Source organism: Hippopotamus amphibius, chromosome 3, assembly GCF_030028045.1.
Source record: "Hippopotamus amphibius kiboko isolate mHipAmp2 chromosome 3, mHipAmp2.hap2, whole genome shotgun sequence".
NCBI classification, from domain to species: domain Eukaryota; kingdom Metazoa; phylum Chordata; class Mammalia; order Artiodactyla; family Hippopotamidae; genus Hippopotamus; species Hippopotamus amphibius.
The window spans coordinates 161,495,731-161,567,819 of NC_080188.1; the positions used below are offsets into that span (position 1 = coordinate 161,495,731).

Consider the following 72,089-nt stretch of genomic DNA (forward strand, 5'->3'; position numbering starts at 1 on the left):
GAGTTATAGCACTGTCGGCTGTGAGTTCAACATTAATGAATCAACAACATATACTAAATGTTTCTTTAAACTGAAACACACATGATAGAAGGCTATATATTGATTGGTTGACAAGAATGCTGCGACCAAAGGCTCACAGCAACCTAACCCTGTATTTTCCCTAAGAGCAATATCTCAATATCTGCTAATTCAGTGTTCGGGGCCACTTTATACAACATAACCACCTCAATAACAAGAATCACATGTATATATATAGAATATATATTACTGTTTCTACAGGTATATTATTATAAATTACCTTTGACATACAGCAACCCAAAGCATATTTGAAGTCCACTGGTGTGGATCAGCCTACTGAGAGGTTACCCTGGTGATGGAATATTCTGACCTGTGCCATTCCAACTTTGTTCTGTTCATAGAATCCTGCTTAAGGGAAGTTTTGGAGTCAGAGAGACAGTTTAGTTATCAGCCATGTGCCTTTGAATAAATAACTCAGTCTCTCTTAAGATCAATTGCTTCCTCTGTAAAATGGCATAAAAATACCTATTTCATTAAGTTGTGTATTTTGGGACTTCCCTGATGGTCAAATGGTCAAGACTTCGCACTTCCAATGCAGGGGATGAGTGTTCAGTCCCTGTTTGGGGACTAAGATCCCACATGCCCTGTGGCAAAAAAAAAAAAAGTGTGTTTGTGTGTATGTGGTAGGAGGAAGGAGGAGTTGGAACCGTTAAAGAGAAAAACCACAGACCCCAAATGGCGTCACTTATGCTAAAGCCCACGATGCCAAGCCTAGATTTAATATTTAACGTAATTGCAGTTTCCACCTTTACCAGAAATGCAGTCTTAATCAACCAGTCTGGAATTTTCTGGTCAGCACCAATAAGGTAATCTGCCATGTGGGCCTCTTCAGCCCCCAGAGGAAGAAGAGGCAGTGTGCACGATGAAAACCTTGCCTTTCTCTCCCCATTCCCCAAAGTAACATATCCTGGCCTAAAAACAACCCCTTTTTTTTTTCTTTTACTAATAGCTCCCTTTCCCCACGCTTCTTCCTATAAAAGCCTTCCACTTTGTACAACCCCAGAGTGCCCTTCTACTTGCTAGATGGGATGCTACCCAGTTCATGAATTGCTTAATAAAGCCAATTCAATCTTCAGATTTACTTCACTGAATTTTGGTTTTTAACAGATTTAAATGAGATATGCATATAAAGCTCTGTGCATTGTGCCTGGCATCAATTTTATATATGCACTGATATTTCTTGAGCACCTACTCTGTGCCTGGTGCTATTCCAGGTACTGAGGGCAAATAGGTAACTGCCCCCAAGGAGCTTATAGTCTAAGGGTTTGTGGTAGGTACTTAGTAAATTGTAGCTATTTTTATTGATTTTTATTAAAACTTCATATTTTACTTGGGTAATTATTTTATTCATATGTTTTTTCTCAGAAGAGGAAGTCTCCAGCTTAGAAAAATCTTCAGAAACACAAAGGTCATCATTTCTTTATTGTTCTACAGAAATAAGAAAGAAGATTGGTATCGAAGAAAGCAGTTCACAATGCCAGAGAAATTAATTCCCTAAAGAACTATATCAAGGATCAACACAAGAAACTAAATCACCAAGTCTAATGAGAACAGAGAACAGAAACCATTAAAACCAACAGAGGGCAGTTGCTAAAGATAAGAAAGTATTTTTTTTGGGGGGGGGGGTACACCAAGTTGAATCATCTGTTTTTATACACATATCCCCGTATTCCCTCCCTTCCTTGACTCCCCCCCCCCTCGAGTCCCCCCCATCCTCCCCACCCCAGTCCTCTAAGGCATCTCCCATCCTCGAGTTGAACTCCCTTTGTTATACAACAACTTCCCACTGGCTATCTATTTTACAGTTGGTAGTATATATATGTCTGTGCTACTCTCTCGCTTTGTCTCAGCTTCCCCTTCACCCCCCGCCCCCTCCCAAACCTCGAGTTATCCAGTCCATTCTCTGCACCTGCATCCTTATTCTTGTCACTGAGTTCATCAGTACCATTTTTAGATTCCGTATATGTGAGTTAGCATACAATATTTGTCTTTCTCTTTCTGACTTACTTCACTCTGTATGACAGACTCTAGGTCTATCCACCTCATAACATATAGCTCCATCTCATCCCTTTTTATAGCTAAGTAATATTCCATTGTATATATATGCCACATCTTCTTTATCCATTCATTTGTTGATGGGCATTTAGGTTGCTTCCATGTCCTGGCTATTGTAAATAGTGCTGCAATGAACAGTATGGTACATGTTTCTTTTTGGATTATGGTTTTCTTTGGGTATATGCCCAGGAGTGGGATTACTGGATCATATGGTAGTTCTATTTTTAGTTTTTTAAGGAACCTCCAAATTGTTTTCCATAGTGGCTGTACCAACTTACATTCCCACCAACAGTGCAGGAGAGTTCCCTTTTCTCCACACCCTCTCCAACATTTGTTTCTAGATTTTTTGATGATGGCCATTCTGACCAATGTGAGGTGATACCTCATTGTGGCTTTGACTTGCATTTCTCTAATGATTAGTGATGCTGAGCATCTTTTCATGTGTTTGTTGGCCATCTGTATGTCTTCTTTGGAGAAATGTCTATTTAGGTCTTCTGCCCATTTGTGGATTGGGTTATTGGCTTTTTTGGTATTAAGCTGCATGAGCTGCTTGTGTATTTTGGAGGTTAATCCTTTGTCCGTTGTTTCATAGGCAACTATTTTTTCCCATTCCGAGGGTTGCCTTCTAGTCTTGTTTATGATTTCTTTCGCTGTGCAAAAGCTTTTAAGTTTCATGAGGTCCCATTTGTTTATTCTTGATTTGATTTCCATGATTCTAGGAGGTGGGTCAAAAAGGATCTTGCTTTGATGGATGTCATAGAGTGTTTTGCCTATGTTTTCCTCTAGGAGTTTTATAGTGTCTGGCCTTACATGTAGGTCTTGAATCCATTTGGAGTTTATTTTTGTGTATGATGTTAGGAAGTGTTCTAATTTCATTCTTTTACATGTTGCTGTCCAATTTTCCCAGCACCACTTATTGAAGAGGCTGTCTTTTGTCCATTGTATATTCTTGCCTCTTTTGTCAAAGATAAGGTGCCCATGTGTGTTTGGTCTTACTTCTGAGTTCTCTATTCTATTCCATTGATCTTCCTTTCTATTTTTGTGCCAGTACCATACTGTCTTGATCACTATGGCCTTGTAGTATAGTTTGAAGTCAGGAAGCCTGATTCCACTAACTCCATTTTTCCTTCTCAAGATTGCTTTGGCTATTCGGGGTCTTTTGCGTTTCCATACAAATCGTAAGATTTCTTGCTCTAGTTAAGAAAGTACTTTTTTTCATTTTTTTAAAAGAAAGCTCCCAGATATGAAAAAAACTTATCTAAATACCTCATCAGTTGGGCACAAGCCTGGCACCTGAGGGCCAGGGCCTATGTTCAAATCCTCCCTTCTCAGAGGGCAACCTGGAGGAAGATTTCTACATCTTTGAGCTTCAGCTTTCTTAGCTGTTAAATGGAGCGGATGTCAGTATTGAGAGGATTAAACGAGATAACAGATGAAAGGACTTGTAAACTATAAAGTACAATCCAAGCATTGTGAGTTCTTCTAAAATGTATAATAGATTAGATTACTAATTCATAAAGATATGTGTGTTGTAACACTCTGTCGTTATTTTACAACATGATAATTTGTGACATAAGAAACCCAATCTGAATAATTCTTAAGCCAACAAGTTTTCCTTTTTCAAAGCTTACTCTCCCAGTAGAGACTTCATGCTACATTCTAAGGTATTCCACTCCTATTTTCTTGGACTTGTTCTGGTTTGCTACTCTCTTCAAAATGTCAAACTAAGCAAACCTAGAGGGAAATAATCAAGAAAAAAAAAGTGTTTATTTGAGATCAAAGAGTTATAATTTGGGGCACACAGGTTCAGGTAGCAATCCAAACAGTATCCTGCTAGGGAGTAAAAGTCAGGGGCTTGTAGAGGCAAAAAGGGGAGGTTTGCATTAGTGACTTTTTCCTCTAGTGATTTGCTAAGGCTATCACTAGAGGGGAGTAAAAGTCCATTATCTTGACAAGTTTCAGGTGTTCTTACGAGTCCTTGGCATATTTGTGGTTTGGCCCAGTTCATTATTTGACTGGGTGAGGTTGTGCATAAGGTAGACCTCCTTGATGGCCTCCTGGGTCTATTTTAAAACCCCTTAACGTAAGTAAATCCATTTTATTTCACATTTCATATTTTCCCCTTTTGATCCAGACTTGTCTCTGAAAGCATCACTGATCAACTTGTAGATTTGCTTTGTCTCACATCACTGGGATGGACCTCTCCCAGAAAACCAGATCCCATGTCAGGGGGAATTTTTAATCTCTGATTAAATAGCCATTTCAAGGAGTCAGTGTCATAAGGATTAGGCCACATCTGAGCCAAAAGGAGGCATTCAGGAAATGTCTCTTAGGCAATTTCATCCTCCAGGAATTTCATCAAGTTACCTGACTAGTCAAGTGAATAAGCCTTACTATCATTTCAGTCCATTGAGAGACCACAGTCTTGGTGTTTGTAGAAGTTTTGGAGCAGGTCTGAGTGAGGAGTAGCATAAGAAGTTTAAATACAAGCACACACAGCAAAATTCTAATAATAATCATAAATAACATTTGAAGTCCTGATTTTATCTAAGTGCCTATAGCTGAAGACAGCCAGCTGAAAACATTGAAAGGGAACAGAAAGGTTTTGTGCTATTTTTCTAATTTTTTTGAGTTCTAATTCAAATTCACTAGAAGCATTAATCCAGGTGGATCACGAGGTATTGGCTGCCCCTTCTGCAAGGAGATAATGAAACACTATTTGATTATCTAGTACAACCCTCACTAGGGAATCCAGGGATTATTGTTGTTGAGCCAAGCCTCAAGCGACAGAATTTGGGGGGGGGGGGGTGTTGTTTGTTTGTTTTAAGATTGTTTTTTTTTTTAATTTTTTTTTATTATTTACTTTTGGCTGTGTTGGGTCTTCGTTGCTGTGCACGGCCTTTCTCTAGTTTCAACAAGCAGGAACTATTCTTTGTTGCAGTGCACTGGCTTCTCTTGTGGAGCATGAGCTCTAGGCACGTGGGCTTCAGTAGTAGTAGCACATGTGCTCAGTAGTTGTGGCTCGCGGGCTCTAGAGTTCAGGCTCAGTAGCTGTGGCACATGGGCTTAGTTGCTCCGAGGCATGTGGGACCTTCCTGGACCAAGAATCGAACCTGTGTCCCCTGCACTGGCAGACGGATCCTTAATCACTGCACCACCAGGGAAGTCCCCAGAATTTGTTAATTTAGCCATGGTTCAACAGGTGAGTATGGACCGCACTAGTCCAAGGAACAAATCCTTTCACAGTGGTAATCAATGGAAAGTATATGGGGTATTAAAAGGAGGCAGCTGAGTCTCATCTAGACTCATGAGATTTTGGCTGGGTTTTTTTCTTTAACAAGAGGTTGAAGTGCTATGGTATCACAAAAGGCCTTGACCTGTCATATGCTAGCTGTCCAGACATTCGTAAGCCCGTGGTTCTCCTTTGTAATCACATACAAAGGTGTACCCAGAAGGGGTATATAGTGTCCAGTCAAGAATGTGGTTATTCACGTTTTCATTGACAGGTTATGAACTTAAGGATAGGTTCTAGCCATTGAGCCGTGCAGCCATTACAGCCTATTAAGGGGTCAGCTGACAACCATGTGGCCCCAGTGCAACAAAAAGCTTGACATAGACTTGTGAGACCACATTTCTTACAAATTTTGATCAGCCCTTTGCTTCATGCGAGAGGTAAAGGAAAAAGAGAGAGGGTCCCGGCAGTTGGAATGTTGGCGGAATAAGGCTTTAGAGAAATGTTTTGTGGCATTGTCAAAAAACAAAAAAGGGGAAGACACCGATCATATAGTTTTACTCTGTAGACAATTTTAAGGGCTGAGTGCTTAAAATCTACACTAGCATTCGGAACCAGGGAGAAATTGGTGATGGGTGTAACTAGGGGATCCTTAGGTCTACGTGTTTTGTGGTCTTGGAAACATACCCAGCACTCAGAGAGACATCCTCCAAATCTATAGCTTGAGAATAGTTCGCTAGATTATTATCTTCCCATTTGCCAAAAAAGTACCCTCAGGGAAGGTAAAAACTTCAGCTAACGTTAAACAAATCCCAACAAAGTACCATCTAGTCACCATCTTGGACATAATAAAGGGGTTCGTTAAGTGATATTCTGAAACCACCAGCCAACTGAGGAGGCCTTCGTTAACAAGAATGTTGAATTAGCATCATTAAACTCAGTAAATTTACCCGTGCAGTAGAGCAGATCTATTACGAAAAGGATCAGTAATGAGGTTAGAGTAGTGTGTTTATATATACCAGCCTGGTCCTGAATCTTGGGAAAGCTGTCAGTATCTGATGTTATCTGTTTCATTTCCTAGTTAATTTTCATTTTAATTCTCCAATCAGTTCAGAAGTCCAGCTGAGCACTGGAGCCAATTTAAAATGAGAAACATGGGACTTCCCTGGCAGTCCGGTAGGTTAGGACTCTGTGCTGGGGCCTGGGTTCAATCCCTGGTCGGGGAACTAAAATCCTGCAAGCTACATGGTGAGGCCAAAAAAAGAGAGAGAGAGAGAGAGAGAAACATGAATGCAAAACTCAACACCTTTAATCTTTGCAGGACAAGAATTAGTTAAGAGTACTTGATATGGTTCTTTCCATCTAGGTTGTAAAGAAACTTCTTGAAAAAAATTAAAAATTTTTTTAAACTTAAAAAAAAAGCATCTTTTTGAAGATGTTGTTTCCGGTAGACAAAACCACCTGCTTATAGAATGTAATGTTTGCTGTCTTGTCTCCCAGGAGTGCACTGTGGAAAGATTCTTCTACCAGGATGTGTTTTTCATCTAAGGCTCTGATTAGTCTGTTGCAATATTGAAGCATGTCTCCTTTAAGTAGCTGAATAAGAGCAGAGAGAGACAAATGCATAGGTCAGCTGGTAATGATTTCAAATGGTGACAGATTGTGTTTCCCAAAGAGGGTAGTTCTCAAATTCAAAAGGACCAGAGGAAGTGACTTAGGCCAAGCCATTTTAAGGTCTGCATAAATTTTGCTAGCTGAGTCGTAATAATGTCATTTGTTCTTTCCATCAGTCCAGAGGACTGAGGATGGTAAGTGCAATGAATATGCAGTAGAATAGGCCAAACCTCACAGACTCGTTTCATAATATGGCCAGTGTACTCCCTGATCACTATGCAGTTCTGAGGGCACACCCCATGTGGGTATAACTTTTTCTAACAATATTTTTGCAACTGCTGAGGCAGTAGCCTGTTGGTAAGGAACGCTTCAATCCAATGAGGAAACATGCAAATCATAACAAGAACAAATTCATAGCCTTGGGAAGGAGGCAACTGAATAAAATCCACTTGCCATACCTTAAAAGGCCCTTTAGGGAAATCAAAATGTCCAGAGCAGTTTGGATAGTTTTCCCTGGGTTTTTTTTTTTTAAGGATGTACCAGCACAAGTTAACTGTGCCTCCTTGGAGGCCCTAAAAATATTTCCCCACAGTATTGTCTTATTATCATGGCCCAGTGGGTCATCTGATGAGTCATTTCCATCAGGGGTCTTTCATGGACTCTGGCAAGACAGGTCTTCTTTTGGGGCCATGCAATAAATTCTCATAGATATTATTATAATTAGCTGTTATCAGCCCAATAAAGCCTGTATGCAGTGCCTTAGAGTGAGTTTCTTTGATCATTTTCATTAGATCCTCTTTCAGAATGTAGTCAAAATTTAATATAATCATTTCAGGTTGGGTGGCTCATAAGACAGTTATTCTTGCAGCCTAATCAGTTAAATTATTTCCTTTGGTTTCATCTGAATTTAATTTTGAATGCCCAGGCACCTTAATGATGACTAGGACAGATGGAAGTTGGATTGATTACAACAACTCATTCACGCAATTTCCATTCTTAATCTGGTTTCCTGCCTGAGGTCAAGAATCCTCTTTGTGTACTTCCCTGGTGATGCCGTGGTTAAGAATCCACCTGCCAATGGAGGGGACACGGGTTTGATCCCTGGTCCAAGAAGATCCCACATGAGGCAGAGCAACTCAGCCCATGTGCCACAACTACTGAGCCTGCATGCTGCAACTACTGAAGCCTGTGTGCCTAGAGCCCGTGCTCCGCCACAAGAGAAGCCACCGCAACAAAGAGTAGCCCCTGCTCGCCACAACTAGAGAAAGCCCACATGCAGCAACAAAGCTCCAGTGCAGTCAAAAAACACAAAATAAATTAAAACAAACAAACAAAAAGAATCCTCTTTGTTTCCAAAGTGCCAAAGTCAGAAACTACCACAAAGTAACTGTCTGTATAGACTGTATAGTTTTACCTTCTGTTATGGAGCAAGCTCAGCTAAAGTACAGAGTTCTGCATGCCGGGCTGAAGTAGCAGTAGTCAGTGGAGCTTCCTCAATTCCTTCAAAGGAGGAGGTGATGCATACCCCCCGCACGATATTTCCCTTTGCCATTTTTCAAATAAGAACCATCAGTAAACTTAAATTTCAGCATTAGCAATAGGGATTTCTTGTAAGTCAGCTACAAGAATTAATAACTGATCAGTCAGGGTCAGACAGTCATGAGGAATTTCGTCAGTAGGTAAAGGGAGAAGGCTTGCAGGGTTAAGGTTGTTCCAGTGGAAAGGGTTATATGAGCAGAAGTTCATCACATTTCATATGAGGTAAGATAACTTACAAAAGGTACAGGGTGTGTTAAGAATTGAGCAAGGCTTCTATCGCATGGGGAACACAGATGATGAGTGGACAGCCCATTACTATTTTCTCAGTTGATTTTGTAAGAGCTGCTGCAGCTGAAATAGCTCTCAGGCATGGGGGAAGACCTCTGGCTACACTGTCTCCATTGTTCACTGCAATAGCCAAGGGGTCAGTATTGACCTCTGTGCCTTTGAGTAAGAATGCGTAAGGCATTCCCCTCCCTTTTGTACCCAAAGAGGGAAAAGGGAAGCTGGTAATTAGGATGACCTAAAGCAGGTGGCCTGGGAAGTCTGATTTTCAGGTTCTGGAGAGTCATAAAGGTATTTTCTTCCCAATCTAAGGGATCTGGTCTTTCAGCTTTGAGCAGTGTATAAACAGAGAGTGGGCAGGACTTCCTAGGTGGCGCAGTGGTTAAGAATCCGCCTGCCAATGCTGGGGACACGGGTTCAACTCCTGCCCCAGGTAGATCCCACATGCCGTGGAGCAACTAAGCCCGTGCGCCACAACTATTGAGCCTGAGCTCTAGAGCCTGTGAGCCACAACTATTGAGCCCATGTGCTGCAACTACTGAAGCCCATGTGCCTAGAGCCCGTGCTCCACAACAAGAGAAGACACGGCAATGAGGAAACTGCGCACCACAATAAAGAGTAGCCCCCGCTCGCCACAGCCTGTGTGCAGCAACGAAGACCCAACATAGCCAATAAAATAAATAAATAAAAATTTTTTTAAAAAAAGAATCTACCTGCCAATACAGGGACACAGGTTTGAGCCCTGCTTTGGGAAGATCCCACATGCCACAGAGCAACCAAGCCCCATGCACCACAACTATTGAGCCTGTGCTCTAGAGCCCGTGAGCCACCACTACTGAGCCCATGTGCCACAGCTACTGAAGCTCACATGCCTAGAGCCTGTGCTCCACAACGAGAGAAGCCACCACACAATGAGAAGCCCGCACACCACAATGAACAGTAGCCCCCGCTCTCCGCAACTATAGAAAGCCTGAGTGCAGCAACAAAGACCCAGTACAGCCAATAAATACATAAATAAATTTATTTAAAAAAAGAGAGAGAGAGAGTGGGCAATTAAGGAAAAATTAGGTATCCAGTTCCCATAGTATCCAGCCAGACTCCAAAATCCTTAAAGTTGATTTTTGGTCTGTGGCTACTAGAAATTTTAGACACTGAATCCTTTTAGGGTCTAAAAGGAGTCCTTGATCTAAGATCAGGTATCCTAGGTATTTGACCCGCATTTGAACAATTTGTAATTTCTTTTTAGAAAACTAATGTACTCTAGTTGCTGACAGCTTGAGGAGACTGATGCTGTTTTGCTCACTTGCTTCCTTAGAAGAAAAACAGAGAAGTTCATCAACATATGTAGGAGGGTATATAAACCCTTGTGGAAAAAATAATATCTACTAAATCCATTTTTAGGATCTGTGAAAAGTAGGAAAGGCTTTCAGTATAGCCAGGTGTATTGTTGTCTTTCCCACGTGAAAGCAAATGAAAATTGACTTTCAGGATCCACAGGGATGCTGAAAAAGGTACTACAGAGGTCTAATATGGTGAAAAATTTATCCTCTGTAGGTATTGCCATTAAAGGGTATGAGAGTTAGGGATGGTCAGATGATGAGGGATAACGATGTTCTAAAGAGCCCTCAAATCTTGGACAAATCTCTACCCTCTTTCTTGGAGTTTCTTAATAGGGAGAATGGGTGTAATACAAGGACTGGTGCAAGGGACTATGGGGCCTGTGTCTTATATTCCTCTGTGATTGGTTTAATTCCTGCTAAGGCTTCAGAATTTAAAGGATATTGATTAATGCTTGGAAGAGGCTTACCATGGTTAATTTGAATTTGAATTTGAACTGGGGGAGCTGAATGAGTCCACCCAATGTTGGTTGTGGATTTTGCCCAGAATTTTCCAGGGGCTTCTTTGAGGAGTTTTAAGTTTATGATACCTTCCAAGTTTGTCTTAAGGGCAAAAACGGCTAATAAATTTGAAGAGCTTGGAGTGCGACGAGTTGTTAAGGGAATTGAATCAATCTCAAGAATAATTTCCCCCTTTTGAGAAAAAGTTGACGGCATGATATTTCTCTAAAAAATCTCATTCCAAGAAGTTGACAGGAGCAGAACTGATCCATAGGAAGGAATGAGTGTCCTGGAGGGAGCCCAGTTGGAAAGTGAAGGGAGGGAACTTATAAACTATAGGGGGTTTACTAGATATTCTCACCATTTGAATTATCTCAGTGCTCTGAGGAAAGAGTTGTTTGAGCGTGGTAGGGTTGAGCACAGAAAGTGTGGCTCCAGTGTCAGTTAAGACAAGGAGGAAGGCTTCTCAGGTGGCTCAGTGGTTAAGAATCCACCTGCCAAAACAGTGGACACAAGGTTCAATCCCTGGGCTGGGAAGATCCCACATGCCGTGGAACAAACTAAGCCCATGTGCCACAACTACTGAGCCTGCGCTCTAGAGCCTGCAAGCCTCAACTATTAAGACCATGTGCCACAGCTACTGAAGCCTGGGCGCCTAGAGCCTGTGCTTCGCAACAAGAGAAGCCACTGCAATGAGAAGCCCGTGCACCACAACAAAGAGTAGCCCCCACCCGCCGCAGCTAGAGAAAGCCTGTGTAGCAATGAAGACCCAATGCAGCAAATAAATAAATTTGATTAAAAAAAAAAAGACAAGAAGGAGCTTGTTTCCAATCATAAGTGGAGTTGCACCCAGATATTAAGGGGAAAGATTGGAAAGACCCCTTGTTCGTCCTTGGAGCAGGAATTATAAGATGAGCTGAAGGCTTAACATGTGAGGATTGTTTAAAGTGTTTTAGTTTAAGGCAATTCTTTTTCCAATGGCCAGGTTTCTTACACCAATGGCAGACATTTTTAGAATTTGAAGGCTTTGATTTAGTTTGTTGAAGCCTCTGGGAGGAGTCTGAGAGCTGTTGAAGCAGTAAATTTATGATTTTAGTGGCCTTTCATTTATATGAATTTTGAATAGTCCAGGCCAATCAATCAGTTTGCCAAATTAACCAAATCAGAAGTTGCCATTGTTTCCCAATTAAGTTGGGCTTGCTTTACTAGAATTGTGAATCTTCACCTGTGCCACTTATGGAGTTAAAGACCACCTGAATGGACTCTGCATCTAAAGAGAGTCCAGGGCTTTTCTTAAAACCAGTTTCAAGTCTGTTGTAATAGTCGTGCACAGGTTTGTTTTTTCTTGAGTGCATGCTTTGATTTTATTCCAGTCAACAGGTTTTGGGAAGGCTCAAGGAATGGCTTTATATAAAGTTTTCGCTATTTCTTGGGCTTTAGAGCTGTCAGCTGGCATGATACATTGAAGATCCTCTAAAGGATGATTCCAGCCAGCTTTAGCCATCCAATGTTGGGCCTGACTTCCCACAGAACTGGTAAAGATAAAGAAACACAGGCTCATAGGTTTGAATAACAATGTTAAATTCCTTTGCAAAATGTTGAGGATCCTCAGTAATTGTTACCAGGAAGAGCTAAATCAGATTCCATGTTGGATCTGTTTCTTTAACTTTAACCTTTTCTTTTTGCTGCTTTTGTTATTATAATCATACATGATGGCCTGCCTCAGGGAGCACTGCCCCTTTGCCTGAATGTTGAATGAAAGTGCCTCTGTTCAGCTCACAGGCAGACAATCTGCCCTGCCCACCTCTTTGAATGGCTGAAATTAACATATCCCCTCACCAAGGCTGGCCATTGCCGGAGACCTTTTGCAAGACTTCTGGCTCTTTTAACTTTACTTCCTCACAGCCTCTCCCTCTCTGATTCTATAAAACAAACTGGCATCCAGACCCCGATAAGATGCTTTTTAGGAGACACTAATCTGCCATCTTCTCGGTCTGCCGGCTTTCTGAATAAAGTCATATTCCTTGCCTCAACACCTCGTCTCTGATTCATTGGCCTGTCGTGCAGTGAGCAGAGCGAGCTTGGACTTGGTAACATAAACTTGAAAAGTTCTTTGGCTATAGCTAACAATTCTGCCTTAGTCCGAAGTATATAAATTACATTTAAAAGGGTGCCCTCATTAATGGATTTCAGTTTAAACCTAAGAGTTTGTCTATTTATTTATTTATTAATTTATTGGCTGCACCGCACAGCTTGTGGGATCTTAGTTCTCCGACCAGGGATCCAACCCGTGCCCTCTGCAATGGAAGCTCGGAGTCCTAACCATTGGACTGCCAGGGAATTCCCTAAACTAATGATTTTGAATTGGTTGAATGAAAAAGGTCGGGGCTTCCTAAGTGGCACAGTGGTTGAGAATCCGCCTGCCAATGCAGGGGACAGGGGTTCGATCGCTGCCCCAGGAAGATACCACATGCGGCGGAGCAATTAAGCCTGTGCGCCACAACTATTGAGCCTACACTTTAGAGCCCGTGAGCCACAACTATTGAGCCCATGTGCTGCAACTACTGAAGCCCACGTGCCTAGAGCCCGTGCTCTGCAACAAGAGAAGCCATGGCAAGGAGCACCACAACAAAGAGTAGCCCCCACTCACCGCAACTAAAGAAAGCCCGCGCACAGCAAAAAAGACCCAACACAGCTAATAAAATAAATTAATTAATTATAAAAAAAAGGTTGGGTGCAGGATCAAGGGTGGGAGTTCAGCAAGCGAAGAGGAAAAGAAAGAGGGAGATGAGGGGAGGTGTGGAGGACAGACTTGAGGAGCAGGAAAGGGTGGCAGAGAAGAGTTACGAGTCTTTTTTAATTGAGAAATCTTTTCAGAAAGTTTAGAATTTGTGTCTTGGAAGGAAGCGATTTGAGGATCAAAGAATTACAGTTCAGGCCACACAGATTCTGGTAGCAACTCAAACAGTGTCCTGCTGGGTAGTAAAAGTCAGGAGCTTTTAAAGGCAAAGAAGGGAGGTTTGCATTACAAAGAATTTTAATTGGAGTTGGAGGCAGAAGCCAGTGTTGGCTAAACAGGTTTGAGTGCTAATGCTGACACGAGGAGGAGGGGAAAGTCCGGTCTATTACTGTGGCAAGTTTCAGATGTTCTCGCAGAGTCCTGGGAATACTGGTGGTTTGGCCCAATTCAAAAATTCAAGATTCCATCCCTGTGTAAGTTTCCCCTCCTTAATGGCCTCCTGGCTCCATTTTAAAATGCCTTGACATAGTGAATCCATTTTATTTCACATTTCACAAAACCTTACAAAGATCTTAGTTCATTCACACTCTAAGGCTATAGGATGCAACACTAGGCATGCACAATTGTGGCCAACTATGTAAAATTAAACTTAAACTCTGTTTAGTTACATTTCAGAAGGAGAGAGGGCATGATTTAACGGGTAAAGTAGATTAAATTTTAAAATTTTACAATAATGGAGCGGGCTATTTTATTAGTCACTGCCACTGAAAAGCATTTACCAGATTAGGTGCAAGTGATTCTGTATGGCATGAACTGCCAAGTAAAAAGCCTTTTTAAGTACTGAGGGAGTTATAAAATAAGATACTATCTGATCCAGTCTCTGGCTTTAACAAGCTCAAATCCAGAAAAGGGATACAATATGCAAAGGGAAGTTAAGCAAGGTGAGTGGCTCTAACAATGCTACCAGGTCAGAAGAGAGAGAGATCTGTAGGGGCTCCAGTTATGGAGAAAGACTAAAGAAGGAGGTGGGAATTGAGCTGACTTGGACCCTAAAGGAAGGGTAGTTTGTCCTAATTGAGAGAAGATGGGGAGGATTTCTTAGCAGCTCATGCAGAAGATTGCACGATAAACGGCACATGGCATCCTGGCTGCACTGCATGGATAAGCGTGGTACAACTTCTTTTCTGCTCTGCAGTCCTCCTCTGCTCTAGTTATTGTCTCCAATCTGCACACTCAGCCATGCCCAGCTCCTTCACCAATCCTGACCAAAGGGGTGGTGTCTTAGCAACCTCACCCTCTCAAGCCTGGAGATCAGGAATTTGTCTTGCTATGGTGGTGTGAAAGAATTCCAATCTAAAATAGAACCGGAGGATATACAATGGAGAATCTCATGCATGTGACCTCAGGAAGACAAAATTTAAGGACTAAGAGACTGATTTCCCATAAATGATTGATTTATCAAAAACCAGTAGTGCACTTCCCTGGTGGCACAGAGGTTAAGAATCCGCCTCCCAATGCAGGGGATACGAGTTCCATCCCTGGTCCAGGAAGATCCCACAAGCCGCGCAGCAACTAAATGCCACAACTACTGAGCCTTAGTGTCGCAACTACTGAATCCTGCGTGCCTAGAGCCTGTGCTCTGTAACAAGAAAAGCCACTGCAATGAGAAGCCTGCGCACTGCAAAGAAGAGTAGCCCCTGCTTGCCGCAACTAGAGAAAGCCCGAACGCAGCAACGAAGACCCAACGAAGCCAAAAATTAATAATTAATTAAAACAAAAACAGGAACAAAGCAAAAAAATGGTAGTGTGGGAATTTTCTCGGATGATGGGGTTTGATCTGAGGTTTTCTTCTATTAACCTTGGGAAGTTTAGCCAGAGGCAGGCAGAGAAGAAGACCCAGCTGGTACTGGTCTCACAAAGTGGACTGAATTGAACTTTCTTTGCATGACTTGTTGGCCTGAAACAAATAGACTGCTAGATATGTTTCCAGCAAAGATGGTTTTATTCCGATCAGCAGAGAATTGCAATTCAGGGTCTGCAACCATGGTGAACCACATGCAAGTCCCCTGTATAGTAAGGGAAGGAGAATGCTTTTATAGAGGGAAGATAGAAGTTGGGATGGCTATAGTAAACAAAGAGTCCATGACTTTTCATTGGCTGAGTCCTTATCAGGAAAGGAGTCTTTCTTCTTCCTGTTGGGCTCTGCTGTTGTTGCAGGGTGTGAGAGGTTCCCATTTTGGTCTTACAACTCTTTTTAAATGAGATTTCTGTTTATTAATTTTTTTACATACTTTACAAGAAAATGAAATCATAATATTTTTGGTAATGTTTTTGTAATCATAATAATCAATAGAATTTTGTTATTTTAAATGTTTGAATGGCTGAGAGACCCTGATATATTAGAGAATCTGACTTACTAGACTTGTGATTTTAATTTATGTTTAATTGTATTCCACTTGCAGTATTTCTTTTTTTTTCTATTTATTTATTTATTTATTTTTGGCCAAGCCACATAGTATGAAGGATCTTAGTTCCCCACCAGGAATCACACCCGTGCCCCCTGCAGTGGAAGCATGGAGTCTTAACCATTGGACTGCTGGGGAAGCCCCCCACTTGTAATATTTTTATTCAAAAGTTCTGTATAGGAAAAACTCACTCTTCCTCCTGTGTGTTACTTCTTTACTCTGACACTGCTATCACATGGACAACATTTCTAACACCAGATGTGTGGGATTTTTTTTCCACATCAAGCAATTCTGTGACACCCTCTGAGTGTCCTACAATTCAACTCAATTTTGACACCATCTACCTGGAGATAGCATTAGATCCCACAGATGAAGATCTCAATCCCACAAAATTGCTCCTCTCCCCAATTCAGATGCCAATCGCAAGTCCAGGTTTCCCCTGTGCTACTGACCAATTGATTGACTATAAACTGAGGTTCCCATGACCCCCTTCAAGGTTTTGATGGATTTGCAGGAGCAGTTCACAGAACTCAGGAAAATAGTTTACTGATTTATTATATTGTTTATTGGCTTATCATACTATTTACTGGTTTATTATAAAAGGATAAGATAAAGGATACAGATGGAATAGATGCATAGGGCAAGGTGTGTGGGAAAGGATGTGGAGCTTCTATGCTTTCTCCAGGAGCACCACTCTTCCATATCTCCAGGTGTTCACCAAGTGTTAGAGAAGCTCCTCTAACCCAGTGTCTTTGGGATTTTTATGGAGGCTTCATCATGTAGGCATGATCGATCATTAATTTCATTTCCAGCCCCTCTCTTTTCTGGGGAATGGGAAGTGAAGCTGAAAAGTCCAAGCTTCTAATCATGGCTTGGTCTTTCTGGTGACCAGCCCCCACCCGGAAGCCCACCAAGAGTCACCTCATTAGAAGTGACTAATGACACTGTTATCATCTAGCAAATTCCAAGGGATTTATCAACTCTGTGTTAGGAACCAGGGTCAAAGACCAAATATTAAAACAAAAGATGTTCCTAGTGCTTTTATCACTTAGGAAATTACAAGGGTTTTAGGAGATCTGTGCCAGAAATGGGGTGATGGGTGGGGGTGGGGGGGAGGACACAGACCCATGTACATATATTTTTCTGTTCTCTCACAGCTGTAAAAGAGTTTCTTTGCAAACAGTATTTCACAGTTTAAGAAAATTTGTATTAATCAAAAATGTTGGACTTACTAAGTTTGTAAGTAGTGTTTAAAATGCTTTGGATGATTTGTTTTCTTAGATTTTTAGCAGTGGTGCATTGGTTGATGTAGCATTTGCCAACTTCATTGTGTAAATACCCCCACTATGGTCAATTCTGAGCTACTTACATGATGTCACTGAAGCTGAGCTAGAAATTTGAAATTAGCAACTTTAATAAATTATGTACTGATTTAAACACAAGTAACTGTGTTTTGTTTTGTTTTCCTGAGCACAAAATCCTCCCTTAACACTAAAAAACAAACAAAATAAGCTCAGGACTTCCCTGGTGGCTCAGTGGTTAAGAATCTGCCTGCCAATGCAGAGGACACAGGTTCGATCCTTGTCAGAGAAGATCCCACATGCCTCGGAGCAACTAAGCCCATGCGCCACAACTACTGAGCCTGCGCTCTAGGGCCTGCGAGCCACAACTACTGAGCCCATGCTGCAACTACTGAAGCCCACACACCTAGATCCCATGCTCCACAACAAGAGAAGCCACTGCAACTTGAAGCCCAGGCACCACAACAAAGAGTAGCCCTGCTCACCGCAACTAGAGAAAGCCCCCACAGAGCAACGAAGACCCAACGCAGCCAAAAATAAAAATAAATAAATTTAAAAAATAAAATAAGCTCAAATGACTGTGGCTGGGGGTAGGAGAGCTGTCAGGGGTAAATGTGTGAACGGAAATATCTTCTTTAAATTTGTTGTTCTGAATCTCACCATCTTTAAAACCAACATGCCAACTAGTTAATCTGATCAATTCATTCAGGTAAAGGGAACAGGAACAAGATGTAATATGGACAATTTAGTGTGATTTGATATTAGTTATACTTAAATCACTCAATAGGCAGGTTATAAACCAGATAGGAAAGGTAGGACCTAATTTAGCAAATCTGTGAAGATGTTTTAGGGTGGGACACTCTTCCTGCTGCATAATTAAATCCCCAGCACATCTGCACAAAAATGTTCACACGGTTTCCACCATCTTTCCGTGCCACTACAATGGTATGCATGAATGTCCTGGCTGATGCTCTCAAGAGCATCAGCAATGCCAAAAAGAGACCCAAATGCCAAATCCTTACCAGGCATTGCTTCAAAGTCATTGCCCAGTTTCTAACTGATGTTGAAGCATGGTTACATCGGTAAATTTGAAGTCATTGATGATCACAGAGCTGGGAGAATTGTGAACCTCATGTGAAGTTAAAGAAGTGTGGAGTGACCAGCCCTAGATTTGGTGTGCAACTCAAAGATCTAGCAAAATGACAGAATAATCTGCTCCTATCCTGTCAATTTGGTTTCTTTGTACTGATGAACTCAACTGGCATCATAGTCCAAGAGGAAGCAAAACAAAAACACACAGAAGGGAAAATCCTAGGATTCTTTTCCTAGGAATATAACATATACATACAGATAAATCACTTCAATAGGGGGGAAAAGTACACCATGGGAGGATTGTGAATTCCAGCTTCCTCCACGCATCTATTAACCTTTCCACAGAGTAGAACAGCATTGCCTTGGCCGCTCAAGTGAGCAGACATGGTAATAGTGGTACCACCAGAAAACAACACTGCTAAAATCATCCCCCTCTCCATGAAACATGGATTTTACCTCTAGCGACCTTGTTCTGGTTTGTATCTTACCCTCCCTCTTAGACTTCAGGAAAACTTTAGCCAGGAACAGCCACATCACTCAATAGTATCTCAGACCTTGGCTCCTGGGTGTCATTCAGATCTCATATCACTGAACTATGACTCATTCAAATATGTCTCAGACTTGACATTTCATATCCATAATGTAGCTCAAACTCATGTGGACTCCCAGCCAAGTGATGTCCTCAGTACTGTCCTCTCTGGCAGAGATTAAGTTTCCTGTTATGTAACATTCCCAAACATATAATATAAAGAATGATTCAGCCTAAACTGGTTAATAAGTATCTACCACTGAAGCCTCAAGAGAAAGGAGGCAAGGTTAAGAGATTAGAATGGTAATACGAAGAGATACTGCTGAGTTTTCCCCTTCCTGTATCCATTCGTTACTTTATGGAACTTTGTTGAAAGAGGGATACAAATTCTGTCAAATCCTTTCACTAGAAATATCTTACTTTTCATAAATCATAGAAAAAAAGTCAGAAGAAATCTTAGATCTCACATAACTCACTTTTCCATGGAGTTTGGGAATCTTATCCACAACATACCTAATTCAATGTGGATTTCATCTAACTCTTGTCTAGATATGTCCCATGGTGGTCCATTCAACTGTTGGCCACTTCCAATGATAAGAAATCTCCCTCTTGTGAGGTTAAGGATAATTAGTATATGCCATTGTGTACTGCTCTTTAGGGACATCATTAGAGCATCTTCCAGGGAGGTGCTCTACCACCATAAATTCAGTCTGAAAGAGCTTGGAGTAGTTCCGGAACAATCCAAGCAGGTTTAAATAGACAAGATGGGATCAAATCTAAGACAACACGAGAATGAGATATGTCCTTGAGGAGATGTGCATTGGTAATAATGCCTATAGATAATATTTTACTAGGTATTACTATACAGCAGGGATCAAGGCACCATTTAAGTACTTTATATTTATTAGCCATTTATTTTTTACAACCATCTCATGAAGTATTATATTGTCCACATTTTGCCTGTTGAAACTGAGGCACAGAGTAACTAGTCCAAAGTCATGCAACTAGCAAGTCAAAGAGCTAGGATTTGAATCTAAGTCATTTGGCTCTGGAGCCTGGACCCTTAACCACTATATTAGACTATCTCAAAAACTGTAACTAAAAATGCCTAAACCATGTGCCAGGTGTTATTTACTCACTTAATCCTCATAGTAACAATCTTTAAAAAAAAAAATTTGTTTTATTATCTATTTATTTTATTTTTGCCTGCGTTGGGTCTTTGTTGCTACACACGGGCTTTCTCTAGCTGTGGAGAGCAGGGTCTACTCTTTGTTTTGGTGCATGGGCTTCTCATTGGGTGGCTTCTCTTGTGGAGCACAGGCTCTATGCACTCAGGCTTCAGTAGTTGCGGCTCAAGGGCTCTAGAGCACAGGCTCAGTAGTTGTGGCGCAGGGGCTTAGCTGCTCTGCGGCGTGTGGAATCTTCCTGGCCCTGGGATCTAACCCACGTCCCCTGCATTGACAGGCAGATTCTTAACCACTGCGCCATCAGTGAAGCCCTCGTAGTAACACTCTAATGAAGCATGTACTATTACAGAACAACTGAGTAACTTGCCCAAGTTCGCACAGCTAGTGAGTACTGAAGTTGGCATTCAACTCCAGGTAGGCTGGCTCTAGAACTGATAACCATCTCCACTATTCTGGATCTTCTTGGTGGTATGCTCCATATAGTTGATGACAGTGTCAGATACTGAACTGTGTTAAGTGCAGGGGAGACAGATGACAAGGTGGGAAAGAATAAGATAGGCACCAGCTGGTAAAAGCGTGGAGGGAAATTTTTTTTTTTGGTGGAGCACAGCTTTCAGGGATCTTAGTTCCCCGATTAGGAATTGAACCTGTGCCCCCTGCAGTGGAAGGGTAGAGTCTTAACCACTGGACCGCCAGGGAAGTCCACTGTGGAGGGAAATTAGATGCTAACTGGTATCTGGGACACTCAGAGGACTCCCAACTCCCAACCCCAATCATTCTTGTTAAGGACATAGAAAAGACAAATTATCTCTAAACAGGTGGAGCCTAAACAATCAGAAAGAATGGCCTCCCTGCAGAAGTACATTCAGGAAGCTGCCTCTGTGCAGAAGGGAAAGTTATCTTTCCAGCCTGGCAGAAGATAATCTCCAACCTTCACTGGATAATGGAGAAATGAGGCCTAATATAATTTGCCACTTTCTGGTTTCAGAAAGGGGGTGAGAAGTTTGTAGATACCTGAACGTTTACTGTGAACATGTGGATTGGAGGTACTACTGGGGCAAGAAAAGAAAGGTCCGTTTAAAATTCTACCCATTGGTGATCATTTTGAAATGTATAGAAATGTCAAATCACTATGTTGTACAACTGTAACTAACGTGTTGTAGGTCAATTATACTTAAAAAAAAAAGAATCAAAAATAAAATAAAATTCTAGGGACTTCCCTGGTGGTCCAATGGTTAAGAGTCCATCTTGCAATGCAGGGCATGCTGGTTCAATCCCTGATTGTGGAGCTAGGATCTCACATGCCACAGGGTAGCTAAGCCTGCATGCCGCAACTACTGAGCCCATGTGTTCTGCAGCCTGTGCACGCCACAACTAGAGAGAAGCCCGAGCACTGCAACGAAGAGTCTGAATGCCAGAACAAAAGATCCTACATGCCACAACTAAGACCCAACACAGCCAAAAAATAAATAAATAAATAATGAAATAAATAAAATTCTATCCATTGGATTCCCTTTCTGAACAGTTTTTCCGTCTTTTGTTTCTGTTTTTTGATGAGCTATGTAGATGTTTTCATGGTACATGAAGATTTTTTTTTTTAAGAAAGCCTCAGAATAATGAATAGTAAGTTGTGCTGAATATTAAGCAAAGCAATTAGTTCATTTTTCAGAAATACATAAAATAACTCTTTTAAAAAATAAATTTATTTATTTATTGGCTGTGTTGGGTCTTTGCTGCTGCACAGGGGCTTTCTGTATTGCGGCGAGCAGGGGCTACTCTTCGTTGTGGTGCACGGGCTCCACGGGCTTCAGTAGTTGCAGCACATGGGCTCAACAGTTGTGGCTTGCAGGCTCTAGAGCGCAGGCTCAATAGTTGTGGCACATGGGCTTAGTTGCTCCGCGGCATGTGGAATCTTCCTGGAGCAGGGCACCAACCCAGGTCCCCTGTATTGGCAGGCGGGTTCTTAACCACTGTGCCACCTAGGAAGTCCTAAAATAGACTTCTTAACTAAGAATTAAGTCCTTTGGATTCCACATTTAGTTATTTATTTGTTCATTCAGAGGACATCACTCAGTTGTCTAAAATAATATCTAAATCAATGTTTAGAAAAGCATATTTGCAGAGGAAATTTACAAGATTTTTTAAAAAAGAAATGGGTTCACTTAAAAAGTAATTATTTAAAATATCCAATGCTTGTTAGTTGCAGTCATTCAGTAAATATCTATTGAACACCTACTGCTAGGTACTGTTTCAGGTTCTCAGTATACAGCAACAGCAGCAAAGCAACAAAACTTTCAGCCCCGCCTTCATGAAACTTGCATTTTAGTGGGGAAGAAGGAAATAACCAAAAAAAAGGACATTGTAAAGAGTGCTAAGCATTAAGAAGAAAAATAAAGCAGGGGAGGGGGTTAAAGGTGGGATGTGCTATTTATATAGGATGACCAAGGAAGACGTTAAAATGTACATATTCCTTAAGATTTAGGATTATGTAGTATTTCACCTGCACTGAGAGGTATCTAATATATTTTTATATGCTACCAAAATAATGATGTTAAGAGGCAATAAAAAGAAAGTGTACCAGGTTTTAGGGTTCTAAGTAGCAACACTTTTTAAGACCAAATCCACTGTGGGGACTTCCCTGGTGGTGCAGTGGTTAAGAACCCACCTGCCAATGCAGGGGACGTGGCTGCACTGAAAAGCTTGCACACCTCAATTAAGTGTAGCCTCTGCTCACCACAACTAGAGAAGAGCCCGCACACAGCAATGAAGACCCAAATGCAGCCCAAAATATTAATAAATAAATAAATAAACAAAATGAACATTTAAAAAATCCATTGGGATATACCCCTAGTTTCAATATCACTTTAATAATGAATACTTGGATTCTTTTTTTTTTCCCTTCAAATTTAGTTTCCCAAGAAACTGGGACTGACTTTTTCTGTAGTCCAGGAACATTTACAAGGCTATGTGTGCTCTTGAGAGCAGGGAATATGTCTCATTTTTATTTTTTTATTCATTCCATGACAGTGTAAGGCACATACATTTCAAAGCAAGTTTGGTGCCTGGAAGCCACTGAATGTGTTTCCAGTGAATACTAACTGCAAGGGAGAATCCTGACCAACAGGGCTGGCTCAGGCACAACATGTTCCAGGGATTCCCACTGTAAAAGGGCAGATTTCTTTTCATTCATTCATTCATTCATTCATTGGCTGCATTGGGTTTTTGTTGCTGCACAGGGGCTTTCGCTAGATGTGGTGAGCAGGGGCTACTCTTCCTTACAATGGAAGGGCTTCCCATCGCGGTGGCTTCTCTTGTTGTGGAACACAGGCTCTAGGTGCAAGGGCTTCAGTAGTTGTGGCATGTGGGCTCAGTAGGTGTGGCACATGGGCTCAGTAGTTGTGGCACAGGGACTTAGTTGCTCTGTGGCATGTGGGATCCTCCCAGAGCAGGGATCAAACCCAGTCCCCTGCATTGGCAGGGGGATTCCTAACCTCTGCACCACCAGGGAAGTCCCAAGGGCAGATTTCATCTCTTTATTTGGATCAGAGTGCTTTTCTGGTGTTTTTCCTGTGCCGAGACAGCACGAATTTATGAAACGTGCTCCCGTCTGCTCTAAAGGCAGGGTCCGATGTTGACAGACAGCTGCCCTGGGCCAAGAGGCCAAGTTCGTACTCTGCCAGTGATAGACCCGGCCCTAGGGGAGACCCTCTAGGTGAAGAGGCTGATGTCTGCCTCTTTGTCTCCCCCGTTTCTCCTACACCCTCGTTCCCAGTCCCGAGTTGCCCAATCCAAACGTCGTCTCCCGCCGGCCCACCCCCAAGTCGGAGCCCTTCTAGCCACGACATCCTTCCAGAAGGAGAACGCCTAGCCCCGACCTCCAGCGTGGCCTTCCTCCTCTGCCACCCCGCAAACCTGCTCCCGCCCCGCCCCTCCGGGAGCTCCCCGATTGGCTCCCGCGGCTCGAGGGTGCCACTGATTGGCCGGTAGGCCCTCACGGCGCAGTGACGTAGCTCTCCGGGCGCGGCCTGGCGCCGGGTGCTCGCCCGCCGGGCCGCGCATGGGGACGAGGACTTCGCCCGCGGACTCGGGCAGCTTGCGTTGCGGCTACCGGCTCACACCCAGGCTCACTAGGCCGGGGAGAGGGTCGCGGGAGCGGTGGGCCGCGGGGCAGGGGTCGGTGCGCAGGGAGGGCCGCGGGTCTCGGGCTGCGGGTGCGGGGCTGGGAGGAGGGCGGGGGCGCCAGGCGGCTCCGGGGGGCCCAGGGACATGGCGCGGCCCGACGGTGAGGAGGGGACGATGGTGGCGAACGGGCACCCGCCCGCGAACGGGTACCTCCCGGTCCCCGGGGACGCGCCCGCTGGGAAGGCGAGCGCGGAGACGCAGAACGCGCCCAAAGCCGGCTGCCTGGCCCTGAGTGGGGTCTCTCGGGACAGCCCCAAGGCCGCCTCGGGCGCCCTGGACGGGCCGAAAACGCCGCTGGCCCCGGAGGAGGAGACCCAGGCCCGGCTGCTGCCCAAGGACCCCGGCGAGGAGACCCCGGGGGGCGAGGGCGCCCTGGTGCCCCGGACGGCGCTCTCCGCGCGGCGCTTTGTGGTGCTCCTGATCTTCAGTCTGTACTCGCTGGTGAACGCCTTTCAGTGGATCCAGTACAGCATCATCAGCAACGTCTTCGAGGGCTTTTACAACGTCTCCTCGCTGCACATCGACTGGCTGTCCATGGTGTACATGCTGGCCTACGTGCCCCTCATCTTCCCGGCCACCTGGCTGCTGGATACCAGAGGCCTGCGACTCACCGCCCTGCTGGGCTCCGGCCTCAACTGCCTGGGCGCGTGGATTAAGTGCGGCAGCGTGCAGCAGCATCTCTTCTGGGTCACCATGTTGGGCCAGTGCCTGTGCTCAGTGGCCCAGGTGTTCATCCTCGGCTTGCCCTCCCGCATCGCTTCAGTGTGGTTTGGACCCAAGGAGGTGTCCACAGCTTGCGCCACCGCCGTGCTAGGTAATCAGGTAAGGACTAGGGTAAGAGATGAAAATCGGATTCTAAAGGACCAGATAAAACGTCATACGCAATGTGAGCTAGGCGTTTGGATGTGCTAGGAGGCATTCTGTAAATGAAGGAGAGGAGATGAGTAGTCATAAAACAGGAAGCAGTCTTGGGTTAAACGGGGGTTGATTTATTTGTGAAGACAGAACTTTCAAAACCAGTTTAAAACGACTACCTTGTCATCTTTGAGAATTACCTATAAAGTAATTAACTGTATAGGTCCATATGTGCCTAACATCATAGAAAACTTGTCAGTGCAGTAATGAATGAGACTAAGGTAGGTATTATTTTTGTCACCAGTGTATTCTTTGCAAAAGACAAGTGTTGCATTATGGGAAGTTTGTTCTTATTTTGAGTGGTCAGTGTGAATAGGTTCGGTTCACTTTTATATATTAGCAATCAGCAGAGTGCCTGGTACATAACAGACATTTATAAATGATCACTAAATAAATGTTCTAGTGATAAAGACCTCACAGCATTACTGAGTCCATTTACCAAATTTTAACGGTAAGAAAATGCAAAACAAATCACAGATCATGAAATCCAGTGTAAAACGGTGGCTTATTTTGCCAAGTCTCCACTTAGCTGTTTCCTAAACTTTGCCAACACCATATGTTCAAATTTCATTAGCATTCCAGTAGCATTATTAGGTAGAATTTGTGTGTGTGTGGGTGGGTGGGTGGGTGGGTGTGTTTTAACTGCAGAATGGTCCTTTTACTGTAATTTAAAATTTGCATATGGAGCCCTATGATACTTTATGTAAATTATATTGAGTGTTTTTTCAGCTTGAGGAGAATCAAATTAAAAACCTGTATAACAAGGGACTTCCCTAGTGGTCCAATGGTTAAGACTTCCCCTTCCAGGACTTCCTAGATGGTGCAGAGAATCCACCTGCCAGTGCAGGGGACACAGGTTCGATCCCTGCTCCAAGAAGATCCCACATACCACAGAGCAACTAAGCCCAAAAAGAAAAAAATAAAAATAAAAACAAAACCAAAAAACTTCCCCTTCCAGTGCAGGGGGTGCAGGTTTGATCCCTGGTCAGGGAGCTAAGGTCCCACGTGCCTCCAGCCAAAAAAAGCCAAACATAAAACAGAAGCAATATTGTAAGAAATTCAATAAAGACTTTAAAAAGAACAAACATTGCATTGTAACAAAAAAGTCACCTCTCTCTGTGTATATCACTACATGTTGCTATGTAACAAAACAATGTTACTCTCTTACTTCTGGTAGGTAACACTTGTTTCAAGTTCACAGTAAGATCTATTTAAAATCCGGGTAAGGACTAATTCTGCATGTGGGCTTATTGCTTTATATTTATTTCCTTTAAAAGTACAGAAGAAGGGATAGCTTGAAATTTAGTTGTATGTCCAAAGTAATTTGTGACTGATATTTTAGTTGGTTGCTTCTGCATGTTTGGATAGGAACTGTTTCCTTAAAATATTTTTTCATTTATGAAATTATATTCAAGATTAATACTTTGTTGAGCAGGATGGAAATATAAACTCCATATCTATGGATTATCTATCGTGGATAATAAATGGAAATGTTTTCTCATAGGCTGATTTCCCTCTAACACTTAGCACATCTCTGGATCTTCCTCCTACATTCTCCCTAAGTGTTTGCATCCTTCCTTGGCTCTAGTAGCTGTGCACTTACTCCCGATCCCCAAGTGTGCATCTTTAGCCTAGATTATGGAGTGATCGTTCATAGTGATGTTCAACATTATTGAGCATTCACTAAACCTGGCACCATGCTAAGTACTTTACACACATTGTTTCATTTCATTTCATTATGTAAGGTAGGAACTGGTAGTCTCCTCATTTTACATATACAGAAGCTGAGACTTAAAGGGATAAAATTATTTGCCAAAAGTCACACAGCTACTTAGTGGCAGAATTCACACTCAAATCTGTCTGATTCCTGAATCCTGTCTTTTAACTACCCATCTGCTGTACCAAGTCCCTAACCTGAGAGAACCTTTTTAAAAAAATTTAAAAAAATTTTGTGGCCCTGCCTCATGGCTTGCAGGATCTTAGTTCTCCAACCAGGGATTGAACTTGGGCCCCAGCAGTGAAAGCACCAACTCCTAACCACTGGATTGCCGCGGAATTAACATAGATCAGGTCATGTCATAGCTCTGCTTTGAACTCTCCAGTGATTTCCCATAGTAATTAAAATAAAATCTAAATTCTTTACTCTGGATTGCAAAATCTTACTAATATGTTTTTGGTTCCTTAAACAACACTAAGCTTGCATTTTTCGTAAGGGCCTTTGCAAAAACATTCTCCCTGCCTGGAATGTTCTCCCTCTGAGGATCACGTTGTTATATTTTTATTATCACTCAGCTCTCCACTGAAATTTATTTTAAATATCATTCAGTGGCATTTTTTTTAAGATTTATTTATTATTTTTTAATTTATTTTTTGGCAGTGTTGGGTCTTTGTTGCAGTTTGCGGGGTTCCCATTGCGGTGGCTTCTCTTGTTGCAGAACATGGGTTCTAGGCGCGCAGGCTTCACTAGTTGCAGCACGTGGGCTGAACAGTTGTGGAACACACGCTCTAGAGCTCAGGCTCAGTAGTTGTGGCAAACGGGCTTAGTTGCACCGAGGCATGTGGGATCTTTCCTGGACCAGGGATCGAACCCATGTCCCCTGCATTGGCAGGCGGATTCTTAGCCACTGCCCCACCAGGGAAGTCCCTCAGTGGCATTTCTTGAGGATCCCATTTAGAGTTGCCCAGTCACTCTTATTACATCATTGTACTTTAATCTTCTATGTAGTGCTTATCACTGTCTGATGTATTTATGTTTATATATTGTTAATTATTACTCATCTCCCATCTCCACCATTAGATTGTAAGTTTCATGAAATAGGCACATGATCTGAATGTACAGCATTTATTACAGTGCCTATCATGTTGTATGTTCTCCATAAAAATTTATTCAATGAATTAATGAGCTTCAGACTTATAATCGATACTGGTCCGCTGGATATTTCCACTTGACTATCCCACCATCTGACCCCACCAATCAAAATTTACCTTGTCTCCTAGCTCATTGCTCTTCATTTCTACTGCCACCATCTTAGCCTTGGCCACCCGCAGCTCTCACCTAGAGCTTGCCAACCAATCTGCAGCTCTTGCCCTCTTCCTCTATTCTCCACATTCATCAGTGTAGTCTTTCCAATGTGCAAGTCTGTCCCAGGCACTTCCCTGCCCCCTGCAGTGGCTTCTACTGCCCTTAGAGAAAAATTCAAACTCTGAGTGACAAGTGAGACCCTCCAGTTCTGCCTCCTGCCAATTCCTCATCATCACCTCTCTGTACAGCCCCCATTCTTCACATACAGACTCTTTCTCTGCTCTCAGGGGAATTACAGTTTCTCACAAGGTCATGCTCTCTCCTTCCTTTGTATGTGATGTCCCCTTCACTGGGAACATTTCTACTTCATGTGGCTAACTCTAATTTCTTATTCAGATCTTTGCTCCTTCAGAAATTTTTCCTGAACCCCAAGTCTATACAGGGTGCTCCTCCAAAGTACTGTCTTAGCTAAGGTGACCATATGTTCCAACTGGCCTAGAATAGTGTTGTCCAGTACAACTGCTCATGGAGTCCCTTTCAGTCTGATTAGTGTTCTTGTTTGGATGATCAATTACACGATCTTCCCAGTCTTGGCACCCTCTACCTCTCATCACAGTACAGTGTTTAACCACACTTGTAATTATCTGTTTAATTGTCTCTATCCAGCTTTTTATAAGGAGCAAATGAAATATTTGGTAACTGTTACTATCTCTGCCTCACCCTCCTTTTTGAAACGTTTTGAAAGTCCTTCCTTCTCCACTCCATCCCCAAAGAATCTGATATCTCCCTCCATTGAGCCTCCTTTAATACTTCAATTTTATTTCTCTTGTGATAATCAGCCTTTTTTTTAAGCTGGGGTGAAATTCATATAATGTAAAATCAATCATTTTAAAGTGTACAGCTCAGTGGCATTTAGTACATTCACAGTGTTGTGCAACTGTCACCTCTATCTAGTTCCAGAACATTGTCATCTACCCTCAAAGAAGACCCAGTTCCCACTAAGCAGTCACTCCTCATTACCCTCACTCTCTAGCCCCTGGCAACCACTAATTTGTTTTTCCCCTAGTCTAGATATTTCTTATAAATAGAATCATGCCATATGTGACCTTTTGTGTCTGGCTTCTTTCATTCAGCATGTTTTCAGAGTTCATCCATATTCCAGCATCTATCAGTATTTCATTCTTTATAAATAATATTTAATTGAAAGAGCATACCACATTTTGTTTATTCATTCATTCATCCATTCATTCACTTATGGATAATTTCAGTTTGGGGAATATATACCTAAGAGAGGAATTGCTAGATCATGTAGTAATTCTATATGTAACTTTTTAAGGAACTGCCAAATTGTTTTCCGTGGTGACTACACTGTTTTACATTCTTATTAGCACTGGACAAGGCTTCCAATTTCTCCACATCATGACAACATTTGTTATTTTCTGTTTTTTTAATTATAGCCATTCTAGTGTATATGGTTTTGATTTGCATTTCCCCAATAACTAATGATGTTGAGGATTTTTTATGTGCTTGTTGGACATTGTATATCTTTGGAGAAATGTCTATCCAGGTCCTTTGCCCATTTTTGAATTGAGATGTTTGTCTTTTTGTTGTTGGGTTGTAAGAGTTCTCTATGTATTCTGGATAGTAGAGTTTTATCAAATATGTGATTTGCAGATATTTTCTCCCATTCTCTAGGTTGTCTTTTCTCAGTATTTTTTTTTGTGTGTGTGTATTTTTATTCTCCTTCTTGATTGTAAGAAGCCAAAGGATAAGGAGTATCTTACACAATTTTATAGCGGCATCATTTGGATGGTTGGAGCTTAGTAAATGTTTATTGAATAGGGAAGACATTTGTCAGCAATTTTCCTTTAACAGTACAATAGTAAAGAAGACATTAGAACATGGTGCTTTAGAGCTTATGAAAGCACCTTTCTGACACTAGTTGTTGTCTTTATGTTGTATTAATTGCTTTTTTTCTCTTATAATAAGCAGAAAGAATTAACAGGACTGTTTATTTTGCAGCTTGGAACTGCAGTTGGCTTTTTGCTGCCACCAGTTTTAGTGCCCAATACACAGAATAACACACAACTGCTGGCTTGTAATATCAGTATCATGTTTTATGGAACTTCAGCTGTCGCCACACTTTTATTTATTTTAACAGTAATTGGTAAGTGAATTATTTTCCCTAAAGCTTAAATAGATAAGTGCATGACAAACATGAAAATAAAAATAACCAACCCTGAAAAGTTGTATCTCAGGTGCTATTTGCTTGTTTCATTCTTGCTGTTCACTTTCTTGTTTAGATAATGAATGCTACAACTCTAGGGATATGTTATGGTCCACTACAGCCATCTGTTTTAATACTGTTAGGGGTTTGAAGACTAATCCATCTCATTTATCTCCCTACTAACTTTTTTTTCCTGATAACTGTTGGTTTCAAATGTACTACCTGCCTTCTCTTTGCATATCCACCTACGTTTTCTGCATCTTACACTAACCTCGCCAGGAACAAGTTCTTGTTGTGCTTTGAAATGATGCGAATAGGCTACAGCCTTCCTTTAAACGATAAATCCTTCCAGGGACCCCCAATTTAACAATTAACTGGGTCTGAAAATGTTGACCAGTGAATGATCCTGGGCAGCAGCAAGCTGTTCAGCAGAATTTCAAACTGTGGCAACTGTCTGCTTGTTAGGCCACTCCAGCAAAGCACTGCTGCCACCACTCGTCCCCGAGTCCTCTCGTCCGGGCCTGTCTCTTGAAGCAGTCAGTCAAAATCAGCTGCAAGCAGCCATCATCAGTTTGGAAGAAGGTTTGGGAAGGTCTGCTTTTTAAAGTTTATTTTTAACGGGAAACAATTTTGATTTCAGGGAAAAGAGTAGGTGAGGCTTATTTAAGTAATAAAGCTGCTAAAATAACTGTAATATTGCCTTTTGGGCACTCAGTATATCTTAAACTGATTTGAAGAAGAAAGGAATTTTAAAGTTGAAAGGCCATCTTTTAATCATTAAAATTTATAATTAAATTTCATTATAGCTGGAGTTTTAAATTTTATATATTAATTTTTACTATGGTTATAACAGTAGTGAAAGTGCAGGTTGGTTTTTTTTTTTTTTTTAATAAACACCAGATATAAAATCCTCAGTTTTCAAAGAAAATGTATGCTTCAAGACTGTGGAGTGTTTTGATAGAGACTGCCTTTAGAGACGTATCACTGGATCCAGGGACAGGAAACTCAGCCCACATATTTAATTTTCCTGAAGACAGTGAATCAAAGAGCCTCTTGGAAGCATTTAAAGTATTCTGATGTGTCCTATCTACCTGTGGCTGTTTTTTATGTTTCAGTTAGGGAGTGGCATATTTGCTGTGTGCTGACTACTGAGAAAGGACAAACTATCCCTTGCAGTATTTTGGCAGTTTAACAAAGTTTTAAAAGAAATCTATATTTAAAAAAAAAAAATTCCTATTTCCACTTTTCTGGTAGCCATATTTGATTTGCTAGATGAAATATAAAATATAGTTTATATACATTTTGCAGTAGGGATTATTAAAATATAAAATCCTCTTTCCTTTGATTGCTATGTATCTTTGCATAAATTCTGATTTTCCTTTTTTTATTGTCCTGCATTGCTTATCTCTTTGGAAGAAGTGAGAGTAATAGATTGTATATAAGATATCTATAGATATGAAATTATATATGACACATATATATTTAAACATATATATGAGATGCTACAAACATAAGATTTTTTGTCAAAGGAGTGGGACAAAAACCAATAATAGTAGATATGACCATTGGCATATCACCCTGTGCTATTCATGTACATAATTGCTTATTTATGTACTTACAGCTTATGAGTAGACAGGGGAAATGGAGATGGGGAGGGGGGAAGAATGGAAAAGAATGGAGTGGAAATGGAATAGGAAAAAAAAGCTCATTGTCAGATTCTGCTTAGTGACCTATAAACTTAACCTTATGATACTAAGCTTAGTATAAAAACAAGGTAATATACAGTTGTGACATGAAAGTCTAGGTTGAAAATTATGACATTTAAATTAAAAATTTACCTGTTCTTCTTATACCTAAATATTTGCTGTTGAGGAAAATATGGATTATTTTAAAAATCTTTACTTTCTTAAAGTTCCTTAATTACTAAGAGACAGTCTTACTCCCTTCTAAATTCTACCCACAAATTCTTTGGAAGCCCAACCAAATCTTATAAAATAATTTAGTTTTGCTGATGCATTTTAGCAATGTGACATATACTAAATTGGTATTCAGCAGTCTTCCTAAAATACTAACTTGAGGGTTCATGCCATGTAATCCTATTACCCTCCCTAAGTGTAATCCATCTAGCATTTCTAAGAATTAACCCCAATCTTCCATTGAAGTTCACACAAATAGCCCATTCTTACTGGGAGAACACTAGTATGGTCTCTAACATGTGATTGACATGTACCAAACGTGTTTAAAAGCACCCTACGTGCTATATTTTGTTTAACCCTCACAGCCCTATAAGGACAGCACTGTTGTTATCATTCCCATTTTATAGATGAGGAAACAGGGGCACAGAAGTTAAGTAAATTTAACTTACCCATGGTCACAGCATATAAATGCTAAAGGCGAAATTTGAGCCTAGGCAAATCTAACTCCATTAATAAAATGTTACATATACAAATATATCACTTTAATTTTTACTTAGTCTGATTTTTTGGTTTCAGTCCAAATTCCTCTTGTATAACTGGTAATGCTGTAGCATTTGAAAGCTGTTCTTATGCAGAGCAGTAAACTATATCACGTTAGTATGTCAGTTAAAATCCTTACCATCCTGATTCACTAAAATGAGTGATGGCAGAAACCAAAAGTAATGGCAGTCAGAATATTTACTATTAAGGTATTTAAATACATGAGTATATAACATGTATGAATAATTTTATTTTTGATTCTTATATTCAGGATATTTATGTGTTGGTTGCTATTATAAACTTTTAATAGAAATACATTTTACTTAGTCTATAAGAATTTCAAGCCCTAAGAAAGGTCTCTGATTTTATTTTATTTTTTAAAATTTATTTATTTATTTATTTATTTTTGGCCACACCAAGTGGCATCCAGGATCTTGGTTCCCCTACTAGGGATCCAACCTGTGCCCCTTGTGGTGGAAGCGCAGAGTCCTAACCGCTGGACTGCCAGGGAATTCTCTGAAAAGTCCCTGATTTTTAAAAATAAATATTCCTCAAGAAGACAATGTATTTTGTGTAGTGCTCAATAATTACAAAATTCTATTACGTATATCATATAGTCCTCATACCAGCTTGTTGTTATTATCTGAGAAAGCTATAGCTGAGAAGCAGAAATTGACTTCTTCAAAGTCATATAGTGAGATGAGACAGAGACAGGGTTCAAACCTGTGTTTGTCTTCTAATAAGTTCATATGTGTAATGTCTGCTTGAATCACACAGGCACAGATAATGAAATCAAAAGATAATATTATAATCTGATTTCAAAAAATAGAAATGGTCCTAAACACAATAGGTTTGTTACTTATTCATCCTGGGAGAAACAGTTTGAATGTGGTGCCCCAAAATTCAAAGTACCCAAAGCTACTTTCCATGCCTGTTGCCAAGGGTGGTGAATAACTTTTATTAATTAATTATTTTATTAGTTAATTATTTTACTGCACAACTTTTTGGTGGAGAGAAGAGAAGTAGGTAGAAGTCTATTTTTCAGTTTCAAAGGAGAAAGAAAAAGCCATAACTCATCCTTTGAAAGGAGCAGTGCAGCATAAACAGGGTCATAAACCAATGGTGTTTTTTGTTCCTCTTTTTATTTTTTTCCTTCATAGACTTAAGCCTGACTTTACTGTATTGAGTAGCTGGTAGATAAAGGCTTGACTTTGTCTAAGAGAGCAACTGACTTCCTGAAACTAAGAGATAACACTTGTGTTCAGAAAACAAGTCTAGTGGAAATAAAGACTGTCAGAACTTATTTTCATTTATATTTGAGTTCAAATCTGGGCCATTTAGCCATTATTTTACCATAGTAAATAAAAGTCTAAGAGACTTAAGACTCACTAAATACCCATGACTAAGTTGTAAGCATAGTTTTTACATTCTGAAACTTTGTTTTACAACTGTGTGAGTTCTGTTTTACCAATATTAATAAAAAGACATATCTCCTATCTTAACTAGGATGCAAAGAGACTTTCAGGAAAGGACAACAGACGTCCTCAGCAGTGCAAGGAGCAGATAGGGTGAAAGGAAGAGGAGGGATTGCAACCAGTTAAACGTTTTATGTCTACCAGTCCTCGAATGTAAGGATATTAAAAAGTAAATATTTATGAGTTATGTCTCCTCCTGAATTTTAGTTGTAAGACCTATAAAAATAGAAGCCTATTTTAGTTGGTATTTTATTTATATCATAATTAATCCATGTTTTGGTGAGCAAAGAACTGTAATTTTTAAATTTTTAGCAGCAAACAGGAGAATTAGAGAAATAAAATATTGTGTGCAAGTTTTAAGGACCCCCTTTTTTTTTTTGCAGTGATTTTCAGACCTGGCTGGGTATTGAGTTTTATGTTTAATACAGATTCTAAAGTTCTGTTCTGGAGGTTTTGATTCACTGAGACTTCGCTAGAATCTCAAAATCTGTATTTCACAAAAATTTCTGCATGATTACAGTTGACAGTCAGGTCCATCAGATCTAGCTCATTTTAAAACTTTCAAAGCAGGCCTTCTTTGTTGGAAGAAAGAAATAGCCACTATTTAAAGGGAGAGAGAGAGAGAGAAGAAATTCTAATATTTTAGACAATATTACTTTCTTCTGTATCCACTTACTTTTTTTTACTTTTTGATATTTTTTTTGAATTTATACAATTTTTAAGAACTTTTATTGAGATATAATTGACATACAATAAACTGCATATATTTAAAGTGTGCAGTTTGATTTTTTTTTCTTATTAGTAATGTATATATGGCAATCCCAATCTCCCAATTCATCCCAGCCCAGCCCCTTTTACTTTCTTTTTGGTTTTTGAATTTACCCTACTTCACTGATTCAAAAAGTGTACATTTTTTTCATGAGATCTCTGAAGTTGAGATGACTTTAGTAATCAATCAATGGCATCAAAGGTGAATAAGTCGTAGAGATCTGCTGTATAACATTATGCCTATAGTTAACAATGCTAATTGTACACCTAGAAGTTTGTTAAGAGGGTTGGCCTCTCTTGCCTTCTGACATGGCCCACACTCTGTCTGTGGAGTGTGTTTCCCTCTAAATAAATCCACTTCTTACCTATCAAAAAAATTTTTTTTGTTAAGAGGGTAGATTTCAAGTTAAATGTTCTTATCACAATTAAAAAAATATCAATGGCATGTAACATTCGTGGCAGTCAAGATATGCTTATGTAAAAACCTTCTATTGATGCCTGCCAAGATCATTGAGTGCCTGCATCAGACCATTTTAGATTCAGTGAAATATAGCATTTTCCATCTATTTTAGTAAAATTTTGAGTTAACACTAAAGCTGGGTTTTACTTTCTGTTGTACCAATCTTAGCAGATCAGCTCTTCTATCAAAAAGTCTTGACTGCTGGCTAGCCAAACCCTACAGAAATCTCTCCCTAGCCATGTGTTGCAGGAAGTTAGTAGATCCTTCCCTGCCCAGCAGAAGGGCAGTCTCCGAATGTCTGGCTGAGAAGGCGGTGCGATCTATCTCTAACTCCATAGAAACGGGCAATGCTAGAACTTACAGTATCAGAAACCGTGTGTCACACTTTTATGTCTCTCAGCTGTACCCCTAGATTTTCCATATGCAGCTAAAGGGAGTCGGCAAGCAGGCCCTAGCTCTGCTCCCATGAATCCACTTGGACCTTTTCAGTTCTACAGGGGTAACTGAATCAGATAAAATACTATATATCAAATTGCAGGAGAAAGCAGTTACTAACTCAAGACAGTCCTCTAAAAGTTCAATGAGATCTTGGCTTGCTCATATCTGACATTACCTCTAATTACAAATTGAACTAAATTTAGAAACAGAATTGTTGAATACTTAATATAATAAAAATTAATCTTGTTTTACTGAAAATGGAGTAATCACTGGGCAAAGTTGTGATGTAGTATTGATGGTTTTGCAGTTCAGTTATGTGAATTGGCCGAATCTCTGAGTTTTAGTTGGTCTCAGAGGGTTGAGATGACAATACCAAACTATTTTTCACTTAGAAATTAGTGCAAATGAAAAGCCTTACTATAAAAGACTTTTACTACCTCTTTAAACTTAAACTGAATTTAGTCTGCTCTAAGGAAGACACATATATTGAATTATCTTTTCATGTATGTTTCCAGCATTCAAAGAAAAACCTCAGTATCCACCAAGCCAGGCTCAAGCAGTTCTCCAAGACAGTCCCCCTGGAGAGTACTCCTACGTGAAATCAATAAGGAACCTATTTAAAAACATTCCTTTTGTCCTTCTGTTGATCACTTATGGTAAGCGGTTTCTTTTATTTTCGTTGATGTCTGTGTAAACTTCTGCGCATTGCAGATTCCTTTCTGTTAATTTAGTGGTTTGAGCTTTCATTAATGAGATAATAAGATAGGTTTATTAACTCTATAATAATAGCATAGTCATAAACTTAAATTTGAACTGAAAGCAAAAACTTAAGAATGAATTTTCTTACATTTTAAAATATTTATTTATTTATTTATTGGCTGCGCTGGGCCTTTGTTGCTGCACATGGGCTTTCTCTAGTTGTTGGAGAGCAGGGGATTGCCGTGGCTTCTCTTGTTGAGGAGCACGGGCTCTAGGCAATGGGCTTCAGTAGTTGTGGCGCATAGGCTCAATAGTTGTGGTTCACGGGCTCTAGAGCTCAGGCTCAGTAGTTGTGGTGCACGGGCTTAGTTGCTCCACGGCATGTGGGATGTTCCTGGACCAGGGATGGAACCCGTGTGCCCTGCATTGACAGGCGAATTCTAAACGGCTGCACCACCCTTGCATGTTTTTAAAACAAAAACATTATAGATATTAAAGAGAGAAGCACTGTCTTCTTTTGTTAGTTCTCCCAGGGTGTTTTAGGTCCTTTATGAATTATAGTTCTGACCACTGTAAGCATATGGAAAATGTCATCAATAATTCCTTTCTTTGACCCTATGCAAACAGTCATCTATTTTGACTACTCTGTCAAAGTCTTATCCTTCTAGATCTTTCAGCATAGCAGACAGATATTCCTCTGAACACTGTAGCTTTGACTGCAGGCACCAACACATTTGGTTCCCTTCAGAATTTTCTGACAGTTTATTCTTTATTTCTTATGTTAACACTGCTTATTAACCAGTACCCCCTATTTCTGTCTTACTTGCCTTCAGAAGTCACTCACTGCTATTCTCTTCTTTATATTTTTTTTGGGGGGAGTGCACACCCTAGTACATAATTGTTTTGTAAGTTTTAACAAATTATACTCTGGCCTAAACTCTTACCCTTTTACCAGGATTACTTCCTTTTTGCTTTTTTTAGTGGAAATTATTAAACACAAAAGTAGAACATTTAATCTAATGAATTCCTAAGTACCCATCATCATCCAGCTTCAACTGTTACCAAGATTTCACCATTCTTGCTTTTATTTCGTCTGCTTTTCTCCTGGAATATTTTACCTTTTTAATTTTTGGCCATGCCACATGGCTTGTGGAATCTTAGTTCCCCAGCCAGGGATCAAACCTGGGCCTTTGACAGTGAAAGTGCAGAGTCCTAACCACTGGACAGCCAGGGAATTCCCTGGAATATTTTGAAGCAAATACCAGATGTTATATCATCTAATCATTAAATACTTCAGCATGCTATAGTTCCTTTTCTTAATTTTGGTTACCTCCTGTGTAGGTAACCAAAGTTACCTGTGAAGCTTAAACTGTGTAGCTTAAACCTAAAATTCATAACTAGGAAGTAGAGAAAATATAGTGACTAACTATTACCTATTAGAACAAATTCATTTCTTTGCCTGTCATTTAAGTTGGTGTCTTTCCTTTTATACTCATGGTTTCCCAATACAAAATTCTGTTTTAGCGAAATTTATAACCAACCGCCTTGTCACATACGTGGCACACAAACATGCCTTCACATGCATATATACTGTTAATTCTTGTCTCTGTAATACATTTTGTGCCATTATTTCTTTTACCTGAAATGTGTCTTTATTTTCCTTAAGCAATCATAAGAGCTAGCTTGACATTCACCTCACTTATTGTTCATTCTGTTATTCATTTATTCATTTATCCTACCAGTAATTATCAAATATCAATTAAATATATAATAGTGCCCTAGGTGTTGTGTGGGTTAAAAAGAAGCATGATGTATGATTTCTACCCTGAAGTAATTATAATTCAATTGAGGAGACAATATAAACATCTGAAAAGTAAACAACAGTGTAAAAGTTATTTATCAAAAAGATAACAATACAAGAGAAGTTGTATGGCAAGTGCATGCTAAATGCCTTCAGAATACATAATTGGGTCAAGATAAGGGAAGGGAAGGGCTGTGGATGGCAGGGAAAGCATCATAGCAAAGATGGTGGTTGAGCCTGGCCTTGAAGGACAGGTTACATTTGGATAGACAGTGGGGAAGAGTAATGGCATGAACAAGGGCCTTAGATGGTACCTTCTCTGAGCACTCTTATTTCTGCGGAGCTTTTACGTGTTTTATAGCAACATCGTTTAGCACTTACTTGATTATACATAAGTAATTAGGTGAAAATTTGTTAGTTGTTTGAAATTTATAAAGGACTTCCATATGTATTATTTCATCTAACTTTTTGAGATTTAAAGATTATTATACCTATTTTATAAATAAAGACTGAGTTCTCATTTCTTTTTCCTTTTTTTTTTTTTTTTTATATTTATTTGGCTGTGCGGTCTTAGTTGCAGCATGCGGGATCTTCGCTGCGGCATATGGGATCTTTTTTCTTAGTTGTAGCATGTGGGATCTAGTTCCCAGACCAGGGATCGAACCCAGGCCCCCTGCATTGGGAGTGCGGAGTCTTAACTGGACCACTGGGGAAGTCCCATAAGTTCTCTTTCTTAATTCTAAATTTTATTTGTATAAAATTTAAAAGATACAAAGGACGTACAATGAAAAGTCAGTCTTTTTCCCATATCTATCCCCAGGTCATCCCTTCCCTGGAAACAATCACTGTTGCCACCTGTAACTTGTTTGTTATCATCTGCAACTTATTTGTGAGGCTAGTATAACTTTGATATCACAATTAGATAGGGATAGTGTAAGAAAAATTATAGGCCAGTTTCACATATAAGCCTAGATGTAAAAATCCAAAATAAAATATTAGAAAACCTAATCCAGTTATTTATAAAAATGATAGTGCATCCTGACTATCTTGACATTGATTTATCTCAGAGGGAGAAATGATTTAGTACTAGAAATGTATGTGGATAATTGACCACAGTAAGAGATGAAAGAGGAAAATTTACCCAATGGCTGAAGAAAAGCATTTGATAGAATACAATACCTGTTGGTTAAAGACTCTAGCCAAATGTGAGAAAAATGAACTTTCTGAACCTGATAAAGTTTATCTACAAAAACCCTATAGCAAACATCATTCAAAGGCAGAACCTTAGGAGCATTACCCTTAAAAATCAATAAGAAGTATCCCTTAAAACAAGGATGCCTGTTGTCACCACTTCTATTCAGCATCCAACTGAAAGTCCTGACTGGCCCACTAATAAAGGAAACATTAAAAGCATATGAATTGGAAAGAAAAAAGATGCTGTCATTCACAGATAATAGGATTATGTGTACCAGAGGTTAGCAAACTGTCTTATGAGCCAAATCCGGCCATTGCCTGTTTTTATAAATAAAGTTTTGTTTGCATACATATTATTTATGGCTGCTTTTGGACTACAAGAGCAGCACCGAGTAGCCACATCAGAGACGATATAGCTTGCAAAGCTAAAAATAATTACTATCTGGTCTTTTACAGAAAATGTTTGCTAACTCCATGGTCTACAAAATAATGCAAGAGAACCTACAGACTCTATGAGAACTAATAAGGATGGGTTCAAAAAAATTATTAGATACCTAACAATGTGAAAATATCAATCTCATTCTTATAAAAAGATACCTTTTATAGTAGCAACCAAAAGTATAAGATGCCTAGGAATAAATTTACCAATAAGAACTTTAGGTAAATCAGCTATACTTAAATTTTTAAAAAACAACTTTATAAATTATAAAATTATAAAAATTGAAAGACATAAGAGAAGACCTAAATTAAGTGGAGAGATATACCATGTTTTTGGAAGACTCAAGATTGTAGTAATGCCAGTTAACCTTACAGGACCGCTATATTAACAAATGCCAATTATAGATTTGGATTGATGGAAAGGCCAGACACAGACACAGGCTTTGGAAACTGAACAGTTTATTGTTGAAGGAATTAGAATGAAGGAGTTAGGAAACACTGTGGAGAGTTCAATAACATTCCCCAAGACAGTTAAAGAAGTTTCTTGACTTGATATTCGTCACCGGGGTGCATAGTTAGGGATCACAGTGTCTGAATGAGTGAGAGTCATGTTACACCTTTTGGAAGTGCACCTGTCCCCTTCCATGCCTAGTATTACATTCCAAAGATTGGAGCAGGCTCACACACGTAGTCTGGATGGGGACTACACTCCTAGGACAGGTTTTGAGGATTGTATAGTCTCCAAAACTCAGAAACCAAATAGACCAAGAAACTCTTTTTTTTTTTTTTTTTTTTTTTTGAGATAGGGCTATTTGGGGAAAGCGTGATCTCTCACTGTCCCAAATGTAGCTACTTGCTATCTAAAACTCAGACAAATACCATACTCTAGATTCAGGTAGCAGTATTCTTTGCTATTATAATTCTTTATCCAGATTCTGGCTGTCCTCACTGAGGTCTGGAATAGATTCAGGATCCCCATAGGGTACAGTGCAGTAGAGTACACTCAAGCCTCAGCAGGCCTCCTTTGTTTTCCTTGGCCTCCTCAGGCTAACCTCGCTGGGTCCTTGTGCATTCCTGAACTCAATGGGAAGTGAGTAACAAAGGCTAGTTACCCAGGGGTTTTTGATAAAATCTTTAGACCCAGGCCTCATCTTGCAATCTCCAACTTAAACAGAGTAAGTAATGGAACTTGGCTAAGTCTAAAATTCCTGTGAGATAAGTAAGGGCCAAGAACAACAAAAGTAATTTTGATAAAGAACAAGGTGAGGAACTAATTCTCAGATAATCAAGATTTATAGAGCATTGATAATTAAGATGTCATGTATTAGTAAGGGATAGACAATTAGATCACTGCAACAGAGAGCCCAGGGACCTACCCACGTGTGTTAGTTGGCATAGACTAGGTTGTATTATAGCAATGAAACCCCACCAAAAAAATCTTAGTGGCCTAATATCAGAAGTTTATTTCTTGGCAGTGTTACATGTTCACTGTGAGAAGGCAGCAGGTTACTCAGGGATCCAGGCACATGCTTCCATGATTACTAAGGTAGGAAATGAGAAGCATCACTTTTGCTCACCTTCAAAGCCATATGGCCATGCCCCAAAGTGCCTGGATAGAGAAAAACTAGAATATTTGTGAAGAGTTATGATGACTAGAACATTATGCATATGTGAAAACTTGATATTTGTAGAAGAGACTTTACATAGTAAATTGTCCTGGGACAATCAATTATCCATAGAGGAAAACTAAGGTGAAATTAGAAAATGAATTGTGAATTAAAGATCAAAGGGTAAAAATCAGAACTTTAATGTGTGTTTTTGTTTTTTATAAATTTATTTATTTAGTTTTTTATAAATTTATTTATTTAGTTTATTGGCTGTGTTTGGTCTTCGTTGCTACACATAGGCTTTCTCTAGTTGCTGAGAGCCGGGGCTACTCTTCACTGTGGTGCGCTGGCTCCTCATTGTAGCGGCTTCAATAGTTGTGGCACACGGGCTTAGTTGCTCCGCGACATGTGGAATCTTCCCAGAGCAGGGATTGAACCCGTGTCCCCTGCATTGGCAGGCAGATTCTTAACCACTGCACCACCTAGGAAGTCCGTAATGTGTATTTTTGTTGTTGTTGTTGTTGTTTTCTGACTGAGTGGCACAGCATGCGGGCTCTTAGTTTCCTCACCAGGGATTGAACCTGTGCCTCCTGCAGTGGTAGTGGGGAGTCTTAACCAGTGGACCACCAGGGAAGTCCTCAGAATGTTAATGTTTTAGAAGCAAATACAGGAAACCGTCTTTAGTATTCTTAAAAGAATTTCCTAGTGCAAAAAACATAAACCCTAAATAAAAAGATTGAAAAATAAGATTATATTAAAATAATGATATTTTCTAAAAAGACATGACATAGGCTATGAGAAAATGTCTGCAATGCATGTAACCAACAAAGGCTTCGTACCTACAATATAAAAGTGACTCTTACTAATCAGTAAGAAATGAGCAAACAGGGACTTCCCTGGTGGTCCAGTGATAAAGAATCCATCTTCCAATGCAGGGGACGTGGGTTTGATCCCTGGCGGGGGAACTAAGATCCCACATGCTGCGGAGCAACTAAGTCTGAGTGCCTCAGCTAGAGAGGGAAAATCCGCACACGCCACAACTAGAGAGAAGCTCGCGCCCCCACAAGGAAAAGCCCATGTGTCACAACGAAAGATCCCACGTGCCACAACTAAGACCCGACGCAGCCCAAAAATAATTAATTAACAAATAAATATTTTTTTTAAAAAAGAGCAAACAGCCCAGGGAAATCAGGAAGCGTTTATGTTTGTGTGTGTGTCCATTGCTCATATGTGATGCTCAACCTTACTAGTAATCGAGGAAATGCAAATCAAAACCAGAGTAAGATACAATATCACACACATTCTAATTGGCAAAAAATAAAATAAAATATGATGAAAACAAATTTGGCAAGGATGTAGAGTGAAGGAACTCTGTTGGTAGTACAGCAAGTCCCCTACGTACAAACCTGCAAGTTGCCAGCTTTCAAAGATGGGAACATGCATTCCATCCGTGTCAGGCGAGAGTGAAACTGCAGCTCCCCCTCCCCGCCACTGCTGACGAGCCTTCAGCTCTACCCTCTCCCACCATCTCTTCCTCCTCCAGTAAGTAACTATTCTTGCCTGTTCACTTGATGCCGGCCCCTCTATTCCAGCTGCTGTACTGTACTACTGTTGAAGGTACTGTACGTAAGATTAAAAAGGTTTTCTTTATTTTTTGTGTTTGTTTGTTTTTTATGTGTTGTTTGTGTGAAAAGTATTGTAAACCTATCACAGTACAGTACTATAGAGCCGATTGTGTTAGTTGGGTACCTAGGCTAACTTTGCTGGACTTACGAACACGCTCTTGGAACAGAACTTGTTCTTATGTAGGGGACTTACTGTATAAACTGGTACAACCATTTTTAATATTTTTTTTAGATTTTTCTTCTTTTTGGCTGCATTGGGTCTTTGTTGCTCTACGTGGGCTTTCTCTAGTTGTGGTGAGCGGGGGCTACTCTTCTTTGTGATACTCGGGCTTCTCATTGCAGTGACTTCTCTTACTGTAGAGCACGGGCTCTAGGCGCATGGGCTTCAGTAGTTGTGGCTCAAGGGCTCAGTAGTTGTGGCACACAGGCTTAGCTGCTCCACAGCATGTGGAATCTTCCTGGACCAGGGATCGAACCCGTGTTCCCTGCATTGGCAGGCAGATTCTTAACCACTGCACCACCAGGGAGGTTCTGAACTGGTACAACCATTTTGAAGAGCAGTTTGGCTATATCTGGAAAATAGAAGCTTTACTCCTAGGTATATACTTAGAGAAACCCTTATAAATAAGAACAAAAACATAATATTTATTGCAATATTGTTTTAAGTAGTGAAAAACTGAAAAAAGCCGTAAAGTGTCTATTGACTTAGGACAAGAGATAATTAAATTGAAGTATATTCACACAATGGACTATTATACACCAGAGAAAATTGATAAGCTAGAACTAAAATTCTCAACATGGATAAATCTCAAAATCCATGATACTGAGTGATATGAGCAAATTGCAGATAGATACAAATACCATATAATTTGTATAAAATTTAAAAACATTAGAATAATTCAGCTTGTTCATTGGTACACATATGTTGTAATATCTACAATGATAAATACCAAGGTCAGGATGGGGAATGGCTCTGAGGAAGAATAGGATTAGGAAGGGCTAAAAAAATGAATCTGAAGCAAAGGTGGCAAAATGTTAATGTTTAGCAAGAGGGTGATGAGTAGGGGTATTTATTACATTATTCTCTGTAATATTTTGTATGCTTGAAGTATTTATGTGTGAATCTAAATAATAGCAAATGGTGTAATGACAGAATTCTACGATTACAGTCTCTAGTAAGTTTAGGTGTTACATTGATCAGTCCACATCCTGAAAGGCAATTTTTTCTGTCAACTATCTAAGAAGACGTTATATTTTCACAGTTGTCACAGAGTGTTCCCTATCACTTTGTGAAATAGTACACGGTACATTGACAGTTTTCTCTTTGTTGCTGTAGGTATCATGACTGGAGCATTTTATTCAGTCTCAACGTTATTAAATCAAATTATACTGACTTATTATGAGGTAAGCTTCTGCCTATATTGTGTTGGATGCCTGGTCAAGAATTTTTCTTTAGCAATATAATTCCCGTTAGCATGATCATAAGACTAAAGATTTATGACCGTGTTGCTGTAAAAGATTTATATTTGCCTTAGCTGAGAATACATTTAATCCAATTTATAAAACAACATGGAAAGCAGAGGTCGTTATGCTTTGACAATACCGCAGTCTTTTTATTGTTTTATAAAGAGAGAGTGTGACCGGTTATGTGGAAAAAGACGAAGTACAAAATTTAAAAGAAACCAACACAAATATAAAGATGTAAATATCAAGGTCTGGTCTCTCTTTGCTTTCAAAACGTGAAAGCAGTTGTAGTATGTAAAAGCTATCAGATTAACTTCCTTTTCAGACATCTGTGAATTACTTAAGAATTCTAACAAAAATCATAGTACTTCTAACCATGGAAGATCAGGAAAAATTTCCTTTTTGATTTCTCCCATATATCAGGTGTTTTTTTTCCTGTTTTAATGTAGAATGTCCTTTATATTTGTGCTTTACCTGCCCCACCCCATTCACCCTAACACACATATTGAATTCTTCATGTTATATTGTATGTTTAATTTTATCTGCTGTTTCCATTGACTTTGAGAAGGTATGAGAATGTGAAGGAGCTGTGTGAAATAGAAGTATCTGATCAACTTCTTTTGAAAAAATTTTAAGGGAGAAGAAGTGAACGCTGGAAGGATTGGCCTAACACTAGTATTAGCTGGAATGGTGGGCTCTATTCTTTGTGGCTTATGGCTGGACTATACCAAAACATACAAGTAAGTGAAAGTAGGCAGATATATGGTGTACAACCTGAAGTATTTTGGTTTTAAAGGAACCTTTTCTTTGTATTTTAAGAAATTTACACAATGTTATTATTACTAAAACACTTAGATTCTAGACACTCTTAGGTTCCCCTCACTTCTGAATGTTTCAGTAGTCTCTGTATTATCTTATTGGTCATGTTTATTTCAACTTTGAGAACTTGGATATCTTATGAACTCTCCTCCCCTTAATCATATACCACTTCAGAATGAATCAGTTCTATTTAAAAGGAGCCCTTTCTGAGAAACTTTTGACTTTTGACAGAGACTTTATATTGCTCTTTTCTCATGTTGTGAACTTAAAAACAAACAAAAAGTTCTTTCCTATCAAAAAATTATTATTGCGCATAAGGCTTTTTGGTAAAAAATTTTTGGCTAAAATGCCCCTGAAATGTGGTTTCACTTAACTATAATACTGTATAGCACATAATATGAAGATGCTCTATTAATTGTACATCTATATGGAACCAGAAAAATGCTAATACAAAAGAAAAAGTGAATGATACCAACTAGGAGACTGAGAAAGCGGTTTCAGAGGCAGCATCTTTTGCACTGGGCCTTTAAAGAATAGCTACCTTTCAAAAAAAAGAAGAAGAATAGCTACATTTCTTAACAGACAGAAACTTCCCATCTGTTTGGGAGAAATGAGTGAATGGAACTGTGAATGAATGAAGTAATGGAACTATATCTTCTGCACCTTTCAAGGCCTAAGATATATTTGACACCATTATCTCAACCCTTTCAAAGTACTGCTGATCTTGAAATTCTCCAAGATAGTCCTCACGTCATTTAAGACAGCATTTACTGAGGCTTCATTATTATGTAATGGTAGCTAACAGTGAAACCCATTAAATTTGTATGTAAAGGATTTAAATTTATTAATAATATTTGGTCCATTTTATAATTAGGAAACTGGATTGGCATAGAAATTCATTGCCCTGGCTTTCTTCTCAGAATAACTGCTGTTCATTCACCAAGCTCCTGTTATGTGCATCAGTCTTAGCTAGGAATTATGGGAAGCAATATTTGATCCCTGTCCTTAGGACCTTTGCAGTCTAATTGGGAAAATAAGGTGTTCACGTATGTAAAGTTAAATAATAATATAACAGACTAAAATAGATGTCAAGTGCCAATTATGTAGATAGAAAATGATTAGGGAGTTTGGAAGAAAGGAAAGCTTCCTTGTAAGCTGCAGTGATTAGGAAAAGGATTTTGGAAGAGGCAGAATTTGATCTGAATCTTGAAATACAGATAGGGAGCTGTTCCATTTGGTGGCATAAAAGTGATTTTATCCTTATGAGTATTCCTTCCTTTCTGAGCATTGGATATAATGTGAGTTTTGTTGTCTGCTGCTGTTGAAACTTAATCTTTCAAGTCCATGCTTTGGGTGGAAACATTTTCCATAGATAAGAAGGGGTGAATCTTGAAATCTGAAGAGTTTATTACTGTATGGACAGCATAGCTAGCCACATGATTTTTATATGCCTAAGAAAATCAGACAAAATACTAACAACTTTGTTGTTTTTGTTTTAGACATACTACTTTGACAGTTTACATTTTGTCTTTTGTTGGAATGGTTATATTTACTTTCACACTAAACCTTGGACACATTGTCATCGTGTTTGTCACTGGCGGGTTGCTTGGGTAAGCATCATGTGTTTAGGAGGAATGATGATAGCATGCTGTTAAAACTCTGAAATGTTACTGCTGTGGTTTTTAATTTTTTTATGTTCATCCAAAAGTCCTTTAACATTTTAAATTTCAAAAGATCTGTCTTGTGCACATAATGTATAATTAATTCTTTTTTTCTTTTAAAAACAGTTTTATTGAGATTATAATTGACATACAATAAACTGCATGTATTTAAAGTGTACAATTTAATTTTTTTTATATCAGTCATCTACTTTATACATATTAGTGTATGTATGTCAATCCCAATCTCCCGATTCATCCCACCCCCCCATAATTAATTCTTTAGAACTATAAAAAATAGCTTAAAATTATTTTTTTGTTGTACTGGAGGTGAAAAATGGATAAGCCTTACTTAGTCCAAGTAACTTTACTTGGCTAGAAAGACAACTGACTTAGAAAACTAGAGGTAAATTTTTCTCAGGAAAAAAAATTAGAAATTGTTTTGCTTCCTTGTTCATGGTTTCGCTTCTCAGTTCTCGTATCCTTGGGTTATTTGGTGAATCATAATAGTGTCTTTCGCATACCAACCTCAAAACATTCACTTATGTGATAATTAGAATAGGTCTGAGAGTTAAGCAACTGCATCAATATGTGATATTGTCCTTCTGGTATTTCTTTCTGTGATTTTGGATTTATTTTCTTAGTTTCTTCATGACTGGTTACCTCCCTTTGGGTTTTGAATTTGCTGTTGAAATCACTTACCCTGAGTCTGAAGGTACTTCATCTGGTCTTCTTAACGCTGCTGCACAGGTAAACCTCTGATTTCTCTTAAATCTGAGACCATTAGTTTACAAAATATTCTAGTGGATAATGAGTTTGACCATAGGTTTTGTTTTAAAAATTCCACCTTTCAGTGCATGTTTCTATTAGCCAAGTCATATGAATAAAATAGTTTTAAAAGTTCTGGAGAAAACATTATATTTGTTTTAAAGAAACAGTAAAAATATTTCTCTTATTTTATTTTAGATATTTGGAATTTTATTCACATTGGCGCAAGGAAAGCTTACATCAGACTATGGTCCTAGGACAGGGAACATTTTCCTCTGTGTTTGGATGTTTGTAGGCATCATTTTAACAGGTAAATTAGGGTATTTGCCTGACAAAAGTACTTGTGTCATGTTGTCTTTAATTTTCATTTATGTTGCTTCTCAAGGCTTGGCAGAACTCAAGAAAAAAATGAGATAAAAAGCAGGATATCACTGTTTCCCTTCAACGATGTGAATCTATGAATTTATTTTTCAGGTTTCTTAATCAATGCAGTTACTGTGCACAGAAAACAAAATCATTGTAACAAGTGTCTTTAAAGACCTGGGATGGACAGACCTGGCTTCAAGCTCTGATTCTGCTGCTCAGTAGCTGTGTGACTTTAGACAAGTTACTCAACCTTTCACATCCTCCTTTTCTCATTTATATAATAGGGTATAATATATAGCCTGCCTTAGGGGGTTGCTCTAAAGATTAACTGAGGTGGTTGATGAAAAGCTCTAGTGTAGTGTCTGGCACATAGGACATGACTAAACATGTAGGCAATTATTGCAATGTGGTAAACGTGGGAAGAAGTCAGCTGGTGGTGATGGAAAGAGCATGTGGAATTATTTGCCAGTTCTTCTTAGGTATAGTCAGAATAGACATGGACAGGAAAGAGAATAGTGTCCAATCTCCCGAAAAAGAGCATTTAAAAGAACTTTTATCCATAGTTTGTCCAGGCACACAGGTGTAAGGATGGATTTAGAAGCAAGATTTATAGAAAATTCCCTGGCAGTCCAGTGGTTAGGACTCTGAGCTTTCACTGCCGGGGCCCAGGTTTGATACCTGGTGGGGAACTAAGATCCCACAGGCTGGCCAAAAAAAAAAAAAAAAAAAGAAGCAAGATTTATATCCAGCAGTGCCTCCAGGCCCATGTTGGCCTCTACTGTTGTTTCACTTTGGTAGTTTCTTTCTGCCGACATGAGAGACAGAAGCCATGGAGACTTGAAGAGGGATCATTCTTTTGCTCTGCTGTAACTTAATTCAAGGACAGAATCTAACAGAAAGATATGAATCAAGGCTTCTTTTTGTACTTGTTGAAAACCTGATCATTCTCTTTGGAACCCCTGATATGAGCTTTTACCAGTGATAAGCACTTATTTTGGAAATACACAACCACCTAAGGTCATTTTCATTCATCATTACACTCAGAGGGACTGAATGTACCATTTCCTCAAGGGAGACACCCTACCACGGAAGCGTTTCCCCCTTCTTCTCTTCAGCAAAACAAAACATATAAAACTGAATGTTTTGTAACTGAATATATATAATTTAATACATTAACTGCCTTAACTACTGATCTGTCATAAATAATTCCATATTCGTTCTTAATTTCCAGGGGAGGAACACCTAGCTATCAAGTAGGGTGTTACTGTTGCACCAAAAAAGGGAACAGTTTTGTATTCTCTTTTTTTTTGGCACACGGGCTTAGTTGCTCTGCGGCATGTGGGATCTTCCTGGAGCTGGGATCGAACCCGTGACCTCTGCGTTGGCAGGTGGATTCTTAACCACTGCACCACCTAGGAAGCCCCTGTATTCTCTTTTCATATTATCTTATAGTAAGGTTCATAAATGTTAATTCAAACAAGGGAAGTACAGAAAATTAAGAAGTCATCTTCAAAATTAGTTTTACGTTGATACTTTTACCATCTAAAAATGCTGATTAATATCTCTCATATGCTGAGTATTTTACTGGAGAGTGTGATGGATTTATGTCTGGTAGTTATTTGTTTAGACAGAGGAAAGAGGGCTGGGAAATTCCTGAGGTGTGGTGAAGGTGGTACCTTTTCTTTTTACATTTTTTTCCCTAGAATTGTTGACAGGTCTTGTTTTGACAGAAGAATACCATTTAAATGCAGTGCATTCTACTTTTCCAGTATTGACAGTCCTCTGTAAAGCCTGTTATATATGCTTGTTAGCCCATTTACATCCGTTGAAAGAAGTATTTCTAAACACTTCATAGTGTTGCTAAATTCTATGATTAATTTTAATGGTAAAGAACTACACAGTTTCCCCCTATAAAAAAATAAGTAGCTTCTGTGGTTTTGTTTTTTGGTTTTTTTTTGACCATACCATGCCGCTTGTGGGATCTTAGTTTCCCTACAAGGAATTGAACCCAGGTCCACAGCAGTGAAAGTCCGAGTCTTAACCACTGGACCACCAGGGAATTCCCTGAGTACCCTCTTTGATTTGGTGGGTTGTACGAGTACCATGATGTCAGTGGATCAGTCGATATCGGTCATTGCTGCAATTTAGAGTGTGATGTTTTAATATCCAGCTGCTTGTAAATGTGAGCTCATAATACAGCATCACACAGTTTCTTTAAAATCATTTAAACGCATTCAGAAAGGCCATTTTAAGTATATCCAAGGAGCTCAGCATAAATACCTGAATTTCTAAAATATTGGTATCAGTAATGGAACAGAATTATAAGGGGCTGTGTGGATTTCTAAAGAAGCATTTAAGACTGATTTTAACTAACTTTTAAGACTGATTTTACTTTCACCTTTCATTTCCACTTTGCTTTATGACTGATTAGATTACTTAACTACCCACAAACTTACATCTTTTCTTGTTTTACACTCTCTTTGGGCAGTCTGTGGCCTTAACTAACACATTAACTCTAGTAACTTCCAAATCTGTATTTCCAGACTTGATCTCTTTGGCATTTCAGATCAATATGTCTAATCATATATTTATCTCTGGACCTGGATGTCCCATGGCATTTTATATTCAGCCTGTCCAGAACTGAACGTACCATCTTCCCACCACACCTGTTCTTCTTGTATTTTCAGTTTCAGTAACTAGGACCGCCATCCATTCAATTGCCCAAGCAAGTCAACCACTTCCCCCTTCCCAATCCCCATTTTTCATATCTTATCAAACCACTGAGTCTCATTGGTTCTATTCTAAAATATCTCTGAAACCTGTCCCTGTATCACCATTTCTCACACACTCAGACCTTAGCACCTCTCAGCAGGAGGAGAGCCTCCTGACTGGCCTTCCTGCCTCCAGCCTTGTTGCCGGTGGCATCCCTCACACCACTGCCAGACGGAGCTCCCTAACGCACAGGCCCGATCGTGTCCTCCCCTACTCAGACTTGGCAGTGTCATCCTGCCAACCCAGCCTCCCATCTTGCCACCTCCCTCTTGTACTTGATGCTCCAATGCTCCCAGACTACCTCTAGTGCCAAGAATAGGCTGTACTCTTCCTGTCCTGGTCTCTTGGCATGTACTGGTTTCTGCCTGCCTACAATGCCTTCTTCTCTCCTCTTATCTGCTAGACAAGTTCCTACTCATTTTTCAAGTTTCAATTCAAACGTGTCTCCTCTGGTAAGCCTTTCCTGATTTCCTTCAGCTGACACAGGCATTTTTTCGTCCTGCTTCCACTACACCCTGTGCACGCCTGCATTGTTGGAGCTGTTATACAGTGTTATAATTGTTTGTGTGTCAGTGTTTCTGTAAACTAGAGGGTGCTTTAGGGCAACGGTTCCCAACCTTTTTGGCACCAGGGACTGGTTTCGTGGAAGATGATTTTTCCACAGATGGGAGGTGGGAGATGATGGTTCAGGCAGTAACGTGAGCCTTGGGGAGCGATGGGGAGCGATGGGGAGCGATGGGGAGCGGTAGGGGAAGCTTCGCTTGCCGCTGCTCACCTCCTGCTGTGCGGCCCTGGGGTTGAGGACCCCTGCTTTAGGGAGAGAATTGTGCTTCTCATCTTTGCATCCTGGTTCTTGGCATCCTGTATTTGTTCACTAATAAATGACTTGCTAATTAAATTAATGGCTTAGAGAGGTACTGTTATTTTTTCAGACTACAAGAATGTTATGGAGTATTACAGTACTATAGTGTGCCAAATTTGACAATATCAAAAAAGATTTTGCACTGCTTAGAAAAAAGTATATTTATACATACTCTGTGGTAACTTGCATTGATACTTCTCTGTTTGCAGCATTAATCAAGTCTGATCTGAAAAGACACAATATAAATAAAGGAATTACAAATGGCGATATTAAAGCTGTAAGTAGTGGATATTTTTATGATTATACTATTGGGAAATGTGTGCATAGAGTAAGTGTAAACCCATCTATCTAGTCAGCTGTTTTTTTTTTTTTTGTTCCTGAGCCAGCTGTGATCTGTCATAATGGCATATGCCACATACGTACTGTAATTTATTTATCTTCTTATTCTCTCTGCAGGTACCAGTTGATAGCCCCACAGATCAAGAATCAAAAACTATTCTGATGTCCAAGCAGTCAGAGTCAGAGTCTGCAATTTGAGGGGAAAGGAAAAGTTAATATCATGTGCTAATTGAATGATAAAGCTTAGTTTATAGGTTATGGGGAATGGACACTTACTTGAAAATTATTATGTGACTCCTAAATGTAGTTACTGTTCTTACTGAATTGTTAATTGAAGCAATATTTTGCTTAAGATACTTTTGTTTACGTCATTTTAACACTAGCGTTTATCTACTAAGTGTCCCATCTTATACTGTTGACCTAAAACTAAGCTTCTTGGCATTTGTTTTTCAAAAGTAAATGTTGTTCTTTTTGTAGAAAATGAAGCTTAGAAGGCTTTCTAAAATGACAGTATGGAGGTCCAGTCCCTTCAACTCACATAGGAGTACATGCAGTTTGTTGATATAAAACTATCCAGTGGAACCAAGTGGACAGTGTGTTCCTCATTCTCTCCCTTTCCATTGTTCCACTGTCCTTCACCGCAGCATGTGCACAGGCTCCATGCTGTTGGAACAGTCTGCTCTTTCACATGCTGCTCCCTTTCCAGCTGTCCAAGCCCCCTCAGTGTGAATATAGTCTATGAATGTGACAGTTCTAACCCACCAAATGACACTACTGGGATGAGACTTACAGGTGACCTCTGAGATTTTTCCCATTTCTCACCTTCTTACTAGAAAATGCTTTGTAACAGGTACTGTCAGTGGCCATAAAAACTATTCTGTGTACAGACGGAACCCATAACTTTGGTCTTAGGCAAATGTTCTCATTAGGTGGAATAACCCAGACACAGACTCATGACCTTGAGTTCTTCTCTGTGCTGCCTTTCCATTCATCGTAAGAATGCTAACACTATATTTTTTCACTCCAACTTGAAATAGAGTAGTTTTGTATCCAATGCCTTTTTTTACTCTTTTTTTTTCTTCAATATATAACTTTCTAGTAAGAAAATTTCATCCTGTGTGTTACTGGCTTTTTCATGACTTCTTGTATCACACCTTATACTTTTGCCTTGAAGATTCCTGAGATAAGGAAATCTATAATACCTTCAGGTAGCTTAGATGTTCCCATTTAGTGGAGACCTCTTGAAATGCTGTCTGTTCTAATTCTGGAGCATCATTTTTTATGACCATTCTCCTTTGAGGAATCTTGTGCCCAGGTCTGTGCTCCCTCAGTGTGTTGAGGGGGTGGATTCTTTTCTTCACCACAGAATGTGCACAGGCTCCATACTGTTGGAACAGTCTGCTCTTTTACATGCTCAGGGGAAGGAGAACAGGATCAAATGCATTTCCACAGTGCCTACCGCTGTGTTTGTTTACAGTGAGAATCTCAGTGTTGTTCATGTTCTGGCTCTCTAAACTGATAGGGAATATCTTTAGAGTAATGGCATTTAAACAGCCATAATGTTTATATTATGTCCACATAAACACAGAAAGCCAATCAGGTATTCCGTTGAATACCCTTGAAGTGAATTAGCAATTTTGATTTGGGCATACTGGATGCATTGCTTTATATTGAAATTGTAACATTCTCTGTAACCAAACGACAGTAAATTATGTGGAATCTTACCCTGGAGAACATGTTACCAGAAGAACTTATCTGGGAATCAGGAACTTCCGGTCCGTGTCCTGGATCTTTTTCTAGCTTCCCTGTAAATCTCCAGGCAGCGTTTTCCTCATCTGTATATTGAATGTATAAAATTTGATCTCAAAGATTTTTTCTGAATCTTAAATGCACTTATCGGTGGATAGACCAAATCATTGTAACACAGGAACTTAAATCTAGCTGGAGAAAGATTCCCTGGACAATTGAATAAACAACTGTGGTTGTTACTTTGTAGATACAGGGAATTTAAAAATCTGTTTTTAGGGACTTTCCCAATGGTTCAGTGGTTAAGAATCCGCCTGCCAATGCAGGGGACATGGGTTTGAGCCCTGGTCTGGGAAGATCCCACATGCTGTGGAGCAACTAAGCCTATGCGCCACAATTCCTGCACTCTAGAGCCTGAGAGCCACAACTACTGAGCCCAAGTGCTGCAACTACTGAAATCCATGCGCCTAGGGCTGGTGCTCCACAACAAGAGAAGCCACTGCAATGAGAAGCCCCCGCAGCATAAGGAAGAGTAGCCCCCAGTCTCCACAACTAGAGAAAGCCCGCATGTAACAACAAAGACGCAAAGCAGCCAAAAAATAATAATAAAAGAATAAAATAGAAATAAAAAAATTTTTAAATATATAATAAAAAATAAAATGTGTTTGTAGCCCTTTCGTTCAGTTGGTGGTAGCTCAGGCAGAATGTGCCGAATCATTAACTTCCTTAGGTATTCATCTCGCAGATTTTATGGCCAAAAATATATTTTAAGGTCCCTCCTCTAAGTAGTTGTTTTTATTTTTAAACTGTCAGTGTTGTTTCAAATAATCATGTACTTGTTGAGTTCCTGAGGTTTTGAACAAATTACAGGTAAAAGTTGGAATATTTTATTTATGAAAAGCACATACACGTGTATTTTTCCTTGGTGATTAGAAAAAAGAATGAAATATGATGTGACAAAACACAGAATGAATTGATAATTTTTCTGTATTTTGAGTTAAATTTGTCTGTAATACATCAAACAAGAATGTCGTATAAATTCTATGTCTTGTCTTTGGAAAATGGTGTTGGGTAGCTATCACTTGTGTAAATTTTAATCAAGTGATTTTAGAAAGAAACTAGATGCTTTCAAAAGCGCTCATATTTATAAATGTTGCAAATATAGCTTTTGCCTTTTGTGAATGTTGGAGAAATATCTTTTAAAATGTGTTTTATAAATATGTGTAAACTTAGAGTATTGCCCGGAGATTGCCCATCTGTCTAAAGTCATTTTTCATGTTCTAATTTTTGCTCTTTGTACTATTTAGCAGTATGCTTGTTCTTCAGTATTTCAGACTTGAGATAAATTTATTTTTTTAATGTTAATTTTGTATGGCTTTTTTTTAAGTTCTGATACTTAAATACACATGGGGAATGGAAAGGGATTATAAGATTTCAGAATGGGCCAAGGGAGACAGGTGGTTTGTGGAATACAGTAAGTCCCCTACATACGAACGAGTTCCGTTATGAGAGCACGTTCGTAAGTCGAAGTTGTTTGTAAGTCCAGCAAAATTTTATTTTCACTTTTGTTTCTGTCATTATCGCTTGGTGCTTCTTAGCAGCAGTACCAGCTACATCGCCACTGCTTTCATGCTTGCTTCCGTTTGCATGGTCACATCTTTGAAAGTTCTCAACTTGAAGGTTCGTATGTAGGGGACTTACTGTACAAGGTAACAAAGCCCGTCAGGGTCAGGGTCGGGGCTGAACCAGCAAAGTAGCCATGGCTCAATCTCCTCCCCTTACTTTGGTGCCTGCTTCTCATTAGCCAAATGGGTGGCCCTCCGTGAGCCATCATGGACACTACACCTAAGCTCCAGACTGTTCTCTGCCTTTTCCACCTGGTAGCGTGAGCCTGTATGGGCCTCATATCCTAGAGTATGTGTCACTGTTCCTCAAGGCCTTGCTGATTAATGTAATAAAACCAATCTACAAGTTTCTTCATTGAAAATAGGGTAGGATAAATGTTCATTCGTCATACCCTTAAATGAGATAATACGTGAAAAGTATTTAGAATTAAGCTTGACATAGTCAACACTCAAAGTTGGGTATTGGGATTTCCCTGGAGGCCCAGTGGTTAAGACTCCACACTTCCAATGCAGGGGGCAGGGGTCCAATCCCTAGTCGGGGAATAAGATCCTACGTGTCCCACGGTGTGGCCAAAAGATTAAAAAAAAGAAAAAAGCTGGGTATTAATGCATTTATGCTAGTAACTAGAACAATTACCACTTACATGTATTTAGATTTGACGGGAGACATTCAAATGACTTTTATCAAAAGAATCCCAATGAGGAAAATCAGAGGTCTTTGGAGGGTCAACAGAGAAGATATTTGGGGAGAAGGGAAGTGGTGCCCGTACTATTCGAATCAAACCAGGCAGGGGGCTGCACACTCCGAATCCTCCTGAAGCTAGTCTTGTGTACTAATAAGTGGGTTAGTGTCTATTAAGGAAATTGTAATAGAGACTGGAGGCAGATAAAGATTAGTCTAGGACAGCGACTCCCAAAGGTTCTGATCTCAGAATTCTTTTACACTTAAAAATTGTCGAGGATCCCAAAGAACTTCTGTTTTGTGGGTTATATCTGTCAATATTTATCATATTACAAACTAAAATGAAATTATTTTATTCACTTAAAAATAACTTTATTATATCTTAAAATAAATTACGTTTTTATGAAAATAAGTATTTTCCAAAACAACACAAAGGTAGCGAGAAGAGAGTGATAGTTTTTAATGTTTAAAGGGCCACAAAACACTTTAATGTCTGGCTTTACAGAAGACAGCTGGATTCTTAGATTCTGCATTCAATCTGTAAAGATACGCTATTTTGACATGTTTGAAGAAAAGCCTTGCACATTTATGGAGTTGGAAAGGGAAAAGTAGTTTACTAGTCTTTTCAGATAATTGTGACTATTCTTTAATACTATATCAAAATTTGAACTGGTAGTGTCTTAAAGGTTAGTTGCTGTGTGGAATCTGTTCCTACTTTGTTACATTAACATCTAATGGGGCTTCCCTGGTGGCTCAATGGTTAAGAATCCGCCTGCCAATGCAGGGGACACAAGTTCGATCCCTGGTCCGGGAAGATCCCACATGCCGAGGAGCAACTAAGCCTGCGTGCCACAACTACTGAGCCTGTGCTGTAGAGCCTGCAGGCCACAACTCTTGAGCCCACGTGCCACAACTACTGAAGCCCATGCGCCTAGAGCCCATGCTCCACAACAAGAGAAGCCACCGCAATGAGAAGCCCTCACACCACAACAAAGAGTAGCCCCTGCTCACTGCAACTAGAGAAGCCCAAATACGCATTGCCATTTGGAAAATAGGATTTCACTGAATTATGCAGCTCTTCTAAATATTGATATTTTTCATTATATGATGCCAGACAAATCACCTGTGATATCATCAGAAAGTCTTTTTAAGTATTGGGAAGCAGTCCAGCTCATACAAGTATTCTAAATCTTGTTTTGGCAGATGCAGGATTTCCAAAATACTAATTTTAGTTTGAAAACTTGATTCTTGTCATTGAAAGAGAAAAGTTCTGTAAATTGTTTCTTAAATTGACTTGCTTCATTGTTTCTTGAGAAAATACCTGCCAAATGTCCAAGTCTGTGTAATCGTAATTTTTTAAAATTAATTAATTTATTTATTTATTGGCTGTGTTGGGTCTTCATTGCTGCACATGGGCTTTCTCTAGTTGCGGCAAGTGGGGGCTACTCTTCGTTATGGTGCGCGGGCTTCTCATTGCTGTGGCCCCTCTTGTGGAGCACGGGCTCTAGGAGCATGGGCTTCAGTAGTTGCAGCACATGGGCTCAATAGTTGTGGCTCACGGGCTCTAAAGCGCAGGCTCAATAGTCGTGGCGCACGGGCTTAGTTGCTCTGTGGTATGTGGTATCTTCCTGGGTAGGGCTCAAACCCGTGTCCCGTACATTGGCAGGCAGATTCTTAACCAGTGCCACCTAGGAAGCCCGTAATCCTAATTTATGTCGGTGGTTCTTTCAAGTGAAAATGATGATCTATGAAAATAAGGCTCTAGTTCAGCTTGCAACTCAAATAATTGTACAAGTGCTTTTTTCCTCTAAACAACCCTCAGACTTTGATGTGTGGCAGAGTGTGTTATGCGTACTTCCCATGTCGTCACAAAATATTAAAAAGTCACATACCCAAGGATCAGGATTCAATAGCTTTTACTCCATCACCAAGGAGAGTCTTGAGTGAAACTGACTTTTCTTAAACTGCAAATGCATGGTGGTGAAGAATCTAATGGCTACCAGTGGTATAGTTTGGTGCCACAGCCTTATTCCAGCTAAGATGCCAGCAGTTCTATCCATCGCCGCTTTTGTAAATGTCACCCAGTAAAAAATGCAAATAACTTCTTTGTATTACTCTTATTACAAGAGTTTTGACATAGATTCCCTGTAAAGGGTCTTGGGGACTCCCTAGATTCTGCCAATCACACTTTGAGAACCACTGTGCTAGAAAAGAGATTGGCTTTCAATCAACCATTGACAGTGTGAGAGAAAAGGAAGAGTGGAGAGTAGGAGGGGGTCAAAGATCAAAAGTCTCTAATGAAACAGAAGAAATGAGTCATTGGAGACAGCCTGTGAGAAAGGCAGAACTGGCTAGTTTTATTAACTATCTATAGTAAATAAGGACTTCAAAATCTAAGCCCTTTCTTAGATCCTATTGAGAAACACTAAAATTACATTTAGATTTGCAGTGGAAAAAAAAGACTTCAGAAAAAAAGTACCATTCTCATTTTCCACAGCAGGCAAATATATGTAGGTAAGTAGCACATTTCTGAAGTCAACTCTCTGCCCTGTAACGCACCTGCCCAGCCTCAGCTTCCAGGACCAAGATGCCTGCCCCCACCCACTCTCTGCAGGTGGAGCTGGTCATTCATTCCTGTAGGTGACCATTGCCCTGAAGTGACTGGGGCGGGGCGGCGCAGGGGGGAGGGGGATTGACATGATCCTGAGCCTGGAAAATGCCTCTATGGTATCTCACAGGAGATAAAATACCTTTGGGTCCTTAAAGAGAGAGAAGGCTTCAAAGTGCACTGACCACCAAGGAAGAACACCTTATCTTAAATCTGTACAAAGATCTACAGATGTCCTGTGAGCAGGTTTGAATCAGAGGAAGGAGGACAGGGGTCTGGAGACCCTAAAGCCTTGGGAAGAGAGGAGACTGGGATTCAGGAGAGGGAAAAACGGCTCATAAGGTAAAGTACATGCGCTCCATTTCCCATTTAGATAAATACGGATCAGGCCTCTGCCTAGTCCTGTTCCATGTACTCATTTGCACTTTTCCCCTCATTCCTATTATTTTAAGCCCATGATGAAATGGTCACTGTAAAGAGAAGTGTCAGAAACCAGTAGACCCTTGAATTCTGGTTGCAGCTGCTAGGTTTGGGTTGACACATGCTGCTTGAGTACACTTTTCTCAGGGAAACATCTGATTCCTCCAGGGATTGAAATGGCCCCTAACCCCCTGAGATTAATGGGTAGGATAAATTTTTGTAAAGCTTCATAATACGTAAGAGCAAACTGAAGTAAGAGTGACAGTGATTTCTTTTTTCAGTGAAAAGCCTAATCCTTCAAAACATATTTTGACCCAAAATGAAGAGAAGTAAGCTCCAGATCCTCAGCTAGGGTGGGATTTATGGGTGGATGGAGCTTCCCGTTTCACAGTCAGCAGCTCAGTATGAGAGAAGGGGTCCCTGGAGACATCACACATGGGCAAGGATTCATCGCCTCCAAACCTCTGCAGTGCTCAGTACTATTATTCATGACAGTTTTCTTGTATACTTAGACTATATTATTGATGTGCACTATTTTATTGCCTCTGCTGCATTGTGAGCCCTTTGAAAGCATCCATCACAGTATGTCGGTTAAAAACACGCACAGCCTTTGGCAGCCTGAAGTCTTAGGTATGAAACCCAACTGCCCATGGTCTTGGGGAAGTACTTGAAACCCTCTGAATTTCTCTTTCTTCCTTTATGAAATAGGATAATGTTTCCTTGCTTGCAGGTTTGTGGTGAGGATTAAGTTTACGTAGAAGTCACACAGTCACTTCTGAGCAAAACAGATCCATTACTATTCTCATCAAGAAAAAATACATGGGGACTTGCTACAGAAAACACTTGAGAAGCAGTTGACTGATTTGGGAGAACTTAAGTTTAAGTGTTTGACCTTGATGTTATTCATAGCAGCTGCCATTAAAATCACTAATATTCAAAGGATTTAGATACTGCTGTGTGCATGTGGGTACAGCGCTGGGCATTGCGACCAGCCCACGAAACAATGAATTCTGAGGAGACAGAGATCTGAGCAAACAGGATGGGAGTCAAGGTACTTTGGCACCAAAGAGCAAAACTGAGACACTTTCGTGGCAGGAAAAAAATGGTTTTTATGTTTTATTGCACAACCCACAACAAAGGAGATTAAATCACAAGCTAGGAAGGAAGCTACCCACAAGTCCACTGCCCATCCACAACTCTTCATTTCTCCTTGTTCCCTTTTTGTTCCCATATATGCGTAATCTTTCATAGATTTAAAGCAATTTGTATACTCAAGATAATATCATAAGCATTTCCCATGTTGCTACACGGGCTTTATGCCATTATTTTATTTTTATTTTTTCCAGTTTTATTGAGATATAATCGACATATAACATTGTATTAGTTTAAGATGTACAACATAATGATTTGATTTATATACGTATATATTGTGAATGATTATCACCAGTTTAGTTAACATCCATCACCTCACATAGCTACAATTTTTTTTTCTTGTAAGATCTACTCTTTTAGCAACTCTCAAATAACCATTATTTAATTTATTTATTTAAATATTTATTTATTTATTTGTCTGCGCCAGTCTTAGTTGCTGCAGCATGCGGGATCTAATTCCCCGACCAGGGATCGAACTCAGGCCCCCTGCATTGGGAGCGTGCAGTCTTAACCACTTGACCACTGGGGAGGTCCCTGAAATAATCACTATTTTAAATCACTGCATAATATTCCAGTGAAGGTGATACACCATAATTTATCTAAATGGTTCGCTACTCACGGCCGTTCATTTGTTCACTTAGTCAACATTTATTGAGCACTTACAGTTGTGTTAGGGTTTATGCCAGGAACTGGAAATATAAAGCAGTGTCCTGCTCTCAAAATGCTCAAAGACAAGAAAACAAATCATCAGGGTCCACAGCACTTGATCAGAGACTGTCCACATGCAAACGACAGCGGACCCCCAAGGAGGCAGCGTGCGTCCCTCCTACGGGATACGGATGGTCGGGCAGACTCAGCTCTCACCGTGGGAATCACACAGGGTTTCCCTTCTTTGGAACAGAGGAGGATCGTGATGTTTGCGAGGCCCCAATTTCCTTGTTTTATGCCCCCGAATGCCTCTCCGCCCACCCCAGCACTCACTCACCTTCGTTTTCTAGTTTGTCAAAACCCTCTCAGCTCCCTCTATCTCGAGAGGGGAAGGCCTGAAGTGTAATCCTTGATTATATTTGCATCTTAAATGGATAAAGCTCAGACAGTCTCAGTTGTGTGGGAAGACAGAATATGCGAGGCTTTGTACCTCCCTGTGTCCCTGAAGTCACTTTGCTTTAGGCTGGTGCCTCTTTGACCTCTGAGTAAATCTGGCTTTTCCTTCGGCTGAAAGCCTGGCTGATAGACGCAAACCCGGCACAGGGCCCTGGGAGCCGGCTCTGCCCCAAACTGGGGAGAGCACGCCCTCTACTGGTCGTCTCACAAACTGTTTCAGACTCGCCGAAATTTCACTGGGTTGCTCTGGGGCCGGGGACAGGATGTGCCGGTTCATTTAGGCCACATCCAAGCCAGCAGGAGTCACTTAACCTAAACACACACACACACACACACACACACACACACACACACACACACACGCGGGCGCAAGTGCGTGTCCCCCCACTCCCAGGTCTGGGCCGCACATCATGGGCCAAAGACAATCTCTCACACTTCTAGCGATGCTTCCAAGATAAATGATGGGATGGTTGGTGAACGTGCTGACTTCTCTTAACTGTCCTGCACAATTTCTGTAAAATGGGAAAGAGCACAGTGTCTTTTCACTGGAGGCTGCTCCTGTGGCCCTCAGGGTACCTCTGGCCACGTTGCTCCAGACCCAGCCTCGTGGCCCAATGGTGGGCTTCCTTCCACTGACACTCCCCAGCTTGGCTGTGGGCTTTCTCCCTTCTCCACCCCTGCTGACCAAATATCAAGAAGTAGTGGGCCTGTGCTGAACGAAACACACGACAGTTTTATGTTGGGCAAGAGGATTTGCATACAGTGTTAGTCGCCAAGCCAGGTTACCAGGGAATCTGTGGAAACACGTTCTCCACGTTGGGATAGATAAACACTCATCTGCACCTGGACGAGGGAAGGCATCCTTCAGTAGGTGACTTTCCTTGGTGTCTCTCCCTGTCATGTGCTTCTCAACTGGCTCCCAAACCCTTTCCAGCTGCCCTCACACCTAGAAAGGGATTCTCTTTGTACGACACACTGGGGCAGATGGATGAGGCTGCTCTGACTGGAGGCCCCCTGGCGTGACCCCCAGCCCCCATCCCCTAGAAGGCTTGTTAAATCACAGTGTGCTGCACCCCACCCCAGAGGTTCTGATTCCCCTGGTCTGAGGTGGGGCACAAGAACTGGTGTTCCTAACAAGTTCCCAGGTGTGATAGATGCTGCAGGTCTGGGGACCACACTTTGAGATCTCCCACCCTACAGAAGCTGCCTCTGGCCTCATTTCCCTGGGTGGGCTGAGCGCACGCTGCCTCTTCAGGGGTGTCTGCCTGGGCTGAACACACCCTCCCCACACATGCTCCCCCTGGCTGCCCCAGAAATGCTTCCTCTAGCCTCATTGGAAACAGGACCCGGCTGTTACTTTCATGATACAGATGGGAGGCTTTTGTCTTTTCCCCGTGAAGAGGAACAAGGTAGAGATTGGGTTTCTTAGCCACCCGGACAGTTCCGAGCCCTGCAGGTGCATCTGTGGCTGTGGAGTGGAGGCACGCAGATGGTGCAGCTGGCCCATCTCCAGCCTGTGAGGGACACAGGCCACCGGGCACCTGAGTCTGTGCAGAAACAACCCGAGCACCCATGGGAGCCAGAGAGGTCCAGGCTGGTCCCTGGAGAGTGTTGGCTATTGCTCTTCCCCATCAGACATTTATCTTCCTCCCCTCCCCTTGCTTTTGGACCAATTCAGAGAACAGGGTAGATTTGAGAAGGCAGCAGAGGACTCTGCTTCAAGGAAATGAGGGTCGGAAACACCAGCTTCTAGGAAAGCAGCTTTCTCCCTGGTGAAGACAGCAGTAACACACACCCTGTCCGGCAGCCCCCTGATTGCCACTAAGCAAGGAGGGCAAGAAACACCCTTACTGGGACTTCCCTCGTGGTCCAGTGGGTAAGATTCAGAGCTCCCAGTGCAGGGGGCCTGCGTTCAATCCCTGGTCAAGGAACTAGATCCCGCATGCATGCCACAACTGAGTCCGTAACAAAGATCCTGCGGGCCACAACAAAGACCCGGCGCAGCCAAAAATAAATAAATAATACAACACCCTTAGCTGGTTTGGAGAAAAGGTAGCAAAGAGAGACAAGGATTTGCCCCAGAAACTGGGTGCAAAATCCACCACTTTCAACAGCACAACCTCCTAGGCTTGATGCTATGGCCTCTTTCCGAGCAAGTAAAGGAGGGAAAGAGATGCTTGTTGTCTTGATTTTTAATGTCTAGGAGTCACTTAGTGATCCCAGGATGGTCACCCTGGGTCAGACCCACATAAGACAACCACTTGCCTGAATTACATATTCACTTCCAAAACTATCAAGTATGGGTTTCCCTAACGCTTCCTCTGCCTTTATGTTTTCCCTCTCTTATTTATAAGGATAATGAATTGTATGATTAGGACTTCCTTTTTTTTTCTTCTTCTTTATCTCTTAAAATTCAAGATCTTCTCTGGGTTTCTGTCTCATAGATTAATTATGGGATTTGTTCATTTATTCCTTCAACAAACATTAAACAGTACTTTGCGCCAGGGGATGGGTTGCAAAGCCAAGCAAGGCCTGATGCCAGTTCTCGTAGTCTGGTGAGGACAGACATATGGAGAATTTTAATGGTGAGAAAGTGCTAAGGAAGGGGTCTGTGCTGCGTGCTAAAGCACATTAGCAAGGATGAACTCTGGGGGTGGAGTGGGGGTGGGGTGTGAAGAGAGTGGGGGAGGGAAGGCTTTGAGGTAGAGCTGCTGTTTGAACTGAGTCTGGCAGGAGCATCCCCTCTGCCCCTGTGAGACCTCCCCTAGTTTTCTGTCTTTTTTTTCCAGACAGGAGCTTCTGCCCTTAGCAAAACTCCAAATGCATTTAAAACCCAACCTCCCCAGTTCTGTTTTTATTCTTGAGTTTCCTTCTGCACTATCTCAGCTGACTTTTCCAAGAGGAATATGTGGCTGGTATATTTGGTGTGTTCCTGTCACTTCATCACCTCTCAGGGATGAGTGAGCACTTTAAAACTGGGAAAGATTCTCCCAAATTTGAATGGTTTGCAGGAGCTCTATCTGGGCAGGGGACCAGTTCCCATGAAAAACCCTTTCCAAATTTCAAATTCAGTTTGTATTGATACAACAATAACCAGGGATGCTTGTGATGAAAACCAAAACCAAACCAAATGGAAAAACCTCACAGATTGTTCCAGCCCACTCCTAGGAATTGATTCCTTAGACCCAGGATGCGGCTATGGAATTTTTCACAAGCATCCCACTTGTTCTGGCAGCAATTGGACATCTTTGCCTCTGAAGGTTCTTTCCTCCTATTTGGAGGACTGCTTGGGCTGCTGATGAGTGGGGAGATTCCTCCAGAAAACAATGCTTTGCGGGGCTTGGAAGATCCAACCAAGTCCCTGGCTTAGGAAGAAGCCAGACAACCACTTGGAGCATCGTCCATGGCTAGGAAAAGTGCTCACTGGAGGCCTCACTGCAGAAGGGTCCACAGGAACATCACTGGTTCATTAGCAAGCAATGCTGGTCAGGCTCCCGGCTGAAGGCCGAAGGTCCTTCTTTAGGAGGAGATAATAACATACTCCATCTGTTGAGAGCATTACAATTCCCAAAGGACTTCACTGCATGATCTCATTTGACCATCACCATCACCACATGTGGGAGGCAGATTTTAACTCCCGTAACCATGGCGGCACCAAAAAGTGGCTGGAAGAGGCTTCAACATGGTGCTGGCTCCCTGTTTCCCAACCCACCGCCAACAAGCCTGTAATCTAAGCAAAATGGTGTATATGTGCTTGTCGACAGTTTCCCAGCACCTCCTTCCTTAGGGCCCCTAAGTGCCTCCTATAAAAAACTCTGGAGCCTCACTGATTACAACCATTTTGTAGAAGAGTAAACTCAGACTCAGCCTTGCCAAAAGTTGCATAGCTAGAAAAGAATGGAGCTGGGACTAGGACAGATCCACAAGGCAGGACTTTCCCTTGCTCTGTGCTGCCTCCTTGGGAAAAGGAGGGTCAGAAAACCCAAGCTGAGAGAGGCTGGCAGCTGCCCCAGCCTCAGGCAGGCACCAATCCATCTTGGTGACCCAGAGGGCTGCATGTCTCTAAGGAGAAGTCAGCACTGATTATCAGCCTTGAGGAGCGTCAGGGGCTGGCTTTCTTAGCCCTGGAACAAATCTGCTGCTGGCACTTCTGCCTCCCGACACCCAAGGGACAGCTGCCTGGATTGCTCTCTGGCACTGGGCCTGTGCACACTCTCCAGAAAGGTCTCCCACACCGGATCTGCCTGGGCAGCCACTGCTGGCCCCCTCAAGGCAGCCCCCTTTCTACGCCCACTTCACCTCTGGGCCTCTCAGCAAGGATCTGGGTCAGTGACAGAAGTCAGGCATATAGCCGTGGACACTCTGGGATGCAAATTATGTCGATGACTGTAAGCCACACTGGTGATTCCCAAACCTGGAGGTCTGGGGATCTTTTGGCAAAAAGTCCAACAAGCCACATCCACCTGCTCCTGAGTCAGACACTCTGAGGGAGCTGGAGGTTCGTATATGTTAGGCTCTTTGATGACACCCATATATTGAATAAAGTTTAAAGTACAAATCCATTCATACTTTTCCTGTGTTTATTTTAGTGATGGTTATATAGTTTGGAGTCTGCAGCAGGAAATGTATCTTAAAAAGTTACCTTGGTTTCAATGAGCTGTAGCATGAGGTGGCTATGGCCTACCTGATGGGCCCGGGAGGACAGTGGAGCATCCAGGCATCACATCACCATCCCAGGCTCGGCTTGGTTGGGCTGGGCACCTGCATCTGGGTCTCATGGTGGCCGGGCTGCTCTGTGCTACACCAGGGGCCCCATCTGTCTCTCCTCTGGAACAGCTGAGCTACTGCTTTTCCTCCTCCTCCACCCGCCCCACCTCTGCTCTGCAACCCCTGCTGGGAGCCCTGAGGGTCCAGGCCCCCCTTTGGATGTTAGCTTTGCCCTGGGATGCGGAGGCTGCCTCTGACCTGGGCACACAGGCCAGTGTCCCTGGTTTTTAAGTTGGCTGGAGCATCCTTCCTTGTCAGAGCTGCTGTTGTGCCACCAAAGAGGGCCCCGGGAACCGAGGGCAGGGCAGCTAAGCAAGGATGTTCTCTTGCTGTTGGATCCCATGGGTTTCTGGGTGTGAGAACTGCCTGGCATGACAGCCAGCCCAGAAGGGTTCTACACTGCGGGAGTGGGGAGCAGGGAGACATGGACAGAGCATATAAAGGCTTTGGTGTTAGATCTTACTAGCTTACTAGCTGGGGGCTTACTAGATGTGTGACTTTGGGCAGGTTACTAACCTCTCTGAGCTGAGTCTCATTGGGAATTCAGTGTGAGTTCTTTACATACGATGGAGATCTCGGGTTCCCCACACAGCATAGGATGTTCTTGTGCCCTTCTCCCTCCCTCAGAGTCTCCAGAGCAGAGTCAGGACAAGCCAGATGTCAGGACCAAAGAAACAGCCTACCCAGCAAGCTGGGCACCACCCCCCAGAACCCCAAAGCTGCCAGCTCCTTCCATAAAAATGCAAAATCAGAGCCAGTCCCCCAAGCACTAAGCCGCCTGCCTGCCCCACTGAGTCTGCGGTCAGGGGGCAAGGGAAACAGCAAGAGGCCTTTGTCTCTGGATATTTCCTCCTGGTTGAGCTCAGGTGGCACCCCCATCTCTGCAGTGCTGGTCACACAGCCTGGAGGGGCCTGCGCCCGGAGGCATCCTCTCTTGTTCTCTTCCCCCAAGCTCCTGGCAGAGGCTCAGGAAGGGCCAAGCCAGGGGAGCCCTGGGGCCTTGGGGGCCTAGTTCACAGGGTCCTAGTTCACAGGGTCCGGCTGAAGTTGTGTTCTCACCCAGGGAAGAGGGGGCTCTGCTTCTCCTTGGCACCCCCTGAACATGACGGCAGCTTTCGGAGCCTGACCCCTAATGGGGCCTGAACCTAGAGGCCTCCTCTAGCCAGCTGTGCCTGGTCCCCATGAAATGTAAACACAGGTGGGTTTGCCCTTCTGGAAAAAAGACTTTGGGTTTGGCTCTGGGCTGGACTCTCATCTAAGCCTTAAAAACTGTCTACGAGGCAGCCTTGGGTGAACCCCCTGCGTGGCCTGAGATGCCCCAGTGCGTTCCAGAACTTGCTTCTTTATGTATTATATTAGCGGTGCTGCCTCCTCAGCCCCAAGTCTGCCCCGCGCCGGAGGCTGGGTTGTTGTTCACGCTGCGGCCACTGGGTGACACAGTGAAGCCCTGTCCCATCAGTGCCCTCCAGCTGCAGCTCCCCACTGCAGCAGGGATTCTCAGACTTGTGTCTGCGCCAGAATCACCCAAGCGTTTGTCCAGTTGCTTTTGTCCTGCCTTTTGGCTTTGGTTCCTAATCTTCCTGAGCCGTTTTTCTGATTCAGCAGGTCTGAAGTGGGGCTGAGAAGTTACATGTCTATCAAGTTCCCAGGTGATACGGCAGCTGCTGGTCAGGGGACAGTGTCAGGGGCTAAAAGCCCCTCCCAGGCCCCTGGAAGCCCAGTGGCCTGCGATCAAACTCTCTGATCTCAAGAGAAGTGGGTGGAGGTGACCACAGCTCTCCTTCCTGGAAGGCTCCTGTGCAGGCATTTCTCACCCCATCCCCCTCCCAACATCCTTTATCACTGTCCCTACAGCATATCTCCGCTGAAGCCCTCCGTGGCCAGACAATCAACCTTTCTGTAACCATAGAAGCCCAACAGAGGGTAGGCGCCATGGCACAGAGAAGAGGAATTGGAGGGAGGTAACTGGAGAAGGTCAGAGAGGAAAGAGACGGAAGAGGGAGCCCTGCACATGCGCAGTGGTCCCAGTGCCGCCCCAGAGACAGAAGAGGGAGCCCCGCACATGCGCAGTGGGCCCAGTGCCGCCCCAGGCGGGATAGCCACCGCCCGTGCTGGGGCTTGAGATGGGAGATAATCCCAGAAGCCCCCTCCTGCCCTTCTTCCCAGCACCTTTCCCAGGCACCTTGTGGCGTGCGACTGGGTTCTGCCCAGGGGGATGCCGGTGGAAGTGATGCCATGCCCACCCGGCCCACACAGGTTCCCAAGTAATATTCTCATTGTCTCTCTCTCAGATTGTATGCCATGTGGCCATGTGGTTGTCAAAGCCCTAAGCTGCCTTGAGGGCCACACGTTGAGGATGAGGGCGCCTCTGACATCCTTAATGACTGCATGGAGCAGAGCAGCCCCCTCCTCAAAACCGTTAGACTTTCTGAGAGAATGAACTCCCACTGAATGAAGCCGCTGAGATCTCAGGCTCTACCTGCAACAGGAGGTAGCATTCCCCAACCAAGGTGTCAGACACGGGAAGGGAGAATGACGGCAGATGCCACCACATGCAACACACAGCCTTGCTGGTCGCTGCCTTAGTTTGATCAGAATAAGCAAACTTAACATCTCCTGCTCTAGGAAAATAACAGTCACCACCTACTGAGTGTGCTCATAGGCCAGACACTGCTTTCCCTTCATGAATTCATTTGTTCCTCGTAACAGTGTGAAAGGTGGTACTACTATAATCCCCTTTTTGAAGATGCAGATCTGAGGTGGGTGGTTGGGGTGCTGTTAAGTATCGTGCCCAAGGTCATGTAGTGATAACCTCTGGTAAGAGGCAGAGGCAAGATCTGAATCCAGGCTGCCTGTCTGTAGCCCACACACTCTAAACTACACCAAGTGCTCCCCAAAGACTCAAGACCCGGTCCTCAGCTGTGACGAGCTTAAGCTGAGTTGGGAAGACATGGTGTATACTTGGGAGTATGGATTTGGGATCGAAAATAATTTTTCTGATTGTTTGCTAAATGTAGATATGAAGACCCCACAGTAGAAGGAAGAGGTAGGGAGTAAAGAAACTCGGGATTAATTCAACAGAGACAGATCCCTGGTAACCTTAGGAGTTTGATGAAATAATGTGTAAGTCTGGGGAACTCTGTGTGAATCAACAGATTCCTAAACTTTCTTCCCACCCTCTGCACCATGCTGCACACCTCTCTTTAGCTTCGTGTCCCAAGAGGTGAACACAGAAGAGGGTCTCTCTCGTTCACTGTTTTATCCCAAGCCCCTAGAACAGTGTCAGGCATACAGTAGGTACTGAATAAAGTATTTGTGGAATGAATTGATGGGGAGAAACACAGCTGGCTGGGACTTGGCAGCAAGAGCCTGTTCACCTGGAGCCTCAAATCACTGAATCTTATGGGCAGTGGAACTCTCAAGAGGCCATCTGGTCCATGCCTTGTTTCCACTGAGGACTGCCTGCCAATTAGCCCCTCTCTCCTTTCCTTAAAGGCTTAATATATGGCTGATTGAGACCTTTAGAAACCATGTAGCCCTGTGGATCTCAAACTTGGGTCTGTACAGTATCCTAGTTTATGGGATACTGATGCCTAGACCTGCTCTTGTGAAGATTCTGATTTAATTGGTCTGTGCTGTCACCCAGGTATCAGAATTTTTAGTAGTTCCCTCGGTGCTTCTAATGTGCAGTTGAGGTTTAGAACTAGAGATCCGATCCGGTCTCTTCATTTTTTTTTTTTTTTTGGGGGGGTACACCAAGTTCAATCATCTGTTTTTATACACATATCCCCGTATTCCCTCCCTTCCTTGACTCCCCCCCAGTCTCTTCGTTTTATAGACGGAGCCTCAGAGAAGGAAGGGGTGTGCCTAGAATTATTCAGCCAGTTCGTGGCAGGGATGAGCCCCAAATCCAGTAAGCTCTCTTCTCTACTCCAAAGGCCTCCCCATCATCTCTTCTGAAAATGCATTTTCTGATCTCCTGGCTTTTGTGGCCATAAGTTCTTCCCAAGGGCAGGACCTATAAGCCTTTCCTTGATCTGCCCAGCATGGATTTAGCTTTAATCCAGAGTTTCAATCCGGCCCTAAACGCAGCTTCACCCAAGTTCTCCTTCCTGCTCTGTGAGGTCCTCCATTTATGACCATGTGCAGGTTCTTCCATTCCTGGGGGAGGTCTCCCCACACGCCTACCCAGGAGCCTCTCTCTGCTCCATAATCCTTCACTGCCCAGTTCCTTTCTGGCCTTCTTTCCTCCACCGCAGCTGCCTTTAACCTACTCATTCTTCTCTAGGCCAAAGTCCTCCCCAGGGAAGTCCCTCCCCACCCCGCCACTGAGCTGTCCCCAGCAAGACCTGGCAGAAAGTGAGTTTTGCCTCCTTCTTTTTCATTTCTCTTCCTTGGTGACTCCCCTTTGGTTCTGCAGAGAGAAGGCTGTCCCCAGGAAGCCGACTCTGTCTCCCTCCCAGCTGGCAAACAGCTAACTTGAGTCATGGCCTTGGAACACACATAATCAGCTCTCATTTGTCGAAAAACAAAAAAAAATAAAAACAAAAACAAAAAACCCCACCAACAGCCAAAAACACACAGTGATAAAGGCTTTAGTGAATGATGATACAAAGTAGATAAGCTCTTCCTTAATCAGCAGCTCAGTAAATACCCCTTCCTGGGGGAGCCTCCCTGAGAGTATTTTGGGCAGCTTGGAGAGTTTTTAACCCTCATTAGCCCCAACTAAAAATGGACCTGCTGGAATTTTTGCAGGCAGCTATTAAGCACAAGTAGAACTTTCAGTGCATTATTGCAAACACTGTTACTAATTATGCCTCCCAAACCCTCCAGAGCAGAGGAGCCTTCCAGGGGTGAAATAACTGCTCTCTCATCCTTGACAATTTCTCCACCTCCCAGCCAGCCCCCCCGGACTCTCCAGATCACCCTCTGCTGCGTTTTAGAGCTTGGCTGATAGTTTCTCTTTCAAGCCTGTTACAGCCAAGGAAGCCATCAGTACCCTGCAGATAAGGAGCTCACACACCTAACACTGAGAGCCCAGAGGTGTATGGGAAGCACTGAGCACAGTGTCTCTGAGCCCAGCAGGGGCTCCACACACAGCTACCTCATCATCTGCCAGTTGCTTCCTCATGCACAGGCGTATTTAATCCTTCCACAACTCCTGCAAATGTGGGTGTCATTGGACCCATTTTCGGAAGAGGAAACGGGCTCAGGGTTACATGGCTCAGCCAAGTCTGTACAGTGTTCTTTGCACGGACTGTACCTGGAAACACTTCTGGATCACGATGGAACTTGTTTTCCTGAAGGCAGAGGCCTTAGAGATGCCACAGGAATATTGCAAAGGGCAGAGAATCATGGCCAAAGGGAGAGGAAGGAGAAGCGAGGGTAAAAAAATCATCTAGTCCAGAGGGGACATTATACACCAGACATGACCCTTAGATATGTCTTAATTGGCCTGTACTCTCTTTCATGATGGAATTTGTTGCCAATATTTGAAAAACCAAATCTTTCCCCAAAAGAGCCAGACTTTCAAGTTTGTCTTGAAAAACCGTAACCACTTGGCCAACCATTGGTGGAAGCAGACAAGGGCTTCCCCCCTCTTTAGAGAGGGCAGCAGTCTCCAGTGTGCCACAGTCCCTAACTGGCCAGCTTCACCTGTTTCTGCCTGACCTCTG

General features: G+C 41.6%; 2 protein-coding genes across 4 annotated transcripts in view; one reads left to right on the plus strand and one right to left on the minus strand.

The window, feature by feature from the left end:
- SPATA45 (spermatogenesis associated 45) overlaps positions 1-356 on the minus strand; it is a 9,217-nt gene extending 8,861 nt beyond the window's left edge. Inside the window, exon 1 of the mRNA XM_057725517.1 lies at positions 299-356. The gene's annotated coding sequence lies outside the window, so the exon portion shown is untranslated. The remainder of the gene's footprint in view (positions 1-298) is intronic.
- Positions 357-24,003: 23,647 nt separating this feature from the next.
- Positions 24,004-55,407, plus strand: FLVCR1 (FLVCR heme transporter 1). 3 transcript variants are annotated; one of them, XM_057729001.1, is made up of 11 exons: positions 24,004-24,959; positions 30,097-30,241; positions 30,767-30,883; positions 36,414-36,554; positions 44,599-44,666; positions 45,363-45,466; positions 47,045-47,155; positions 47,848-47,953; positions 48,170-48,281; positions 52,181-52,248; positions 52,428-55,407. In XM_057729001.1, the coding sequence occupies exons 1-11, from the start codon at positions 24,222-24,224 to the stop codon at positions 52,506-52,508; spliced, it is 1,791 nt and encodes a 596-aa protein (XP_057584984.1). In that variant the 5' UTR covers positions 24,004-24,221; the 3' UTR covers positions 52,509-55,407. The 3 variants fall into 3 exon arrangements, 2 of the variants coding, with proteins under 2 accessions (XP_057584984.1, XP_057584985.1); XM_057729002.1 differs by lacking the exon at positions 30,767-30,883; XR_009052796.1 differs by lacking the exons at positions 44,599-44,666; positions 52,181-52,248; positions 52,428-55,407.
- The last annotated feature ends 16,682 nt before the right edge of the window (positions 55,408-72,089 follow it).

Coding starts and splice junctions, on each gene's coding strand:
- FLVCR1 (XM_057729001.1), top strand. CDS start 24,222: ATGGCGCGGCCCGACGGTGAGGAGGGGACGATGGTGGCGAACGGGCAC. Junction 24,960..30,096: donor CCGCCGTGCTAGGTAATCAG/GTAAGGACTAGG, acceptor TTTATTTTGCAG/CTTGGAACTGCAGTTGGCTT. Junction 52,249..52,427: donor CAAATGGCGATATTAAAGCT/GTAAGTAGTGGA, acceptor TTCTCTCTGCAG/GTACCAGTTGATAGCCCCAC.